The sequence below is a fragment of the Apium graveolens genome, chromosome 10, assembly GCF_009905375.1.
Source record: "Apium graveolens cultivar Ventura chromosome 10, ASM990537v1, whole genome shotgun sequence".
Lineage (NCBI taxonomy): Eukaryota > Viridiplantae > Streptophyta > Magnoliopsida > Apiales > Apiaceae > Apium > Apium graveolens.
In genome coordinates this window covers 223,233,339-223,294,286 of record NC_133656.1, presented here as the reverse complement: position 1 = coordinate 223,294,286, position 60,948 = coordinate 223,233,339, and the positions used below count along the sequence as shown (strand labels likewise).

The 60,948-nt window shown below is 36.0% G+C and overlaps 3 protein-coding genes and 1 long non-coding RNA gene across 5 annotated transcripts in view; 3 read left to right on the top strand and 1 right to left on the bottom strand.

The window, feature by feature from the left end:
• Window positions 1-335: 335 nt before the first annotated feature.
• On the top strand, window positions 336-6,388 carry LOC141689328 (glycosyltransferase-like At2g41451). The gene is made up of 11 exons (XM_074493588.1): window positions 336-858; window positions 1,817-1,966; window positions 2,069-2,121; window positions 2,776-2,884; window positions 2,967-3,101; window positions 3,200-3,244; window positions 3,846-4,033; window positions 4,292-4,433; window positions 4,945-4,991; window positions 5,517-5,604; window positions 5,712-6,388. Exons 1-11 carry the CDS (start codon window positions 529-531, stop codon window positions 5,982-5,984), a joined length of 1,560 nt encoding a protein of 519 aa, XP_074349689.1. The 5' UTR covers window positions 336-528; the 3' UTR covers window positions 5,985-6,388.
• A 1,279-nt stretch (window positions 6,389-7,667) lies between these two features.
• On the top strand, window positions 7,668-8,162 carry LOC141691889 (protein FAR1-RELATED SEQUENCE 5-like). Its single transcript, XM_074496640.1, has one exon. It carries the CDS (start codon window positions 7,668-7,670, stop codon window positions 8,160-8,162), a length of 495 nt encoding a protein of 164 aa, XP_074352741.1.
• A 6,873-nt stretch (window positions 8,163-15,035) lies between these two features.
• On the top strand, window positions 15,036-20,807 carry LOC141692893 (uncharacterized). The gene is made up of 11 exons (XM_074497847.1): window positions 15,036-15,489; window positions 16,313-16,400; window positions 16,843-16,934; window positions 17,034-17,152; window positions 17,834-17,949; window positions 18,057-18,184; window positions 18,261-18,347; window positions 18,612-18,672; window positions 18,763-18,803; window positions 18,888-19,008; window positions 20,479-20,807. The coding sequence occupies exons 1-11, from the start codon at window positions 15,134-15,136 to the stop codon at window positions 20,536-20,538; spliced, it is 1,269 nt and encodes a 422-aa protein (XP_074353948.1). The 5' UTR covers window positions 15,036-15,133; the 3' UTR covers window positions 20,539-20,807.
• A 38,434-nt stretch (window positions 20,808-59,241) lies between these two features.
• The window catches only part of LOC141693493 (uncharacterized), a 3,244-nt gene continuing 1,537 nt past the window's right edge, over window positions 59,242-60,948 (bottom strand). The window contains exons 4-5 of one of the 2 annotated variants that reach the window (XR_012563134.1): window positions 59,564-59,612; window positions 59,242-59,489 (exon numbers count right to left, since the gene is read on the bottom strand). This is a non-coding gene — a long non-coding RNA (uncharacterized LOC141693493). The remainder of the gene's footprint in view (window positions 59,490-59,563; window positions 59,613-60,948) is intronic. The other variant, XR_012563133.1, reaches the window with a different exon arrangement.

Here is a 60,948-nt window from a genome sequence, read left to right as displayed (position 1 = left end):
AATATTCAAAAATTCACCAAATACAATCGTTCTAAAAGTTATCGATTTTACGGATTAATTACTCGATTAATCGTTCCAATATACTGCGCCGATTCGATTTTTTAATCCGTTTAATCACTGTATTTTTTAAAAAATAATATTTTTAATTTAATAATTTTTTTTTTGTAATTTTATTAAATACTCATACTTTTAATTAATACTCCAATTAATCAAATATTTATCAATTATCCGATTAATTACTAAAAATTGTTTTACTGAATAATTTCGATTTCCGTTTTTTAGAATTACGAATACAATAGATAACAACAAAACGAAAAAACAAATGAAAAAGGGGATAGAGACGGCAAATAACAAAAGAGCAACGACAACAACGCTACGTAAACACTTTAGAAACTCCCCTCGGTGCAAACACTTCTTCGGTTTCAACTCCACAAAACACATACATACAAATACAAACGTGCGTTTGTGTTGTGTCTCTGTTGTATTATGTATATGCAGAATAAACACATTTCTTGAAATCACTTAACAATGGCGGGTCTACACTCATCTCTGAGACCCTCCACATCATCAATATTATCACCATCTTCAAAACTCCTTTTACTACTCACTCTTTTACCTCTCACTCTCGCTGCTTTTGCTTTCATTCTTCAATGGCGTGGCGGATTCGATGACCCATCTACCCGTTGGTCTTTATTAGTTGATGATTATAATGATCAACACAAGTTTCCCGGCATGGGTCATTCATTTCCGGCTAAAACCTCGTCTGATTGTGTTGATGTTTTGTCGAAAAAGAACACTCCTTCTTTTCCTTACTTCCGGGGCTGGAAGTTTGATCACGGGTCGGATCTTAATCCCAAGGTCATATTATAATTTCATTTATTTATTTATTTATTTATTTATTTATTATTATGAGATTTATTAGTTTTTTTTTTTTTTTAGTTTTGGCTTCTTGATTTGTTCGTTGGTGTTTCTTGGTTTTATTGTATTCTTAGTTTTGGTTTACATGCATGTGTTTTTGTTGTATGAGTGTATGTATTTGTCTTTATGCATAATTTTGGGCATTTACTAATAATGCAGATCGCTGCAAGTGCAACACTTGCATTGTGTTGAAACTGCACTTGAGTTTTCATACAGTAAACTACATTTTAACAAAATAAAAATTGGTTCAATTTTATGGGATCATAAGCATACCTAGTAGGAGGGTGTAATCGAAGAATTTTCTGAGAATGAACTAGATAGTGATCAAAATATGTTAATTGAATTGTTTTAGGAAAATAGGGGGTAGAAAAAGGAGTATGAATCATAACAAGTGTGGGAATTATAGTCCTTGCAGACAAACATAGACCATGAAAAAAGGGGACCTGTTAATTTTACATCCCACGTTGATGGAAGTGATGGCCTAGTTTAATGAAACCTTATGTAGATTTGAAGTTTTATTAGGTACACTGAATATTGGAATGCTTGGAAAATATTTTATGCATTTGTAAAGCATGTTATTTTATATTGTATATTGTAAATGCAATACAACGGTTGTATAATAAGAAAATATTTGTTCATGTAATACAAGAGAGGCCTTTGTTACATACTGTTTTTTCTTACTATTTTCTTGATTGCGATGGGGCCATACTTGAATTATTTTGGTATATGGTGCTTTAGTGATTGCAATTTTGTATACTGTGTGATACAAGTTTGGTTAGGAACACAAGACAATGTAATCTATCTGAATTTAACTTTATGTTTTCTTCCTTCTACGTTAGCGATTCCCTTTTAAGGTCACAACATAACATTTAGGCATCACCATTTTATCCTATGACAGATATGTATCACTACAAGCACCTCTGCTGGCTTAGAGCAGATAATGCCATGGTTATTTTATCACAAGGTTACTGGAGTCTCTTCCTTTATTCTGTTTGTTGAAGGGAAGGCTGCAACCTCCAACGTATCAAAAGTCTTAGAAAGCATTCCTGTGAGTTTAAACCTTTAGCCTCTATATATTCTTGGCCCTGTCATACCTTGATATTTCATATATTGGCTTACGGAAATCTCTACTTTTTTGTCTTTTCCGCAGGGTGTACAAGTAATCTATAGAACAAAAGAACTGGAGGAGAAACAAGCTAAAAGGTTCCTTCCCTTGACATCCAATTATATGAGTATTGTTCGTCGGTAGTGGTCTGCTAGATTTCTAATTATGACGACCGTCATCAATTTTCATGTTTGTTTATCTTTGTGATGCTGATTATCTTCGTTATATTTGATTTCTTCGTCATTTCTTGACCAGTAAATCTCGTATCCTGACTCAGTGACCCAATACAGAGTCCTCCAAACATGAACACCGTGAAAGATATAATCTTCCAACAAGATAAAATGGCCCTTAACTTATATCTGTGTGTGCTTGTATGTAATTGATTACATTCAGCCGCGTTACTTCTGACTAGTGCTTAATTTTTATCTGTCACTTTGAGCCTGAAAATATATATCAGTCCCTAAAACATTTATTGGACAGGAATGGTAGGCTACTATTTCCATCATAGGGAGACTGATGGCAATTAAAATAGTACTGAAATAACAACCTTTTTAATAACCTTTCACCCTTAGTTTATGATTTTAAGTTCATTTATCCATATAAGTTGGGGTATGTGTGCAAGTTGATGTTCAAAATTTCTTGCAAATGGTGTCGATTCTTTTCTATTTGTTTGAAATGTTGATATTTCTAATAAATGCGTCAAACTTGTTTATAAAATTTTCTAATGTCCAAAAATTGGGGGTTTTGTCTAGCCGAATCTGGAATGAAACTTGGTTGTCAAATTTCTTCTTCAAACCATGCAACTATGAGTTATTTGTCAAGCAATCCCTTAATATGGAAGTGGCTATAGTTCTGGCAAGGGTATGATCAAAACTATAGTCTTTTGTTTTTTTTTTGTAATTATTTGCATAAGCAGTTCTGACTTTGCTAAATATTATTATAGAAAGGTGGTATGGACTGGATCATTCATCTAGACACTGATGAGCTAATACATCCAGCAGGCACTCGTGAGTATTCCGTAAGAGAGCTGTTCTCAAATGTGCCAGAAAACTTTGACATGGTTGTCTTCCCGAATTATGTGAGTGAACCGATACCCTGCTTATAATTGTTTTTTTGTCAGTGCATTTAATTTTTTATTCTAGAATTGATTTTGAATTCATGGTTTGTTTTATTCAGGAGAGCAGTGTGGAGAGAGATGATACAAAGGATCCTTTTAGTGAGGTCAGGATGCATCTTTATATATATCAATAGAAATAGAAAATTGAAGTTGTTGTTAATGAACACACGTATTAAGTTCAACATTAAAAAAAATCTAGCTTTGTTTATGGAATTGCATGATTATGCTCCTAAGTGATCAAGTCTATCAGTTTGGATGATATTTAAAGACAGACCTTATCATAAACATATATTCTTAAGCTCTTCTGTGCCATGTGTAAATATATACCTTCCGCAAACTTTATCACGAAAATCTTTCCTGGTCATTAAATTTGTATAAAAGCTCCTTCTAGTTAAAACATGTCCAAGAGCGACCTATGAGAGATCACTTCTGGTCTAACATATCTACTGACCAATCATAGTAATTTCGGCACCTGCTAAATCTTTAGTAATAGGCCAAAATCAATATATCCTGCCGCAATTATGATCCCCAGATGTAGCTCAGAATAGATTTCTCCTAGCTGGTTTTTAACTAATAGATAACACTTCTCTATGAAGATAATAGAATCATTGTAAAGCTGATGCGAGATCTGAAGTGTTTACCCCTTCCTTTCTGAAAAGTTTTTATATGCATGAAGTTCATGTAATTTATTTATCATATAAATAGGTCTCTATGTTCAAGAAGAACTTTGACCACCTTCCAAAAGAGACGTACTATGGAAATTATAAAGAAGCGACTCGTGGTAATCCAAATTACTTCTTGACATATGGAAATGGAAAAGCAGCTGCTCGTGTAGTAGATAATCTTCGTCCAAATGGTGCACACAGATGGCATAATTACAAGAAACAGCCAAAGTAAGGTTAAACACTTTTAGCAAAAGCAGTGTATTGTATAATTTTCAATCTTATTTTGCTATCACTACAGGATGGTATTTACTATTTTCAGATCTATAGAGTTCACTAGTTCCACTGATAATTCTATTGTTGCTCCAAATAAAGGCTCAATGTCTTACTGCTTCTGCTAGTACCATATAATTTCTGAAGGAACATAAATTTTGTACTTTCTGCTAAGGACGTAGGCATAATCTATACCATCTTGTTTTCAAATTTTAGTGAGATCAAATTAGAAGAGGCTGCTGTTCTGCATTACACATACCCCAAGTTTTCGGATTTAACTTCAAGACGAGATCGTTGTGGTTGCAAGCCAACAAAAGAGGATGTAAAGAGATGCTTCATGTTAGATTTTGACAGATCAGTGAGTTCTATGCTGCTATGCTCTTTTTACATATGATATATACATTTGCATTTCCTTCGAATCATGGATTACATATGATCAAAGACTGAGCTAGGGAGTGGTAGGCGGGCACGGCCGCCACCCCAAACTCGGGAATATATTTAAAAAAAAAAAGATTTAAAAGATTATTATAATATGATAATTTATATTAAAAATTGAAATTTATAAACGTCGCCCCCTAAAAAATAAATAAACTTTTGGTAAAATTAATGATGGTTTAGAAAAGTATGTATATTAATATGATAATCAAACTATATTTAAAGTTTTTTTATGTGAAAATTTATAACCAATAAAAATATGAACACGTTTTTTTTTGCATTTTTGGTGTACAAGGCGTAAAAAAAGTTCTCGCCCCCGCGATCTAACTATCCTAGCTCCGTCCCTGCATATGTTGGCTGGTTACTGGTTGAGCTCTCCCCAGTTTTGTAATCCAGTTCACATGACTCTGTCTGATATAACTATTGTCTTGCAGGCATTCATAATAGCTTCTACAGCAACTGAGGAGGAAATGATTCAATGGTAACAGTCAATTTTGTAAATTAATAGTTTCTCAGACAAGTTGTTTATATGTATCACTATACTAAAAGATAGGAGATCATTTGCAGTCCACTCAATGATGAAAATTGGTTTTGATAAATTACCAATTTACCAAGTCATGAACAGTTTCTGACTCATTTCAAACTGTAAACTGAAAATAAAACAATTGGAGATTTCCTTGAAAATTTCTTTATATTTAAATTGAGTACGTTAAGGAGTTTTTGGAATGAATTTCTGCATCAGTAAAACACTGTTTATGTATATCCAAGGTCTTTTAACAAAGGCAATGGTCCCTAAGGAATCAATTGTTTTTCATTTTAGAATTTTGTTGTGCAAGTAGGTTATTTTGCATATCCACATGCAAAGTGTCTTCTTATTTCTTGATTGTCAATTTATGAGATCATTTGATAAGATATGAAATTTTTTTATTTCTTGATTCTGCCAGTTGTATGTTGATTTTAAGTTTTTCAAAGCTTATATATTAGGCTATCTTTTTACTTGCTTCAGGTACCGAGAACATGTTGTATGGACTGACGAAGCTCTAAAGCAGAAACTCCTAAAAAAGGGGATTTTAACTCGCATATATGCTCCAATGGTGAGTGTCCTATGACAGACATGTCAAGTTTTCCATTTATTTATAGCAATATATACATCTTGTGTGCAACAGCAAATCTGTTTACTTCCTGATTATTTAACTCACAGACCATTATTCAAAGCCTACGAGAATCCGGAACTTTCACTTCTGTAATCGAATCTGCACTAACAAACCTACCAAAAGATAGATTTTTATCATCTATTGAGAACCTTAATACCTCTAGCGCCAGTGAATCAAAGGTATTCTCGTCAAGAAAGATGGGGAAACATACAGAAATTCAAGCAAATGGAAGGAACATCTTGGCGATTTCAGACACTAATTTTGCAGCAATTCCGCCATTATCCCCTCCCAGCATGGATGTTATCCACCTTGATACATAAACGCCTATTATATTTTATGTCACATGCCTGAAACTGCAAACATACTACTGAACATAGTAGATCAAAATGAGTTTTACAATAGTTGACAGAATTTTGAGAATAGGGAGAAGAGAAGATGTGGAGATGGAACAGGTCTGGCTGGCGGTGCCTAGTTTCATACAGACATCCCAAATCATTAACCAAGCGCTGGTTTACATTTTAAGAATTGATCATAGATTTTACTGAGATTAAATTGTAGGGAAGGATGCCAATATCAGATCTCTGATGTTTTTGAGGAGCCTACATGTTGATGAACAATTATGTAGTAGGAAGACCTTTGTTTTTTATAATCAGCATTATATACAACAAATCAGTGAAATCAATTGGATGCATATTGCATGCGTATATGCAATCAGGTTTCTTCACCGAGGCAATGCAAAATCAATCTTTTTATCTTTAACTTCATTTGTTTGCTTTTGGAAGTTTTGCAGCCTTACTAGCAATTTTTGTTTCTATTTTGTATATATTATTACTAATAGTGATTACTGATTTCCTAGATTTATATCGATACCATGTTTTGTTACCATTTCTTTTAAACTTGTGGTACATAATTATATACCCGTTGTTAATTATTAATAAACAAATATTAGCATGTAACAAATTGAGATCAAAATTACAAAATTTCAAGAAAGTAACAGGTTATAAGCATAATTTCCCTAGGGGAACGGTTTGTTGTAGACCGGTTGATAACAAACAATTGTTATAGACCGGTTGATAACAAACACATTCTAAGCCATTGGATGGGGATTGGGTGGCTGGGATTAGGGGTGGACTCCGGAAAATTTCCGCGGTTGGATGGGACGGGCCGCTGAAATTTTCCGCGGTCGGTGGTGTTGCTCCCTTATCCCCCGCAACCCAACACTCTCCCCACCACACAAACCAACAAAAAATCCCCAACAAAATTCTACTTAGAGAGTGATCATTTTAGGCGAATTTTGGGCATTTTGATCAAGAAAATCAAGTAGTTTTGTCAACCAAGGTATATTTCTTATCTTAAATTTTACATTTTCATGGCGGATAAATTATTTGCTCGTATGTTTCGTCATAAACGTCAAAATGAAAAAAGAGGCTATTGATCATAATTTACATCTTGATGAATTAAATACTAGTGAAGAACCTAAAACCCTTGTATATGTTGAAGATGATGATTTTGTAGATAGAAATGAAGAATTTATTAATTTAGATAACGATTTGGTTGATGTTGAAGCTGAAAATGATGAAAATGAGGTTGAAAATGATAGTGATAATGTTGAGGGTGAGGATGAAGATGAAGTTGATAATGAAGAGGATGCAAATTTGTATGAAAATGTTGATGGGGGGAGTTCCATATTTGAATCAAATTTTTCAAAGTGTGGATGAGGCCGGTCATTTTTTTAGGGCTTATGCTTTACGAAATGGATTTGCTATTAAAATTCAAGTTAGCCATCGTAATAAAGACAACGAGATATATGGTCGTTTATATGTTTGTAGGCTTAAGGAAAAAGTGTCGTCGCCGAGAGTAGTCAAAATAAACGGCGTAGAGAGGTTCTTCCTAAAAGGGAGTGCAAGGTGAGGATGTATGTCAATTATCAAAAGAAAAAACGTCATTGGGAGGTAACTAGCCTTGAATTGGTACACAACCACGGTCTTGTTTCCCCTAGTAAGATGAATTTGGTACAACGAGAAAGACATGTCAACACCGCGACCCGTAGTTTGATTAAAACGCTCTATGGTTCGGGGTTTCGTAATTGTCAAGTGATGAATGTGATTGGTAACATTCATGGAGGTAATGACAAAGTTGGTTTCAACGTTCAACATGTTAGGAATGTGTTAAGAGACGAGAGGAAGAAAATGTTTGAGATTAGTGACGCCCAAGCGGGGTTGGACTTGTTGCATAGGTTGAATGAAGAAAGTGGTTCTAAATATTTTATTAGGAATGAAGTCGATGAAGAGAATCGCTTGAGGTGTCTAGTATGGATTGATCCGAGATGTATAATGGCTTACCAAAACTTTGGCGATGTTATGACTTTTGATACCACTTATCGGACAAATAGGTATGCAATGCCATTTGTCCCATTTACCGGAGTCAATCATCATTATCAATCGGTAATTTTCGGGTTTGCATTGATTCGGGATGAACACGCGTCGACTTTTGAGTAAATTCTCCGTACTTGGCTTGAAGGTGTGGGGAATAATCCTCCATTGACTATAATCACGGATCAAGATCAAGCCATGGCAAGCGCTATTGCGGTTGTACTCCCGAATACTACCCATTTATTGCGTTCTTGGCACATTAGTCAAAAATTCCCCGAGAAATTAGCTCATTATTATTCGGCTTTTCCGGAATTCAAGACGGACTTCAACCATTGCATTTATAAATCTCTCACCGAATGTGTTTTTGAGGCTAGATGGGCGTCGTTTGTGGAAAAGTATCACTTGCAAGATCATAAATAGTTAAATGGGTTATATGAGTTGAAGCACAAATGGATTCCTGCATATACTAGAAACAAATTTTCGGCGTTTCAAAATAGTACATCGAGGAGTGAGGGGATGAATTCTTTCTTTGATAAGTATGTGAGTTCGGCAACGGGTTTGAAGGAATTCATTGAAAATGCCCAAAAAGCATTGGCAAGGCAATTCATGAGGGAGAAGGAAGAAGATTATGTCACCATTAATCTAAAACGTCCCATGAAATTGCATACCACATTGGAGTATTATGCTTCTTGTATCTACACTAAGAAAATGTTTAGAAGATTTCAAGATGAATTGGTTGAGTCTTCAAAATACTTTGTTGAAAAAGACCGACGAGCTAGTGAAGAAGGGGAGAGAATGGAGGGATGTTTATACATACTATAGTTGTTATAGACCTGACAAATCGGATAACTGGTTCGGTTTCGGATCGGACCAATTTCGGATCGGTTCCACTTTTGGATTATAGCATAATTGAAGACCAATCGGATTGGATCGGATGTGATTCGGTTCGGGTCTTATTCGGATTAAAAGCGGATGCATTTCGGATAAAACTCGGACAAATTCGGTTCGGATTAAATTCGGTTTGGATATTTTTGGATCATAACTTATTCATTTTTTCAATTTATGAGACTTAAAAAAATATTTTTTATTTAATATAGTAATTTTAATATAATATATTGTACTTTTACAAAATATTATGATTACATAATAATATTATCATAAACATAACATATTTTTAAATAAGAATTTTGCTTATTTCGGATCACATTCGGTTCAGATATTATATGACTTGGTTTTGTTCGGTTCCAATTTATAATCGGATCTAGTATTCGGATCATTTTCGGTTAAATTTTCGGTTCGGGTAATTTTCGGATTGGTTTAATTTGGTTTTCGAATAATTATCGGATTATCTGATTCGGATCTCGGATCAGATCTCGGTTCCATGAATTTCGGTTCGGTTCTTCGGATCCAGACTCATTTTGTCAGTTCTAGTTGTTATAGGCCCATGTCCGAGCCTACGAGAAGAAATGTTTATTTTGTGGCATTCGAGAAAGCAAGCTCTTTGGGAATGTGTACGTGTAGAATGCCTGAACATTCGGGGTTACCTTGTAGACACCTATTGGCGGTCTTCACTAAGAAATGGGTTTTGGAAATTCCCCTGCATTACATAAACCGGAGGTGGACAATGCATGCCAATAGAGTTGATGGTGTGTTGCCTTACAATTTGGATGTTGGACAAAGTCATGAGATGACCTCAACCGATCGATTTAATAGCATGACAATGTTAACCATGAGTTTTTGTCAAAGTAGCATTGCATCCAAGGAACGGTATGATTATGCCGTTGGAGTGATGAATCGAGAAATACTAATTCTCGAAAGAATGAGCGTTGATGGAATTAAATCTTACGAAAGCAATTCGCATGCTCCAAATGCAAGTGCTCATGAAGAACCAGTTCTTGACCCTATTATGTCCCAAACTAAAGGGAGGAAGAAGGACGTTCGTTTCAAACGTCCCATAGAATCGATTGGTAAAAAGGAGAAGCCGCCAAGAAAGTGCACGTATTGTCAAATGGAAGGTCATGATAAAAGAAAGTGTGCTAGTAGACTAGAAGATCTTAAAAATGTTCAAGAATCGCAATATAATTAGTAGTGTAGCATTTGTAACCGAATGTTGTAATCTTTTAATGGATTTGAATTTTTAGTATTTAACATTACTTTCTTTTTTATGTTTTATTGTCATATAATTGCCAATTATTGTCATATAATTGTGTTTTATTGTGATAGGTAACATGAGTAGCGAGTATAGTGGTGACAACAACTCTGATCATAGTTGTGATTCGGTTTCCCACGTTAGCAACACATTCTCGGACTCCCTACCAAGCGACTCATGGTATGAGGATAATGACGAGGAAGATTTGGTCTCACCAACCTTTAGTGAGATGGAAGATGCATGTGCCAAGTTGATGCCCCTTGTGGACAATGACGAGCCGCCCCATGTGGAGGAAGAGGAAACAGACTTGTACCCACCCGATGAGGAGGCTTATAGGGCTAAAAATTGGACCGAGGCATGCAATTGGATGGAGGGTGCTGAACCGTGAAGATTGGTGAAATCTCATCCGGATCCGTACTTCCTTTCGATCTTGAATTTGGGCAACAACACGCCCGATGGAAAATGGAAAAAATCCGGATGAAATGGCGGTAAGTTTGTTAAATGTGATCGGATTGCCGATATTGTAAACTTGAGGCCTCGTGAGGGTTGTAATATGGACCAAATACGCATCGAATATGTGAAGGGTTGGGTTTCACACCTAACGGAAGGGACGAAAAGGGAACGCGGGACATGTTTTGTAAGATTTCGTCTCTACGACGGGTCGAATACAATTCCCGTTACCATTTGGAATGACTCCAACCCTTACCCGTGAAAACTTACGGAAGGGCATATCCGTGAAGGTTGTGTATTTGTTCTCTACCATATTGCATGCTTCGTGGATACTACGCAAGGACTTGCTCAACACCGGTTATCCGGTGGTCTTTCTAATATATTAGGTATTTTTGGTTGGGATCAATAAATTTCGTATAATTCAGTGGATTGTATTGATTGTGTAATTTTCATTCGAACCTATGTATTTTCATTGAATTTGAGCGGCAATTATGTATTTTATATGAATTCAAGTATGAAATTTGAGATTGAAAGTGTATCTATAAATTTGAGATTGAAAATTAAAATTTACAAGTCGAACTATACATTAGAAATTGTTATGCAATGTATTGAAAAGTTTTTTCTAACATTTGGACAAAATGTTGACTTTTGTTGATTTTTTAAGGAATTTTCAATTTAGTTTAAAAATTGAAAAAAAATATTTTTTTTTGAAAATCACCCATTACCATATTTTAAGACTTTTGGGAGTGGTTTGGATTGTTGGAAGTTAGTTTAGGACTAACTTCCAAAAATTAAGAAATTTCAACAGAAACTTTGCATGCATGCTCTGTTTCTGCTATGTTTTTTTGGAAAAAAACCAAAGGGACGGACCGCGGAAATTTTCCGCGGTTGGGCTGAAGAGGGACCGCGAAAAATTTCCGCGGTTGGGCGGGGATTTTTTTTCTACAGACTGTATACAGACAGCCAACCTGCACAAATTCAACAAAATTGCCAACAAAATCCCACACACCTATAATCCTCCAAATTCACCAAAATTGGCAACAAAAATCCCACACACCTATAATCCTCCAAAATCCGACATAATTCACCAAAATAATCCTCCAAAATCCAAAACAATCCAAAATCCACCAAAATAAAATCAAATAAAATCGACAGTATAAAATCAAATGAAATCCAAGTACGTAAACCGACAATATAAAATCAAATGAAATCCAAGTACGTAAACCGACAGTATAAAATCAAATGAAATCCAAGTACGTAATCCGACAGCCTAAAATCAAATAAAATCCACATAAGTACTACGAAGCTTCGTGACATCTCACTGTCCATAACATCCTCGAACCCAACATACGGCCTCCAGACCACCTCATTACCAGCAACACCATCAAACTCACCCTTATAGAACGGTAAGCTATGGTGATGACCTGACATCCTGCGCTTCTTCGAAACCCCGACATGAGTATCACTAGAATAGACCCATCCCTCAGCAACTGGATAATCCTCCTGATCGGGAGATCGTAAAGGCACGCCAATACGAGGAAATCTCTCGTAAGACCAAACCTGTAACACCCAGATACAACAAGCAATGCTCTTGTTGCCCTTCCCTGCAGCAATTTCCAAACCCCGGTATATATGAGCTAACACAGCTGAACCCCAAACATAATAAGGAATCTCCCGCATATTAATCAATGGGTGCATATACCGAACATGAACAAAATATCGGTTGATGTTGGGGAATAGGATACAACCCATAAGGAATAGCAGATACGCCTTAGTATGTACAACCGTGACCCTCATATTGTTCTTCTCAGACTTCTGTGCACCATATCTCTCAAACAACCACCCTAGTTTGATGTTATTCCGATACAAAGCCTCATTCACCTCCTCATCGGTCAAAGGCTCAAATCAGTTATTAGCAAAATACGCAGCCTTTTTCTCTATCACCCCACAAGTCAGTGCATCCCCCTGAACTGGCAACCCTAGAATAAACCCTACATCCTCCAGTGTAACATTATGCGCGTTCGGACCGGGCAACATATTCCCGAAATCACCAAAATTATCCATACCTGAAAATATTGTCAACATAATTCATCAATCACCACAATTAAAACACCACGTACACAATTAAAACAATTACCACATATAATCACCTAAATTAACCCTAATTTCATAAATTATAAATTCTTAATTTATTTTGAATTTAACACTAATTTTACCAATTTCGAAATTAACTAAATTAATTTCGAAATTAACTAAATTAATTCAAAAAAAATTAACTAAACCCTAATTTCACACTATTATTTCATTAAATTCGAAATTAACTAAATTAATTCAAAAAAATTAAACTAAACCATAATTTCACACTATTTTTTCATTAAATTCGAAATTAACTAAAAATTAAAATAAAATTCACTAAACCCTAATTTCACACTATTTTTTCATTAAATTCGAAATTAACTAAATTAATTCAAAAAAAATTCAATTTTACCAAATTATGCAAATTCGATTTTACCAAATTTATAAACTTAATTCACTAATTAAATTGGATTTTAACCACTAATTAAACCACTAATTCGAAATTAATTCTTCATTAAATATATCCTAAAAAATGAATTTAACTAATCAAAATTAATTTTAATTAAGTAAATCCTAAAAAACTAATAATTTTCAATTCCAAATTATGAACCTTAGAATTTCTGAAAAATCAAATTTAATCATACTACACTTCATATATTAATTCATCACAAAGATTCATACATTAATTAACTCTAAAAATTTGAATTACATACACAAAATCATATCTACAACAAGAAAAAAATATAAATTTATATCAATAAAACTGTAAATAACATAAATTGCGAGAAAGAGGAATGATTTTGGCTCCCTGTGTTAGGTTGTGTTAGGTTTTTGGCTGTGCTGCTTCTGCTTCTGCGCAGCTGCTGCTGTGTTTGTTTATATTTGTTTGAGAGAGTCTGTGTTTGCTAGGGATAAGGCAAACAAAAAACACCACCAACCGCTGAAATTTTCCGCGGTTCGTGATTAAGGGTATTTTCGTAATTAACCTGGACCGCTGAAAATTTATGCGGTTCGCCTTTAATCTCAGCCATTCAATCTCCGATCCAACGACTACCAATGTGTTTGTTATATACCGGTCTACAACAAACGTTTGTTGTAGACCGACCCCCTTTTCCCTAAATATGGACAATTCTATATTATCAGATGTAAAATCAGATACCAAATGAAAATTTCAGAGCTGCAACAAGCCAACAAATAAACAGTAACAGAAAAAAGAGAAAATACACTTTAGAATTTAGGGTACATATGGATGCTCATGGAAATGGAAATCGACGATACGAATGAAGGATACGGGAATAGGGGTTAATGTAAAATGGAATGAAAAAGAAATTCAAGGGGTATTATAGGTCTGATTTCACTACCTAAAGGTAATAAGGTTTCGTTCCACACTACGAAATTGCTAATTCACATACTACCACTTAAATTTAAAGTTTTGATTCCTATTAATCAGATACTTTAATCATTAACCAAACAGCCCCCTTAGATGCCCCTCATGTTATTAAAATTGCAAAATTTGATATTTCAACTCAATTTACTTTTTTTCAGGGAATTGCAATTTACTTCTCCATCTTTTACTACTATTTTAAACAAAAATTCAATATTTGATAGGGGTGTTCATCAAACCGCCCGTCTCGCACCGCTCCGTGTGATTTAAATTTTTTGTGGTGCGATTGTGATTTACATTTTTGTCAAATCGTGCGGTGCGGTACAGTTTGCGGTTTGAAACTTTATTTTCCTGGTTCAGACTGCACTACACCGTATATTATTATAATATATATATAAATAATATTATTGTATCTTTATGATAAATAAATATATAATATTATTTTCCCTTTATAATATAAATAAATATATATAATAAACATTTATGTAACAATGTTGCATCTTACTGTATGGTTGAATGTTATCGTTTATTATTTTTTGTCAATAACTAAGATAATTTGAAATTTTATCTGATGTATGCTAAAAAAAGATAGAAATTGTAGTTCATGGTTCAGATTTACTAAATTTGTATTTTAAAATAATATTATCAACTTGGAACTTATTTATTAATTCATTTATTAATGTATTAAAAATTTTAAACCGTCCGTACTAAAATTTATTATTTTCTTAAATAGTTTAAAACACTCAAACGCACTGCATCACACCATATTTTTGAAATATGGTTACGCAATTTAAGATTTACACGATACGATAGCGATTTGAGAATTTGGATAAACCGCACCGGCAATATAATTTACATTTTTGTCCAAGCCGGGTCAGGCGCACGCCGCACGCCGAACACGAGTCATTTGAAAACAGTCTCACTCATTTGACTTTCCTCAGTATTACCAATCTCACTCATTTGACTTCCCCAATTGAATTGGGCGCACCCCTTTCTTCATCACACCAACAAACCCAATTCACAAACCCTAATATCACCATGACAGCTCGAAAAAGAACTCCCTCAATCCCCACCCCTAATCCCGACCAATCCGCCCCTGAAACGACGTCGTCTCCACCCTCATCTTCTCCAATCATTCGCCCTTCAAAACTAACTCAAACACTCTCTGTCTCTCTCATTTTCATCGTCCCTTACTTGTACCTAATATTCTACCATTACAGCGCTAATATCGAGGCGGATCTGAAGCGATCTATTATCATCAATGCGTTACTTAGCTTCGGTGGATTCTTGTTGACAATATGTATGATCCCGGTGGCTTCTCGTTACGTGCTGAGACGTAATATGTTTGGTTATGATATTAATAAGAAAGGCACTCCTCGTGGCTCTGTTAAAGTGTTAGTCCTTTTTCCGACTTTGCGGTTTTCGTGTTTTTACGTTGCGTGTATGTGTTGACTAGATTTTTACTGTTAATGTTGTGTGCTAGTTATGAATATGTGTTTTGTTGATTTGCGTTTTTGTTTTAGGATTTTGGTGAAATGGTCGGGTTTGTGATTTACGTTTTAGTTGCATTTTTACGATTTGGCAGATTTGATCGATTTGTTATGCTGATGGAATGAGGTAGCAATATAAATTTGTGATTTGATTAGAAATTAGAGGAGATAGAGATGGAAGACTGAAAATGTGAAATGACCCAGTGCAAACTATTTGTAATTAAGTTTGTGAAATAAATGAGTAGGAAGTGGGATCGAGTGGCGAGATTGTGCTCTAGTTTTAATATTGTATGAATGGGACTGAGGAACTTATGACATTTAGGAATAACAACTCATAATATGCATATAGAACAAACATCATTCCATTCTCCTGTAATTTTTAATTTTTTCAACTAAATGGAGCATGGGTATTAATTTGTCACTTTTAGTACCTACTAACTACTGATTGATTTTAAAATAAAGAGGCAACCATAAGAGCGTTATAATTGATTTGACATTTTCTAGACTATTACGTAGCACATTTTGTGTATGTGTATAAAGTGTAAACATATTCCTTATAATTTTTTGAGTATCATCTTTTTTCAAGTATATTGTATCTTATTATGTTTTTTTTTATTTCGAATACTAGTTTTCTAAAATTGGAAACTATTAGCTTCTTGGTGGCAAGAATGGAGAGTATTCATACATTTTTTATTTTTTTATATGTATTTTGTATCTATTTTTGCAGGCCCGAGTCTTTGGGGATTGTCGTTGGGATAGTTTTCTTGGTTATCGCTATCTTATTCCAGTACTTTAACTTCACCTCAGATTCAAATGTAAGTATTTCTTGTTTTAGGCTGAATGTTTTTTCATTGTTTCTTATTTTCTCTCTTATATATACATACAAGTGTGCCGCACGAGCCTGTATGTTAATGAATATCAATCTTTATATTTAAGAAATCATTGATAGGTAGATTCATACAAATATTTGATATTTCTAAATGAATTTTGATATGTTGTACATGTCTCGTGCAATTATTTACTATCGAAAATTTTATTCTTAAAAACCCGTCATATAAGTGTCTTTATATATCATTTAATTTTAGATACTATGTAGAATTATATAGTGCAGTTCCTAAGCAGAATAAGAATTTGTGATGATATTTATTAATATTTTATACCAGTTCCTTACATGATGGAATTATCTTCTTTAGAAGAGAAAACCTTTTTTCTTTACGTTTTTGACAGAATCAACTATTTCTTATTTCATTTATGCAGTGGCTAGTTGAATACAATGCAGCTTTAGCATCTATCTGTTTCATGATTTTGCTTGGTTTTGTGGATGATGTCCTTGATATCCCTTGGAGAGTGTAAGTTACCAAGCAATGTTACAGATTTTTTTTTTCTTTTGGAGACGCCAAATTTTTTGGTGTTAGTACTAACCGATAAGGTGCCAACTGATAAGCCAGGAAATTGGTGTTGCCGTCAGTGGCTGCTCTTCCCTTGTTGATGGCCTATGCTGGACATACAACTATTATCATTCCAAAGCCAATTGTTTCATATGTTGGGTTTGAGATCTTAGACCTAGGTAAGTTGCAGTACAATTCTTTTGTGATATACTACAGACAGTTCGGTACATAATGCGTCCGTTTGGGAAATTTTAAAATAAGTAACTTATGACTTAAAATGAACAAGTAACTTATAAGTGATAAGTAGATAAATACTTATAAGTTATATAAGTGTTTGGATAATTTCACTTATAAGTCAGAATTTTTTTTATTTAAATAAATCAAAATATATAATTTTTAAATATAATCATATCATTTCGTGAATTTTAGATTAGATTAACATTTAAAAATATATTTTTTAAAATTAAAGTTAATAAAAACGAAAAAAATCAAAATAAGTTGAGAAAAAGTACGTTGTTACTAACATTCAACTTATCAGCTTATAAGTTGAAAATTTGACTTATAAGTTAGGTACACAAACACTCCTCGATAAGTACTTACGGACTTATAAGTCAATAAGTGACTTATATGCTGCGGCCAAACAGGCCGAATGATTACTAGGACATACTAATCGTGCATTTAAGTTTATATGGGTGAATCAATTAATTTTATGTATATATTTTTTTTCATTGAGTTATATCGTGTTCTCTGAGTTGGTTACTAGTATTGATATTTCCTTGGCAGTGTTTCTAGAATTTTCCTGCTACTTGTTTGCTATTATCGTCTTACCAAATCCGAACTCATCTGTCACTTTTCGACAGGATGGTTTTATAAATTATATATGGGGCTCCTGGCTGTGTTTTGTACAAACTCCATCAATATTCATGCTGGTATAAATGGTCTGGAAGTAGGGCAGACAGTTGTTATTGCATCTGCTGTAAGCATCAATTCTTGTAAGGGTTTTAAAATCCGATTAAAAAGAATTTTTAATCTCACACCACGTGTAGTAGTATTGACTACATATGTATATGCATGAGGCTACAGATTTTGGTGCATAATATCATGCAAATTGGAGCATCCACTGACCCCGAGTATAAACAAGCTCATGCATTTTCCATTTACCTTGTCCAACCATTACTTGCTACTTCTTTGGCGTTGCTTTCTTACAACTGGTAATGATATTGTCTTTCTTATACCAGGTCAGGTACTTCCTCTTTTTGTATTTACATGTTTTTCTTCATCTCTTAGGTATCCTTCTTCAGTTTTTGTCGGTGATACCTACACATACTTTGCTGGAATGACGATGGCTGTGGTTGGAATTTTAGGCCACTATAGGTGTGTTTTATGACTTAGTAATATTTCTATATTTTGAGTATTTGGAATTTGTATCAACAGCAGCTTGTCTTTAAATATATGATCTGGTGTGGTGCAATTTTGTAGAGGAGGAAAGACGTGTTCCTCAGGGATCTTGTCTGTGTGTGTGTTTTTTGTGTGTATTAGAAATGGTAGAAACCTCTTTGCACACAATAATATATATGCATTTTAATCTACTTTTTGATATCAAGTTATCTTGCTAATAACATATATTTTTTGGTACAGTGAAACATTGCTTATATTCTTCCTTCCTCAAGTTATTAATTTCCTCTTGTCCCTTCCTCAGGTTTGTTCTCTTTCTCTTACTCTCTATCACACACACACACAAAAATCTGTTTTAGCTTTCAGATTTATGACTTGCTAAAATTTCTGTCAGCTTGCTGGATATATTCCTTGCCCACGGCATCGGCTACCAAGGTTTTACTTAAGTTTATTACATGCGCCCCTTCCTGGAAAAAAAGAGAGCCACTTTAATTTGTAAATATCTTTCTTGCCTTTCAGATTTGACCCTCAGACAGGACTACTTACTGGAACAAATGACGGAACTCTTGTCAACCTATCCCTAAGACTATTTGGCAGGAGGTCTGAAAAGTCACTTTGCATCCTACTACTAATTCTCCAGGTAACTTAGCACAAGTTATTCTTGGCAGGTGTGATGTGCACACGAACATCCTTTATTGATATAGAGACCAAAATACCCTCAAGGACCACAGAAGTCCCTTATTCCTCCACTTTCTACAATACTAAGAGCAAAACCATTGGTTGTGCTAAAATAGGTGTAGCTATTGTTATATCTTAGCACCTAAAAGTGATATAAATATAACAACTTGTTTCAGATTGAACTTTTTCGACTACCTCCACATTTATATCTAGTTGCCTCCCTTCTTTCAAAAAATATTGTGGCAAATAAAGCACAATGCTATAGTTTGTTTTAAATGTAGCACAAACTATAGCTTTGTGCTATTTTAGCACAATGTTTACCACACCATTGGGATTAACAAATTTTAGTTTTTGTGTCATATTATAGATGCATGTCCAGTGGTGTGCTAAATTGGGTTCTATATCTATATTATAGCACCAAAAACAAAATCCATCAATCCAATGGTATGCTAAACATTGTGCTAATATAGCACAATGCTATAGTTTGTGCTATATATAAAAACAAAATATAGCATCGTGCTATATTTTTCATCTCATCAAAAAGTGAAAAATGAGAGGCAAGTAGATAATGAGGTACTTGAAAGTGTGGGGGTATTTGGAAGTTAGTTAAATTTGAATTCAACAGTGTGAATCACTTGGAAGTTTTTTAAATTTGAAACAAGATTTAGAACAATGCATTGGAGACATGTTTTTAATTTAGCACCGAAAACAATTTTTTGGTGCTAAAATATAGCAATAGTTCCATCTATTATAGCACAACCATTGTCTTTGCTCTAAGAAAAAAGGCAAACACATTGGAAATCATAAAGGAATATGCAGATGGTGTATTATCAATCACTGCTAAACTACATGACACTTTCCATCACCATTAACCATGCCTCTCCTAATACAAGCATACAACCAACACAGACCACATAACATCATGATATCTACATATACTATGTATATAACTCACTGACCCCAGAATGTAAGAAGCTAAACATTTAGCTCATTTAGTTCAAGTAGTTCTTTTTTGTTGTCTTCTGTATGAGCAAGTTGGGTTGCAAATTAAATTTAGAGGTTTAAATATGTTAGCGTGTAAAATCCTCATGGAACACAAAAGATTTGATGTAGAGGTGGAAAATGGGTTTAAGGGTATTTTGGTCACTTAGATATTAACAGGTGTGCCCCTATAAATATAGGGTATACGCATATCACATCCCTTCCAGCTTATACGTGTATATTGTACTTTTAGAGAGTTTAATTCAATTTGGCAAATTGGGTTTGTACATGGATAAATCCCATGTTAACCCGATTCTTGAATAATACACTATCAACTATCAAGTGTGTGTAATGTTTTTGTTATGAAATATACTGTAGGAGGTTTATCACTTGTGAAGTTTTCTTTGGGTGCATAAATTGATGTAACAGGGTTATATAATATTTTACACAGGTTTTAGGCTGCTGCTTCTGCTTCATTTTGAGATGGGTCCTCACTGGTTGGTACAAGTAAGGTTACAGAAGCAATACAATGTAATTTACAGATTTTTGGAGCTTGTCCTGACTCAACATGCAGAATTATGATATCAGATGTGTAATCCATCATCCTTCACTGTTTCAGAGTACTATCACAGAGCATAACATAAACATAAACAGTAATTCTTTCTCATTAGATGGCGTTGATGTATAACTTTTAAGTTCGTCCATCATACTTTAGACTTCAGAGAATTTGGTGTACCAATTGCTAGTTTAGTTTTCATACAAAGTGTTTTTCCCTCTTCATATCAGGCCATCTGATCATCACTGTTTTTTCCTCTTCATATCAGGCCATCTAATCACTCATTCCCATAACTGCTATTAGCCTATTACTACATATTTGAAACATCAGGTTGTTATTTTGTTCCTGTCAGAATCGCCTATCCTTGTTAGTGTAATATCGAGTTCCCCAACATTAAATTTGGAAAAATTGAGGGAATAGAATTATATTAATTCTATAGTAGATTAATAGCATGTAAATTTGAGGAATCTGTTGGTCACAATTTTGTATGCATGTGTATTGGGCTATATAAAAGTGTTAGTTTGTTATCTGCGTCTGTGACTCTGTCCGTGACATAAGATGAACTATATCCCATGAGCTTATTAATTTAAAACTAGTACACAAAAAGCTACTACAACTTCCACACTTACTTGAAAGACCAGTTCTATGGTTGTTGTACCAACTGGAGTAATTAATGTATAATAGTAATAATTAAAGATTAACATTTTTTTTTGTTGTAGTTGATAGTTGGAATTATCCTCCAAGGTGACGGTTAAAATTATTTATATTGGGCATGTTCCGTATGTGTATTTTGAACGGTGTGAAATGAATAGACTGGAATCAAAAGAATACAACGGCGGCTCAGAACCAGAATTCTTGAATATTTGGAAGAAATGCAACCACGTAAATCATTGGTTGTGTATATCTCCTCCAAAAAAGAAAAACTTTGGTCGAGTAGAAAAGAAAGATCATTTCACAGCAGATACCAAAAGAGATGGAGAGAAAAAAGTTGTGGATGGCCAAGAGTCAAACATCATGTTTCAGGTCATGTCTCTCTTGTAGATGATATTCTGAATGACTGTTTAGAATTAGAAACAGTCTGCATAGCACTAAGTAAGGGTATCTATCTAACTACAAACTATTTGGTGAAATGCACGATCAAGTAGAAACAGAACATGCGAGTGTGACCTTAATAATGTGGGACAATTAAGAACCCCCCCAATTACATAAAAATAATTGAGTTTCTTTCTCCTGGCTGCCCACCCACTGCTCACATTAGCTCTGGTAGGTCATCCTAATAATTATAAATCCTACTCGCCGGGAATTTCGCTAACTTAGAAAAAACACCCCATGGTGCCTCTATTATATAAATCGGGTTATTTTTCAAAAATTACCGATATATCATTAATAAATTAATTAAAAAATATGATAAATTTGTTGAAGTACAGATAAATTATTTAATTTATTTAAAAAGCATCCGATAATTATAAATCGGTAAATCAATCTATTATAATGAATGTGGCAAACGTTATAAAAGAAGTAAGACCAGATTGTAGTATAAAACCTTTTTGGTTGGCTGACAGCCTGCCCTTAAAGTGTGGATTATATATATTTTTATTGATGCAAATAACCATAGTTTAGAGATTTATAAATGTTTGTATCTATTATTTAGTCCGGACAAGTAAAAATAAAAAGAAACGAAATGAGTAGAAGTGTAAAATTGTAGTACAATACAAGATTCCCAAAAACCAATAGTTCAAAGTCGCGTTACTTTAATCAGATAACAAACATAAATAACTGACACATCCAAACTGAAGGCATGCTACTTTGATCAAATAATTAAAGCAAGAAGCCAACAGCACATGCGTTGCTTTACGCCGAGTACAAAATCTAGCAGTATTATGCTTCAAAAGCAACTCACGGCTGGCTATCAAAAAGAAATCGTAGCAAGTTACGGACCCTCGTCATTTTACCAGGTTCGCAGACTGGACAGCTGAGTTGAGTACACATGAGTTTTGCCCATTTCATTTATATTTGTTTGGTTTGCATAGTCTATTAGTTAAACTCATAAAAATAGATTATTCAGATTCAGATTTAGATTAATTTATGTATTAATCTATTATTAAGATTTGGACTATAATTTTGATTTAAGTCTAATTTCTTCTCTTATAAATACTTATGCAATTGTTAAATCATAATACAACAAATTGTGAGATATAAATACAAAATTAGTGTGACTTGTGAAGTAAGAATTTCCGAATCACGTAAATCTTTGTCTTGTGTGATTGTCGTTTATTTTCTTATTCTTATTTATTCGCTTTGGGTTTTGCTTTCTTTGTTGTATACTCAACAACCGGTATCAAGAGCCTAGGTTTTCAAGCGAGTGGGACCGATGACAGAAGACGAGAAGGTATAGATCGACAAATTTGATGGTAAAGATTATGGGTTTTGGAAGATGCAAATTGAGGATTATTTGTATCATAAAAAACTACACGAACTGCTGGAAGAGAAGAAACCAACTTCAATGAAGGAGGAAGACTGGAAACTATTGGACAGGCAGGCTCCAGGGGTTGTCTGGTTGATTTTGGCGAAGAACGTTGCTTACAATATCGTCAAGGAAACGAAAACTTATGGTTTGATCAAGGCCTTGTCAAACATGTATGAGAAACCGTCTGCTTCAAATAAGGTGTATTTGATTCGCTTGTTAGTTGCCACAAGATTGAATGAAGGAGATTGTGTTGCTGATCATGTGAACGAATTTAATTCTATCCTAGCAAGATTGGCATCGGTGGATATTAAATTTGATGATGAAGTACAAACCTTGTTGTTGGCATCCTCATTACCAGACAATTGGTCGGGATTTGTCACTGCTATAAGTAATTCATCTGGGAGCGGTAAGATGACTTTTGTTGGAGTTCGAGATTCAATTCTTGGAGAAGATATTCGTACAAGAAACTCAGGAGAATCGTTAGGTTCCTTGTTGAGTGCTGAGAGTAGAGGTAGGAAGTTCGAAAATGGGCAGAATAAGGGGCGTAGCAGATCGAAGTCACAGAAGAGAGGACAATCCAAAGATCGTAAGGATATTGTTTGTTGGAATTTTCCAAAGAAGGGTCACTTAAGGAATCAGTGCACGGCTCCTGCGGCTCCTAAAGGAAAGAGTAAAGAGGATAATTCAGCTAACGTAGTTGAAGAAGTGGTGGATGACGATGCTTTGATTTGTTGTGTTGAATGTTCGGTTGAATCAAGGGTTATGGATTCTGGTGCATCATTCCATGCTACCCATTGCAAGGATTTAATGTTAAATTTCAGAGTTAGAAATTTTGGTAAAGTTCGTCTTGCTGATGATGAGACTTTGGATATTGCGGGCATGGGAGATATTAATCCCATAACCTCTTTGGGAACTAGCTAGACGTTGAAAGATGTAAGGTACATTCCTGGAATGAAGAAGATGTTATATATGGGTCAGTTAGATAAGGAAGGGTATCGAGTTACTTTCGGAGACGGATAGTGGAAGGTTATAAAGGGGAATCTAGTTATTGCTCGTGAAGAGAAAATGGGACGTTATACATTGTTGAACAATCTAGCTTTGAAGCAAATATAGTTGCTGATTAGATTGAGTCTTCAACTTTGTGGCACCAAAGGCTTCGTCATATGAGTGAAAAAATTTATGAAGCTGTTAACTTCGAAGGGGAAGATTACAGAGTTGAAGAATGTGGAAGTTGGATTCTGTGAGCCATGTGTTCTTGGAAAGCAGAATTGTGTTACTTTTGCAAAATCAAGGAGGTCCTCCAAGGATAAGAAGTTAGAGCTAGTTCATACAGATGTATATGGTCCAACAACAGTTGCGTCATTGGGCGAAACTCCCTACTATTTCACTTTCATTAATGATTCTACTAGAAAGGTATGGGTTTACTTTTTGAAGAATAAATCAGATGTATTTTCTACTTTGAAGATGCGGAAGACTGAAGTTGAAAATCACACCGGTTTGAAGGTGAAGAGTTTGATGTCAAATAATGGTGGTGAATACAGTAGTGATGAGTTTAAAAGTTATTGCGCGGAATTTGGGATTATAATGATTAAAAACAATTCCAGAGACACCACATCATAATGGTGTTGCAGTGCGTATGAATAGAATCTTGAATGAGAGGGCCAAGAGTATGAGATTACATGCAGGGTTGCCAAAGATGTTTTGGGCAGATGCATTTAGCACATCAGCGTATCTCATAAATAAAGGATCTTCAAGTCATTTGGGGTTCAAGATTCCTGAAGAAGAGTGGCAGGAAAAAGAGGTAAATCTTTCAAATTTGCGAGTTTTTGGTTTTATTTCTTATATGCGTTTTAAAGATTCCGACAGACACAAGCTTGATCCGAAAGCAAAGAAGTATATCTTCATTGGTTATGGCTAAGATGATATGGGTTACCGTTTCTGGGATGAACTGACTAAGAAGATCGTTAAAAGTGGATATGTTACTTTAAATGAGAATGCAATGTATAATGATAAGCTTGTAATCGATTCTGAGTTTACAAAGGAATAACATGAGAAAGAGGAAGCAGTGCTTGAAGATATTATAGAAACAGATCTTGCAGGAAATAGTGGGAGTTCGGAGAATGTTAATGACAGGGTTCCAGTAACTCCACCGACCGAGGTAAGAAAATCCAGGCGAGGCCACCACAAAGATATTCACCTTCAGCATATTATATGTTATTGACCGAGGACGGGGAGCCTCAGTGTTACTCAGAGGCAGTACAAGTGGATGATTCGGTTCAGTGGAAATCAGCCATGGATGAGGAGATGAGTTTACTTGAGAAGAATGAGACTTGGTTTTTAACAAAGTTACCAGCACGAAAGAAGGCTTTACAAAATAAGTGGGTGTTCAGGATCAAAGAAGAACATGATGGCAGCAAGAGATACAAGACAAGGTTAGTAGTCAAGGATTATCAAAAGAAAAAGGGTATTGACTATATTTTTTCCCGCTGTTAAGAAGACTACAGTTAGAATTGTGCTAAGTATTGTGGCTGCGGAGGAGTTACATCTAGAGTAACTAGATGTTAAGACCTCGTTCTTACATGGTGATCTTGAGAAAGACATCTACATGGTTTAGCCAGAGGGATTTCAGGTAGCTGGGAAAGAAAACCATGTATGCAAGCTTATAAAAAGCTTGTATGGTTTAAAGCAAGCACCGAGATAATGGTACTTGAAGTTTGATAGCTTTATGATGAAGAATGGGTACACGAGGAGTGCTATAAATCATTGTTGTTACTTTAAACAGTTTAATTCATCTTATATCATATTGTTGTTGTATGTTGATAATAAATTGATAGCAGGATCAAACATGAAGGAAATCAATAATTTAAAGAAATAGATGTATGAGGTGTTTGAGATGGAGGATATGGGTGCAGCAAAATAGATACTTGGTATGAGCATTACAAGGGATGGAGCTGAAGGTACTTTAAAATTATCTCAAGAAAAGTATGTTGAGAAATTGTGCAAAAATTCAGTGTCTAGGATGCGAAGACCAGAAGTACACCGTTGGCGAGTCACTTTAATCTCACAAACAAGCAATCACCTAAAATGGATGAAGGAATGAAAGATATGGCTAAAGTTCCTTATGCATATGCTGTTTGCAGTTTAATGTATGTTATGGTGTGTACAAGGCCAGAAATTGCTCATTCAGTGGGAGTTATTAGCAAATTTATGTCTAATCCAGGAAGAGAGCATTGGGAAGCAATCAAGTGGTTGTTACGCTACTTGAAAGGTACATCCAAGGTTGCAGTATGTTTCAGTAAGAAATATGGTATCTGTTGTAAAAGACATGCCTGTACAATAATAAGACTAAGTCAAATTGACAATCCTAAGTAAGTTGTATTATAATCTAAGTTTGCATTTTGTATTGTACTTAAGTCTGTAAAAATGTTCAAGGGCAGACTGGAGTCTTATTCTGTAAACAGTATCAAGCCTAAGAAATATATCTGTAAGAAGATCAAGAAGATCATGCCTCAGAAGAATTATGAAGAAGGTTGGAGTTGAATAAATCCGTTTTGGGAAAAATATTATAAGTCAAGATCTCTACAAGTCACAGATTAAGTGTCATTCGAGAACTCCACTTATCGAGAAGTCAGGAAAGCTACTAGAGAACTCAGAGATATCGACAGGCCAATTTGGAGACATGAAGAATGAAGATATCGACAAGTCATTTCTTTACTAGAGAACTCTAGAGATATCGATAAGTCAAAATATCACTAGAGATCTATGAGATATCGACAAGTCAAAATATCACTAGAGATCTCTGAGATATCGACAAGTCAAAATATCACTAGAGATCTCTGAGATATAGATAAGTCTATTTGCCACTAGAGAACTCAGAGATATCGATAAACCAAAGTGAAGACATGAAGATGAGAGATCTCAACAAGTGAAATTCTCTTATAGAGAACTCAAAGACCTCTACAAGTCAAAACAACTATAGAGTAATGAGAGATCTCGATAAGCCATTATACTTATCGAGATGTCAAGTTCTCTATATATCAAACTGGAGATCTCGAGGTAAAACTCAAAGTACAAAGTGCAGACCAGTTCAATATCCAAGATTATCAATCAACAAATAATCTAATCAGTTGGATTGACAAGTCTACAAAAGCAGCTTGAAGAGTTCAAGATCAAAGGCCAAGATTAACTGGCAAAGTAAAGTCACAGGCGTACAAGATTAGCAAAGATACACTAAGCCAGAATTAGAAAGATTTGATTATCTAAAAATAGGGTTTAGTACATGTTGTTGCATGCTGTGTAATAACCAGTGCTTATGGTTCTATAAAGTAAACACTGGATGCTTTGTTAGCTGTAACAATTTAGATCAGAAAAATCTTGTATTCTCTCAAGGAAGAAGCTAATCTCTTTATCAACAAAGAGCCTATAAATTTTGTAGCAAAACATTCTTAATTTTAATATAAAATTAAGTGAGTCTTGAAAGATTTGTGTTCACTGTTTTATCTGTCTAAATTCAGTACTAACACAATTAACTACAAGATTTTAATTTACTTTGTTCATCACTATAAACACTTCAAGAAAAGCAGAAAAAACACAAAAACACATTCACCCCCCTGTGTGTGATTCATTATCTAACAAGTGATATCGGAGCATAATCTGAAAGTAAACAGATTCAAGATCTTGGAAGAATGAATACACAGAAAATCGGTAGCATCAAAATCCCTACTTTTGATAAGACTAACTACACTCTTTGGAAGAAGAAAATGTTGTTGTTTATCAGGATGGCCAATCCACTATATATTCAAATTCTCAAAAATGAGCCCTTCACTTCTATGGTAAGAGTTGAGGAATCTTCAGATGGAGATATGGTCATCCCAGCTCATTATACTCCTAAAGATCCTTCAGAATACACTGAGCGTGAGAAAGAAAAACTTTCCATAGATAGTGGCTTGTAGTTAGTCTTGATTGCACTTGACAATATAATGTACAATAACATTGTCAACTGTGAAACTGTTATGCAGATCTGGGAGAAGATTGAATTACTCTGTGAAGGAACAGAGGAAGTTAGGTCAAATCAAAGAAGGATACTGATTTCACAGTATGATGGTTTCATGGCTAAGCCAAAGGAAAATATTACTGATGTGTTTGAAAGGTTTAAAAAGCTGATTAATGACTTTTAGCTGCATGATAAATATTATGAAGCTGAAAAATTGAACTTGAAGTTTTTGCTCACACTCCCTAACCATTTGGAACATAAAATTTCAGCAATCAGATAAGGGAGAGACTTAAGTATAATAACTCTAGAAGTTCTATATGAAATCTTAAAACATATGAATTGGAAATGATTCAAAGGAAGTCATTAAGGGCTGGTCAAGGGCATGTTGTAGATGGATCAAGTGCTCTAATTGTCAATGAAAGCCAGACCTTCTAATGATGAGCCAAGATCCCAAACTCCAGTTACCTCAACAAGTGAGCAAAGAAATAATGATTCACAGGAACAAGTCATACTGGAATTCGAAGAATAGGAGTTCTACACCATGGATGAACTTGACGAGCTAGATCAATCAATGGCCTATATGGAAAGAAAGTTCTCTAATATTAGAGTAAAGAAGCCAAGATTCTTCAAGGGTAAAGGACAATCATTCAACAAAGACAGCAGCTGGAAAGGAAAAGGGAAGTACACATCTGATAGAAAAAATGATTACAAAACTGGATCTGTTGACCGATCAAAGATAAGGTGCTATAACTGTGATGAGTTAGGACATTTTGCTACAGAATGCAAGAAACCTGAGAAAGCAAAGAAAGGCAAAGCTTATCTTAAACTGAAAGCAAAGTATGAAGCTCTTCTGAAAAAATAGCAAAGCAAAGCTTATATTGCAGAGGGAAAGAGTTGGAATGATTCTGATAATGATGAAGATGAGAAAGTTAGAAATTATGCACTTATGACCTTGGAGCAAGGAGATACATCCTTATCAAAAATACAGGTACCAACTCTTACCACCACTGATTTAAATGTGAGTCAATATAAGGAAACTGTAGAAAATATGAGCACAGAAATGTTTCACATTCATACAAGTATGGTTGCTGCTAATGAAGAGGCCAACAAACTGACAAAGATAAATGAGAAGCTTGAAAATGAGAAACAAGAAACTGAGTTGTTGCCGGTAGAGCTTAAAACTGTGAAACAAGAAAATGCATATCTGAAGAACAAGCTCGAGTGTGTAAATTAGATTGAAGCAGTGTTAAGGGAGAAGCTAGAAAAAATAAAGTCAAGTTAAAATCTTTCAGGAATGCATCTGAGTTGGTTGGACAATACCATGAGAAGAACAAACCATGTTCTAATATTGCTATTGGTCTTGATTCTGATGCCTTGAACAACAAGAAGAAAGCTGTAGGTGAAAAAGGGAAAGCAAATGAAAATGAAGATGTCTCAGCTATGCTGAAAAAGGTTGGCTCACCTATGTTCAAAGCATGTGAAGTAGATTTCAGTGAAGAAGAGTTGAGCGTAAAGCAAGAAAATGCTGATGAAGATAATGAGAAGAAAAATACAGAAACAACTCAAACTTCAAAAGCTGAAAAGAAGGTCATGGATAACCAAGATTTCAAGACACATGTCAAGGAAACAAATACTGAAGATGCAAGAAAGAAGAAGAAGAATAGAAATGGGAAAATTGGGATAAACAAAAGCAACAATTTTGCTTATATTGCAGATGCTACAAGGAAGAAATATGAACAGTGTGGCTCTGTGAATCACCTAACTCGCCTTTATAAAAAGGTTGTTAGCAAGCCAGTCGAAGGAGTATGCAAGTATATTGAAGCCAAGGCAAATGATCCATATTCATTTTGTGATAAGTTTGACTGCATTCCCTGTAACTTAAAAGTAATGAAAAGTTGCCACAAGCTGAGAATAGATCTCAAAGAAGTCAGTATTGGATATAAAGCTGCAAGGTAAAATGCACAAACATATATGAATGATATTCTTTCTGAGACTTCTAACTCCACTTCTGCTAAATCAGTTAACAAGATGAAAGTACCCAACACTGCTTGGGTTGCTAAACACACTTAAACTAATTATGTGTATGACAAAATGAAGAAGGTCATATGGATCATAGACAGCGGATAGTCCAGACATATGACAGGTGATAAGGCCCTGCTATCACAATTTAAGGAGAAGGCTGGCCCTTTGGTGACCTTTGGAGACAACAACAAAGGATTCATAATGGGATATGGCAAGATTGTCTCTGGAAATGTTGTCATTGATGATGTAGCATTGGTAGCTGGTCTTGAATTAAATCTTCTCAGTGTCAGACAAAGGTTTTAAAGTTCTATTTGACAAAGAAGAATGTGTTTTCATCAGCAAGAAAACCAATGAAGTTGCTCTAAAAGGAGTAAGGAAAGGAACCTTGTTTGCTGTATACCTGGACTCAACAAATGAGGATGGATCTTGTTGCCTCTACACCAAGGAATCCATAGAGCAAAGCAAGTTATGACATAAGAAACTCTCACATCTAAACTATAAGACAATCAACACTCTGGTTAAGAAATAGTTGGTAAGAGACATGCCAAAATTAGTTTTTTACTCAAACTGAAGTCTGTGAAGCCTGTCAGAAAGGAAAAATGAAAAGATTAAGTCACAAGTCAAAAACTGTGAATTCCACAAGTGCACCATTGCAACTTATTCACATGGACTTGTTTGGGCCAGTGAATGTCTTATCAATTTCAAGGAACAAATATGCACTTGTGATGGTGAATGACTACTCAAGATACACATGAGTAGAATTTATGCATTCTAAAGATGTGATTCCACACATCATAATTGAGCACATAAAGAAGATAGAGAAACAGGCTGAAGAGCAAAGTATGTGAAGAGATCGAGAAATGATAATAGAACAGAATTCAGAAATGCAACATTGAGTGAATTTTGCAAAAGCAAAGGCATTATTCAAGAGTTCTCTGCTGCTAGAACACCTCAACAAAATGGGGTTATTGAGAAAAAGAACAGAACATTAGTAGAAGTTGCAAGAACAATGTTGCAAGATGAAAATCTGCCAACTAGTTTTTGGAAAAAAGCTGTAAATACTGCATGATACACTCAAAACAGATATCTCATTAAAAAGTTTCATGGCAAATCACCTTACACAATCATGTCTAAGAGAAAGCCTACTTTAAAGTATCTTCATGTGTTTGGAAGCAAGTATTATATTTTAAAAGACTACTCTAAATATGTGGGAAAATTTGACTCAAAGGTTTTTGAAGCAATTTTTCTGGGATATTCATTGGAGAGAACTGCTTACAAGGTCTATGTAATTGATCAAAAGAAATCATGGAGAGCACATATGTTACTTTTGATGATGACAAGTGTCCAGGCTTGGAATGCCTTGATGAAAATGAAGCTAAAGCCCTTGAATTTGAAAATCTCAACATTAAATGTGATTCAGATGAAGAGGATGAAGGCAATGCACAACAGATGATGAATGAAGAGACTATTGAAAAGGAAAATCATGAAAATAGAAGCTCATCTCATACACCTGAATTTGATAGCACAAACTCAGGGGGAGAAAGAGAAGAATAATTTATCAGTCATACAATTAATGAAGAAAATGATGAAGGCAACAGCCAACAAACTCATACCAGAAAATGGGATAAGAATCACAATTAAAATGCAATAATTGGTGATCATAATGCTTGTGTAAGGACTAGAAGTGCAACTGCTAATGAGTGCCTACATGCATGTTTTCTGTCTCAAGTAGAGCCCAAGAAAATTGAAGAAGCTCTTATGGATCCTGATTGGATATCTATCATGCAAGAAGAGCTTAATTAGTTTAAAAGAAATAAAGTTTGGGAGTTAGTTCCTGCACCTAAGAACAGAAGTGTAATTGGAACAAAATGGGTGTTCATGAACAAGATGGATGACAATGGTATAGTTACCAGAAACAAGGCAAGGTTAGTTGCAATTGACTACTCATAGGAAGAAGGAATTGATTATGCTGAAACTTTTGCTCCAGTTGCAAGACTTGAAGCAATAAGAATTATTCTGGCATTTGTTGCAAATTCAAACTTCAAAGTATATCAAATGGATGTCAAGAGTGCCTTCCTAAATGGTGAGTTAGAAGAATAATTTTATGTGCAACAGCCACCTGGCTTTGAAGATCCAGAATTTCCAGATTTTGTGTACAAGTTACTTAAGGCTCTATATGGACTAAAGCATGAACCTAGAGCTTGGTATGACACACTGCCAGATTTTCTACTTAAACATAGTTTCACTAGAGTAATAATAGACAAGACACTCTTCTACAAACTGCATGGTGGTGATATGATCCTAGTTCAGATATATGTGGATGATGTCATCTTTGGTTCTACTAATGAGAAGCTCTGTCAAAGATTCTCTAAGCTTATGCAGAGTGAATATAAAATGAGTATGATGGGGGAATTAAGTTACTTTCTTGGACTTCAAGTCAGTCAAAGAAGTGAGAGAATCTTCATCAGCCAAACTAAATATGTTAAAGATTTATTGATAAAAGTTTGGCATGGTTGACTGTTCACCAGCATCTACATCTATGTCTACATCAACAAAGTTGGATGAATATAAAAAGGGCAAGAGTGTACATATTTCAAGCTATAGAGGAATAATTGGATCATTGCTTTACTTGACTGCAAGTAGACCATATATCATGTTTGTAACATGTCTGTGTGCAAGATTTCAAGTCAATTCAAAATAATCACATTTGATGGTTGTGAAGAGGATTTTCAGATATTTGAAGGGGATTCCAAACTTGGGATTGTGGTATCCTAAGGGAACTGGTTTTGAAGTTGTTGGATACATGGATGCATATTTTAATGGATGCAGGATTGACAGAAAGAGTACTAGTGGAAGCTGTCAGTTTATTGGACAAAGACTTGTATCCTGGTATAGCAAGAAACAACAATCTGTGTCAACTTTCACCGCTGAGGCTGAATACATAGCTGCGGGAAGTTGTGCTCAAGTGCTTTGGATTTGAAATCAGCTAATGGACTATGGTCTAGTGTTACACAAAATTCCAATTATGTGTGACAATACTAGTGCCATATCTATTATGGCTAATCTAGTTAATCACTCCAGGACAAAACACATTGATGTAATGTACCATTTTATTAGAAAACATGCTGCAAATGCTACCATTGAACTCATTTTTGTTCCAACATAAAAACAATTAGATGATATTTTTACTAAACCTTTGGATGAAGCAACTTTCACTATACTTGTAGGTGAAATTGGAATGCTAAATTCTTCATCCTAAGGCAAGAACTCAACTAATGTGTTGCAGCATATTAATTTCTAGTAAATCAAAATTAATTTGATTTAATTAGAAATTAACTGAAATATGAATCATAAATATTTATGAAAATCTCTGCATATTTATTTTTCAAAATTCAAAATTCAGCTTGGAATTTTTCAAATTCTAAGAAAACTGTCTAACTGTTAATTTACATCCTCAATATATAAAATTACCATAAGGCAGAATCAATGTGATTAAAAGTATTTAGAGAACCGAGTTCTCGATAAGTCTAATTGACTTATTGACAAGTCATTTTAAGACTTCTCGAGTGAGTTATCGATAGGTCAATTTACTGACTTCTCGAGTGACTTCTCGATAAAGCTTTATTATGACTTATTGTTATTCCCAAGGAACTAACAATGAGATTTACAGAAGGGGGGTTGAATGTAAATCTCAAAACTTTTTCAAGTTTTGAGCAGTTTCAAAGGCTAAGTGTTTTGATGAACAATTGTGTGTGAATTGCTTTGAGCAGGTGCAGACAGATATATATTCAAGACACAAATGTAAAGAACACAAAGGCTTCAAAAACTTTTCTGGTGGATTTGTTGTTCCACCAGAGATGTGTATTTCAGAAAATCTGTGATTCAAAGAATTGATCACAGCTGCGTCCTAGTACAAACTAGATGATTTTCTCTCTGGATTTTTCTAAACAGCTCTGGAAAAATTCACTTTCTAATTACTAGCTGCAACTTGGTTTATATATCACCAAGTTTATAAGTGAAGACAAAAGTACAAATATAATTAAAAAGGTTCTTCACATGTTTCTTCTTCATTTCTCTATCTAATGCAATCTAGGATAATCTGTGAATCTTTGAATACTTCCTTGTTTGAACCAGAATGGAAATGCTGCATTTTCTTAATTCATCCAAAAGGCTACCACATTCCAATTATCTCTGTCAACCCATGTGCCTCTGTCAGCTTATGAATTGTCACTGTCAACTGCTATTGAACTGAGCATCTGTTAAAGCTTTCATCCGTTGATGGCTTTATCCGTTGATGCTTTATCAGTTGAAGCTTTATCCATTGATGCATTAGCAATTGAAGCTTTATCCATTGATGCACTCATCCGTTGATGGATGTTATCCGTTGAAGTTTTAGAGACATCCGTTGAAGCTTTGTTTCTCATCCATTGAAGACCTTTAATTTATCAGTTTATACTACTTCATTTATACAAAATTACAAGGCATGAAATATTTACAATTAGCCCTCCTATTTGCATATCCACTAGTAGTCAACATGACTCATAATTTCCCACAACATCTAAGAATTATAACTTAAATACAGAAACTGAAATGTGCTACAGTACTAAACTTATTTCTAAGTAAAGCTACTCCATCAACGGATAGCCAGAATGGTCTTATCCGTTGAGGCTACAAACACTAGATTTCTACTTAAGTATTTTGTTTAACTTATCATCAAACTAATACACATATTCCTAACAATCTCCCCTATTTATGTCTACTAGAATGGTAGGCATAAATTTGGGTTTATCTTGATGATAACAAAACACTTAACAAATATATGAACTGAAATCAAGTAGAAATTCAAAAGTGCTGCAAAAGTGTATATACTGAGATATAATTGAAGAATTACATTGTTTCCAAGGATGCTCCTTTAAGCTGAGCAAATTATTTTCTTTTCCTTTAATCCCTTGTTTTCTTCCCTAGCCTCCTGTCATTTTCCTCTACTTGGAGTTGGAGTTTTCTGTAGAATTCAGCTTCATCTTCTTCACTGATATCCAACTTAGATTGCATGTCCTTGAGAGTTTCATTACTGGAAATTCTAAGCTGGTCTTCAAGTCTGAAAAATCTTCTGACTCCTTTATTGTCTCTAAACTCCATCAACCAATGAGGTGATTTATGAATTGTAATTCCATGCTCAGGTATGAGTAAAGTTCTAGGCAAGGAATTAGACTCCCACCAAGTTTTCCTTATGCTGGAAATCTTGTTGAGAATCTCAGTTTTGGCAGTCCTGGTAAAGCCAGAATCCCTTTTGATAGCTGATTAGACTCTAACCAAGGTAGAATATCCTTCATTCATAATTCTTTGAATAGGCCAAGTCCTTTTCTCACTTCCTTTATACTTGAACACTAGCCTTTCCGGGAGCTGTTTATATGCACTTATTCCCCTTACTTCCTCCAGCTCATCCAGATATAGTTCAATATCTGTAAACTCTTTTATGTCACTAATATGAACATAATCATCCCTTGAGGCTTGTGGCTTAGGCTTAGGTTTATATTTCTGAGTGAATTTACTTGAGGTTGGGTGAGGTGTTGATTTGGATTTTCTTTTCAGTTTCTTTGGTGGTGGAGAGGTATTTAGGAAGGTAGGCAAGTTGATGGTGTCCCAATCAATAGGTTCCTCTTTAGGGATCATTGGTTCACCATGGAAATTTATACTAGGATCAGAAATAAAAGGTTCAGGAATGGAAGGTAGTGGTTTAGATTTTGATTGGGTTTCCACAGTGTCATCTTCACTCTTCCTTTTTGCATTGGCCTTCTTTCTGTTCCCTTTCTGCCATTCCTTTCTTTCCTCCACACTCTCACCAACCACATTCCCCATATCCACATTTCTGCTATCAATCTTGTCTTCTTCACTCTTGTCTTCAATCTTCTTCTTTTTTTCAGTCTGACTTGACTTTAGCTATTTTTCAAGCTTTGCTTGTGCTCTTTTGTCAGCCTACAGCCTTTTTGCTTCTTCCTTTAACCTCATGGTTTCTTCCCTCTTGGCTTTTGAGAATTTGGGATGTCCTTGCATCACACAGATACTCTTTCCCTCTCTATAAATGATAGCCATATTCATTCTTTCCACTACATCATTGGTCTCTTTGTGCTTTATGATGCTACCACCCAAAACTTTGTCTTCATCAGGTTTTGGAAGAGGAAAATCCACTTCTTTTGGTTGACCAAAGTTTAGAGGGTTCTTTGTAGAGTCCCTGTTGAATCTAGTGGATGGCTTGAGTACCATGGGTTTCAAATGCCTGAAAGAAGTGTCTCCAACCTTATTCTTCCTTACTGGCTTGTGCTCCATAATGATTGGCTCAACCTTTGTGCTATGTTTCACAGATAATGATTTTGAAGTTGTAGAGCCAAACACCTGTTGCATCCTTTCATCAATTTTTCTCCTTTGCTCCTTCACCTTCATCTCAACTGCTGCTAGCTGGATTAGATCAATTCCATCAAGCTTTCCTTTGATTTGAAGTGTTGGAGAAGTAGTGATGGTAGGAACTAGCACTTTGGGTATTTGAATGTTTATGGATGGCTCCCCTCCCCCTTCCACTTTATTCTCCCCCTTTTTATTATCATCAAGGAGAGGAGTCAGGCCTTGTGCTTTAGCCAGTTGCATTAGAAGACTTGTTTGAGACTGTTGATTTTGAAGAATGGTGACCACAGAGTTTTTAATAACTTGAACTCTGTCCTCCAATTTGGCCAGCCTCTTTTCAGCATCTGATTCTCTTCTCAGTCTCAATAACAAATCCAGCTTCTCAGAATTGTAGGACTTCAAGTCAGCAATATCCTTCTTTAGTTCATCCACACTCAGATTCTGTCTTAATTGATGTAGCTTCATGAGATGTAGAGAATCTAGGTGGGCTTGAAGAATAGCCTTGGTACCAGCATTGGAGGTGTTTAGAATGGCTTTTTGGATATACATGATTTGTTTGACTAAGGATACATTGAATTGTCCTGGTGTAGACTCCTTTGTCAATGCCTATTCAGGTAAATCTGGAATAGAACTTGGGCCTTCATCTCCCCCTAAGTTCATGCTTCCATCAAATGAAACAGAGTCATCATCATTAGAATTTAATCCAAATTCTTTAGATGGCTCACCAGCTGTAGAAAGGCATCAAGTTGACAACAGCTTTATCCCTTTGTAGAGATTCTGAAGTATGTACTAGATTTAAAGTCTTTTCTGCCTCCTCATTGCCCTGAGTAGCCAACAATTGATAGGCTGATACAGGATGAGTAAAAGTGTCAGCATCCAAGGAAATGTTATCAATTACAGCTTTGTAATGTTGCTAAAATTGTCTTTCCTTTCAGCATCATCCACAATCATTGACTCATTAGCAATGGCTGGATCCACCCTTATACCTTCTGTACCTTCTTTTCTCTCAATTTCTCTCTTTTTTTGCATCAGGGGCTCCCCCTAGCTCACACTCCTCACACCTTCACCTTCATCTACTGGCACTCCTCTCACTTTCTTTTGCCATGCTGGAAGAAATAGCATGCATATTTAGACTCTCAAACTCTCCTTTTGCCTGGGAGCAACCCAGCCTCTCACTCAAATTTTCACTCCCTTCCCTCAATCCTAGAAGTGATTGTACAGTAACCATGTCTTCTACACTTGGAATTGAGTCAGTTGTTTGTGTTGAGACTATGAATGGATAGGGAGTATCCGTTAAAGTAGAAACTGATGGTATCAACGGATAACTGCTGTTAAGCTTATCCGTCGAAGAACAACCACTAGTCAACGGATGAGGAATATCCGTTGAAGAAGGAAAATAAGTAGAAATTGAAAGTGACATAATTGTTTAATCTGTATGGATTGATTTTAATTTAGGTGACACAGATTCTTCAACTAAGTCTGAAAGAATTGGATGATGATCCAACAAATCATCTAAAAGATGATGATCACCAGTATTTGAGTGGGGCTCCTCCCTGAGTTGTAAAGAGGGAGAATCGGGAATTGATGTAAATATCATGTCCACATCCAGAGATGGTGATGGAGAATTTGGTGATTGATGTGTGTCAATTTTGAGAGAATGTGGCTGTGACTCCACATTTGTTGGAGTCACATCAAGCTGAATTTGAGAAGGCATAGATACAGGTGGGTGTATCTGTGCAGTGTGTGCACCCTATGTGGAAACTAAGGTTTTGACCCTCTTTCTTCTTGCAAAGGCTTTTACAGGTGAGTGTGTAGCTTCAATGTCCCTCTTTTTTTTTCTGTATCCCTGGTTGGGGACTATTTTCAATAGCTGCACCCTTTTGGGAGGATGCAACTAGGGATGAGTTTGAATCATTGTCAACCACCACAGTCTTTTGAGAAACCGTGGCTTGGCTAGCTGGGGTATCACTTACCTCTCCTACCTTAGGAGTTTCTTGGGAGTTTCTTGATGTTCACCCCTCCCCTCACCACTCACACCCTGTTCACTCCCCTCAGTATTTATGGTAGTTGTTACAACTGTTGTCTTTTGAGAAACAACAGAGGTGGCTTTCTTTGACTTTGGTTTTAAAACTTTAGGTTTGGTGGCCTTGGTAGGAATCTGTTGGGACAAAGACACAGATTCCATGGCCACACTTGAAGGCAAAGAAATAATGGGGTTGTAAGTAGTAGGAGTTGAAGAAGTATTTACCTCACTTACCTGAGGTGCATTCATTATTGGTAAATATACCAATGGCACCTGATTGTTGAGGTTAGTTCTCAAAAGGTCTGCAAGGACCCTTTTCTCTTGTGCCCAACACTTGAGTTTATTATTCTCATTGGTTATGACCAAACCTTCAGCAACATGGTTAGCTAATAACATAAAGAATCTAGCATAGTAGATGTTATGAGGTCTATTAGCTTTGTTACCTAACCTGGTACCTAATTCTAGCATAACATAGTTGCCAAAATTAAAATACCTATAAGAAACTAGCATATAGAGCATATTAACAAGAGATGAAGTAATTGCATCAAAATTACTAATTTTCCTAGAGAAAACCTTGATAAAGGCATCACCAAGAAAACTCCATTCTTTCCTAAGGCCTTTTCTTCTAATACTCCATAAACTAGCAGAATCAAAAGAATAGCCTATGAAATCTAACATGCTAGATACATCATTATCAATGTGTGGTGTCATGGCATTGTTCTCAGGTAGTTTGAAACAGGACTGTATCTCATCACAGTTAATACAGTAATCTTTACCTTTGAGAGTGAAAGTGATGGTCATATCAGTGGGGTTGAACTCTGCAGTTGTCCAAATCTCCTCAATTACCTCACAGTAAATAGTTGGGGCTTCCATCATTGCATAGCTTAGTATACAATTCCTGATGAAGTCCATCATCTTGTGATAATCTGAGTGGGCTTCATTCTTTTCCACCAAACTACGAAATTATTTTTCTCATAGACAAATCCAGACTGGGACATTATCTTTACTACTGGTGCCATTGTAGTGGGTAGAGGTTGCAGAGAAAAGTTGAGAGTTTTGGGAGAGAAAGAGAGTAAAAGCTTTTGAAAAATTGCAAGAAAGCGTAAAGTAAAAATAAGAATTCAAAGGGCTTTTATACTTTCTCAAATTAAAATATAAGGAGAATGATTAAACAATATTTTTAAGTAAATTACAGCCGTTTGAGAATAAAGAAAACCGTATGAATTCTAAAAACTGCCTTTAATACAAATACATACAACTATGTATATATATATATGTATCAACGGTTAAGTAAAAGAATCAACGGTTGTGACTTACTTAAAACAACTGATGTGACACTTCAACGGATGAGGTAAACAGTTATCCGTTGAAGATTAACACAGTTTTATCCGTTGAAGGATAAAATTACCAGAAATGTATTTGTCTTTCAACGGATAATGAACATCCGTTGATAGAACAATTTTGGCTTTCAACGGATAGGGAATATCCATTGATAGAATAAACTTTACTTAAAGCCAACTTTGTTCTTGCAACAAATTCATTTCAGGCTTCAAAACAAATTATAATAAGGACATGAATTTATGAATAATTAAGCATACCTAGCTCACTTACTAATCTCGTGAATGTTGATTCATCAAGTGGCTTGGTAAATATGTCTGCAATCTGCTTTTCACTTGGAACAAAATGGAGTTCCACTGTACCATTCATCACATGTTCCCTTATGAAGTGGTACTTGATGTCATTGTGCTTGGTTCTTGAGTGCTATACTGGATTGTCAGTAATGGCAATGGCACTTGTGTTGTCACAGAATATTGGAATTTTGTCAATATTTATCCCATAGTCAAATAGTTGATTCCTCATCCACAGTATATGTGCACAACAACTGCCAGCAGCAATGTACTCAGCTTCAGCTGTTGATGGAGAAACATAATTTTGCTTCTTGCTGAAACAGGACACAAGCTTATTTCCTAGAAATTGACAGGTGCCAGTTGTACTTTTCCTGTCTATTTTGCAACCTGCATAATCTGCATCTAAGTAGCCAATTAGATCAAAACCAGACTCTCTAGGGTACCAAATTCCTAGATTTGGAGTCCCTTTGAGATATCTGAAAATTCTTTTAATAGCTACTAAGTGAGATTCTTTAGGGTCAACTTGAAATCTAGCATAGAGACATGTAGAAAACATTATATCAGGTATACTAGCAGTTAAATATAGAAGTGAGCCAACCATGCCTCTATAACTTGTAATGTCCACAGACTTTTCAGCCTTGTTTAATTCAAGCTTGGTGGCAGTGGCCATGGAAGTTTTTGCAGATGAACAATCCATTAAGTCAAATTTCTTTAAAAGATCATAAATGTATTTAGTTTGACTAATGAAAATTCCACCACTAACTTGTTTAACTTGTAAACCAAGAAAATAAGTTAGCTCTTCCATCATGCTCATTTCATATTTACTTTGCATTAACTTAACAAACTTTTTACAAAGTTTATCATCTGTAGAACCAAATATAATATCATCTACATAGATTTGAACAAGTATTGTAGAGCCATTAACATTTCTAAAGAAAATAGTTTTGTCAACAGTACCTCTTGTGAAGTAATTATCTAGAAGAAATTTTGACAAAGTCTCATACCAGGCTCTAGGTGTTTGCTTTAGTCCATAGAGTGCTTTCAACAGATAATACACATAGTCTGGAAAGTTTGGATCTTCAAATCCTGGAGGTTCGCTTACATAAACTTCTTCCTCCAATTCTCCATTCAGAAATGCACTCTTGACATCCATTTGATATATTTTGAAATTGGCATGGGCTGCATAGGCTAGAAAGATTCTGATGGCTTCAAGTCTTGCAACTGGAGCAAATGTCTCATCAAAATCTATTCCCTATTGTTGAGAATATCCTTTGGCAACCAATCTAGCTTTATTCCTTATGACAATGCCATTTTCATCCATCTTGTTTCCGAATACACATTTTGTGTCAACAGAGCTCTTGTTCTTTGGCTTGGGTACCAGCTTCCATACCTTGTTCCTTTCAAATTGGTTTAGCTCCTCTTGCATTACTAAAATCCAATCTGGATCCAATAGAGCTTTCTTCCACTCTCTTAGGTTCCTCCTGTGATAGAAAACTACTGTATAGATATTCATCTTGAGTAGCCCTTCTAGTCTGCACCTTAGATGTTGCATCACCAATGATCAATTCAAAAGGATGATTCTTGGTCCATTTCCTTTGTGGTGGTAGATTAGCTCTAGATGAGGTTGCCTTAGTATTGTCATGATGTGAGATAGAGTGTTGATTGGTTGAAACTCCCCCTGAGTTACTGATCCTTTGAAAGGAACTGGGAGTTCTATCAACTGATGAAGTAAATTGATTATCCGTTGATAGACTATGATCAACGGATGCTTCATTATGTACTTCAACGGATGATGCACTTTGTCTTTCAACGGATGCTGCATTACTTCTATCAACGGATGCTGAATTATGAATTTCAACTGATGCAGCATTTTGTGCATTATTCAAGGGCAGATTTTGAATCTTTTTCGAGGTGCCTTCTCCATCATTCTCATCTTCACTAACATCACAATATATCTCAATGTTGTCAAATTTGAGTCCTTCATGATGTCCTTCATCTATTAGTCCATCAATCTTTTTATCATCAAACACAACATGCACAGATTCCATAACAATGTTGGTTCTTAGATTGTAGACCCTATATGATTTTCCAGCAGAATAACCAACAAATATCCCTTCATCAGCCTTTGCATCAAACTTCCCTTTGTGATCAGGTTGATTCCTTAGAATGTAGCATTTGCAACCAAAGACATGAAGAAAGTTCAAGGTTGGTTTTCTTCTCTTGAACAATTGATAGGGAGTCATGCCTTTTTCCTGATTGATTAGAGAAATATTCTGAGTGTAACATGCACAGTTAACAGCCTCAGCCCAAAAATATGTTGGGAGTTTTGACTCTTCAAGCATTGTTCTTGCAGCTTCAATTAGTGATCTGTTCTTCCTCTCCACCACACCATTCTGTTGTGGAGTCCTTGGAGCTGAGAACTCATGCATGATCCCATTTTCTTCACAGAACAACCTCAAGGTAGAATACCTAAACTCAGTTCCATTGTCACTCCTGATATTCCTTACTTTGAAATCTGGATGATTGTTGACTTGCTTGATGTGATTGATAATGATTTCATTAGCTTCATCCTTTGATCCAAGAAAGTAGGTCCATGAGAACTTTGAGAAATCATCTACAATCACTAGGCAATATCTTTTCCTTGAAATTGACAATACATTGACTGGTCCAAAAAGATCCATGTGTAGCAGTTGTAATGGTTCATCAATTGCTGATTCAAGATTCTTACTGAATGATGCTCTCTTTTGCTTTCCTTTCTGACAAGCATCACACAGTCCATCCCTTGAGAATTCCACTAGAGGCATTCCTCTAACTAAGTCCTTTTTGACTAGATCATTCATTGTCTTGAAATTCCAATGGGATAGCTTCTTGTGCCATAGCCAACTTTCATCTGGACTTGCTTTGCTGAAAAGACAAGTAATTGATTCTGCATCTGTAGAGTTGAAGTCAGCTAAGTACACATTCCCTTTTCTAACTCCAGTTAGAACCACTTTGTTGTCCTTCTTACTTATGACAACACAGGCTTCAGAATTGAAGGAAACAGTATTCCCTCTGTCACATAGTTGACTGATGCTCAATAGATTGTGTTTGAGACCATCAACTAATACAACTTCATCAATGATGACATTTTCTTTTAAAATCAAGCCATATCCCATAGTGAACCCTTTGTTGTCATCTCTAAAGGTTATGCTAGGGCCAGCTCTCTCCTTGAACTCTGTGAGCAGGGTGAAATCTCCTGTCATGTGCCTTGAACAACCACTGTCCAAGTACCATAGATTCCTTCTTTTTCCCTGCACACAACAAAATCAAATCAAGTTGATTTTGGTACCCAAGTTTCCTTGGGTCCAACCTTGTTAGTCTTTTTCCTAGACTTCATACTTCCTGCATCTTTTGACTTAGGTAACTTTGGGTCAACCTTGATCTCAGATGTAGTTGGTTGAAGTGCAGTGTTAGTCACAGAATCATTTAGCATATTTGGTTGAATTTGATAAGGCATAGATTGGACAAACATATTATTCCACATAGGCATGTTGTATGGCATTTGAGGCATACTGAATGTAGCAAAATAAGGATTATTAACATATGGCATGTTTGCAAAATGTGTATGAGGATTTGTTGAGACATAACAGGCATAGCATGCAGAGGTGACATAAACATGTAAGTCATGGAAGGAGTTAAAGGCATGGGAGCATTCTTAACAGACTTGCAGTTAGCAGATAGATGATTAACACTTTTACAATGCACATAACTTTTTCTAGGAGCATACTTATCAGGTGTGTAATTGTTGTGTTTGTTAATCCCTACCTTCCCATTTCTATTAGATTTCCTTTTAGTTTTCTTTTTATCCTCAACCAACTTAAGCCTATTTTTCAACTGATCTAAAGTCATGTGTCCTATATTCACCTTACTGGCATCTTTGGATGTGCTAGCTTCTTCTTTGACAAAGTTCTTGGAAGTTGAACCAAATTTCTTATTGAGATTTTTCAAATTGTTTTTTTTGGAATCACTTGCCTGTTTTAATTGATGAGCCTTCAACGGATGCTCCTTTTCTTCCTTCAACGGATAAGTTTCATCATCTCTTGATTCCACATCCGTTGACAATCCATCAATTAATTCTACTTCCTTTTTGTTTTTCTTCCAGACATTCTCACAGGGTGATTCAATTCCCCGAACCTTGATAATCGGAGCACTAACATCCCTATATGTTTTCCAGGCCTTGATTACATCTTGCTCACGTTCTAATTGTTTAGAAAGAATTTCTACTTTCTTAACAGATTTTTCTAGTTCACTCTCAACAGATAAGCATTTGATTTTAATCTTTTCAAGCTCAATTACATTACCCTCTAACACAACATTCCTATCACTTAAAAACAAATTATTCTCTTTAATTCTTGTGTTTTCTTGAGCTAGTGATTTAAGGAAAACACGCAAATGATATAATTTATTGGACATATCATTTATAGCTTCATTGCATTCAGTTTTAGAAAGCTGAGAGAGGTCAGTAGTAATTACCTGGTTGCTTGATGAACTAGTTTCATTTTCATCAGAATTAGCCATTAGGGTTAGGTTGACATATTCCATATCATCATCTTCATTGGCTCAATCCGCTGCCCAGTCATCCTGAGTCAGAAAAGCTCTTTCCTTTTGTTTGAGCAAATCGAAATATTTCTTTTTGTAATCCACTTGCTCAAATTTCTTCTTCTCAGAAGTTGGCTTTCTGCACTCATTTGCAAAGTGTCCACTTATACCACAGTTATAACATTTGAACTTAGATTTGTCCACCATGTTCTTGTTTGACTTAGTGAATCTAGCATTTTTCTTGAATTTCATCTTTGCAAACCTCCTGGACAGAAAAGCCAGATGTTCATCAACATCATCAGAGTCATCTTGACTGGAACTATCTTCAACCTCAGCTACTTGCTCCTTTCCCTTGCTTGATTCTGATTTGCTTGTGCCAATTTTGAGACTTGGCATTGTCTTTTCTTCATTCCTGACTTCAGTCTTCTCATTGTCAGCTACAAGTGCAACTGATCCAACTTTTCTCTTTCCCTTTTCCAACAGCTCATCTTGCTCCATCTCAAGTTCATAGGTCTTCAAAATTCCATATAATCTTTCAAGTGTGAAGTCCTTATAATCTTGAGAATTCCTTAGTGAAGCAATCGTAGGCTTCCATTCCTTTGGTAGAGACCTCAGAAATTTTAAGTTAGAATCCTTGACTTGATACACTCTGCCATACAGCTTCAATCCATTCAACAGTTTTTGAAATCTATTGAAGGTATCATTCAGTGATTCTCCTTCTTCAAAATGAAAATATTCATACTGTTGAATGAGAAGCTGCATTTTGTTTTCTCTAACTTGTTCAGTACCTTCACAGATAAGTTGCACAGTATCCCAAATTTCCTTAGCAATTTGGCTGTTAATGACATTATCAAACATATCTTGATCTAGGCCATTAAACAGAATGTTCATGGCTTTCTTGTCCTTGTGAACCTCTTCAATATCTTCATCAGTCCATTATGCTTTTGGCTTGGGAATAGACTGTCCAACAGCAACTGTGGCAGTTGCAGCTGTGGCCACCTTGTGAGGGATGTGAGGACCATTTTCAATGCAGTTGAGGTAGCTTTCATCTTGAGAGAGAAGATGTAGATGCATCTTCAGTTTCCAGTGATGATAATTATCTTTTTCCAGGATTGGAATCTTTACACCAATATCCTTCTTACTCATGATGTTAGTAGAATAGATCTTTAAACTCTTTGTAAGTTAAGAGCTTGCTCTGATACCAATTGTTATTCCCAAGGAACTAACAATGAGATTTACAGAATGTGGGTTGAATGTAAATCTCAAAACTTTTTCAAGTTTTGAGCAGTTTTAAAGGCTAAGTGTTTTGATGAACAGTTGTGTGTGAATTGCTTTGAGCAGGTGCAGACAGATATATATTCAAGACACAAATGTAAAGAACACAAAGGCTTCAAAAACTTTTCTGGTGGATTTGTTATTCCACCAGAGATGTGTATTCAGAAAATCCGTGATTCAAAGAATTGATCACAGCTGCGTCCTAGTACAAACTAGATGATTTTCTCTCTAGATTTTTCTAAACAGCTCTGGAAAAATTCACTTTCTAATTACTAGCTGCAACTTGGTTTATATATCACCAAGTTTATAAGTGAAGACAAAAGTACAAATACAATTAAAAAGGTTCTTTACATATTTCTTCTTCATTTCTCTATCCAATGCAATCTAGGATAATCTGTGAATCTTTGAATACTTCCTTGTTTGCACCAGAATGGAAATGCTGCATTTTCTTGATTCCTCCAAGAGGCTACCACATTCCAATTGTCTCTGTCAACCCATGTGCCTCTGTCAGCTTATGAATTGTCACTGTCAACTGCTATTGAACTGAGCATCCGTTGAAGCTTTCATCCGTTGATGGCTTTATCCGTTGATGCTTTATCAGTTGAAGCTTTATCCATTGATGCATTAGCAGTTGAAGCTTTATCCATTGATGCACTCATCCGTTGATGGATGTTATCCGTTGAAGCTTTAGAGACATCCGTTGAAGCTTTGTTTCTCATCCGTTGAAGGCCTTTAATTTATCAGTTGATACTACTTCATTTATACAAAATTACAAGGCATGAAATATTTACAATTAACCCTCCTATTTGCATATCCACTAGTAGTCAACATGACTCATAATTTCCCACAACATCTAAGAATTATAACTTAAATACAGAAACTGAAATGTGCTACAATACTAAACTTATTTCTAAGTAAAGCTACTCCATCAACGGATAGCCAGAATGGTCTTATCCGTTGAGGCTACAAACACTAGATTTCTACTTAAGTGTTTTGTTTAACTTATCATCAAACTAATACACATATTCCTAACACTTATTGACTTATCGATATGCCATTATAAAGCTCTCTATAAGTATTAACTTACAGAGTTCTCTACAAGTATCTTTTAGACTTATAAATAACCCAGAACTGAAATAATTTAATAAATTATTTTGGTAAAATACTTTTGGCAAAATTATTCTGATTTTATTTTGATTTATTCAAATAAAAATTGGAAACAATTCAGTCCATTTTGGACAAACTGAGTATTTATTTGACATCTCGATAAATTAATTTTTAGTTTTCTAAAAGAGTAAATTAAAATGACTTCTCGATATGTAATTCACCTTCAAAATGACTTCTCGATAAGTATACTCCAAACGTTTATTTTTGACTTCTCGATAAGTCATCTGCTTTTACTATAAATACCCAGACATCTCGATACACATATACTTACGCCTTCGAGAACTTTAAGTGACTTGGCCTTTTCAATTCCAAATCGATTTCTCTCTCTTTTCAAATCCCTTCTCACTAATTTTTCTTACCTATTCAATCTTACTTAACAACAATGGCCCTCAACAATGTTAGAGCTGTAATCCCAGAGAAAGGAACCAACTATATTTCTTTCACTGATGCTAACCAAGCCCCTGACAGTTTCAAGGGGTTTGTGAAATTTTTGTCTGAATCCTATCTTGCAGGTGCTTTAACAGTTAACCCAATCCTATACTTGGATGTTTTGCGTGAATTCTGGACAACAACATTGGTGAGAACTGTTATGCTTGACAATTTTGTGTCCTTGGTAGTGACATGCTCAATTGGAGGCCAACAGATAGAGTTCAATGAGCAAGATGTGAATGCAGCTTTGGGTCTTCCAACTGCAAATCTAGTGGAGGTGCCAACCCAGGATGAACTAGCTGAGTTCATGGACTTCATCAACTATGGTGGAAGAATCAACTTGACAAGTTTAAACAGAACAAACCTGAGGAAGGAGTGGTCCTTTGTGTTTGATTCTGTAGTAAGGGACTTCACATACAGGAAGACATGATTTGACAACATCTCAAGTGTGATGCAGAAGTTGGCGTTCTCAATAGCCCATAACAGACACTTGAATGTTGGTCTATTGATCCTAAAAGAACTTGCAACCAGGCTGACCATGCCCCAATCTGCTAGAGGTATGAAAATTTTCTTTCATAGATTTATTATGTCTACTTTAAACCATAAAGTATCAGACATACATTTGTTGAATGGTATAGACAACACTAAAATAGGCAATTATAAGCAAGTGTCCAAAATTATATTTGGTTTACTTACTATAAAAAATAAGGTAAATGTGAGTCTGAAAATCACTCCATTCATGATGAAGAGGTTTAATACTTACCCTTACCTTATGCCTGATATGAGATCAAATGCTCAAACTAGTACAACTATGGTCCCTGAACCTGTAGAAGTTCAAATACGAAAAAACCAACAGGGGCCTTCCCAAGCTGAGACCACTTCTTCAAAACAAATAGCAGCTAGAGAAAGGAGATAACCCTTACTGTAATGAATGAGAGTGGTGAGGAACAAACACCAACTGAGTCACCCTTGGTTAGAGAAACAAAGAAGAATAAGAAAAATGAGTTGACCACTTAAGCCACCTCTGTATCCTCCCAAAAGGATGCAGTTGTACAAATAGGGACAAAACAGATTCTAGAGACATCCTCTCAACTTGATGTTTCTATTGAAAAGAGCATTCTCCCCAATGCATCTTGTAAAGAGTCTGCACAGCCAACACTTGAACAATTCCAAGTGTATGGTAGGAGAAATAATGATGGTACACACATGTAGAGGATATACCTTGAAGCTCCCTCATCCATTCAGGGGGAGCTGCCAACACTCAGTCCCGAGCTTCAAAATCTTATATCTAATATTTCTTCTTCCTATACTGAAATACTTGAATCAAATCCTCAAGTGTTGCCCCTTTCAAGTGACTTGGTTCAAGAAACCTTGCTCACCACCCAGACACAAAGTTCATATGGTGAGAGGCTACTAGCTGGGGTAGACCTTGATGACACAATCACAAACACAGGGGTTTCATCAGTTTTCACTGAAGACCCTGTGACAAACACATATGCACATTCTTGTGCAAATCAGTCTTCACAGAATGTTAGGTTTGAGGGTAGTACTCCTGAGGGGGACCTATCTAAATCATCTCCAATTCAATCTGAGGTTCCTATTCCAGGAACAACTCCCCTCACAACCCTAGCATAAATTGCATTAGAAATTGATGCTATGAGTACAATTTCCAATGATCCTGTCATAGAGGAGGCAAGTATAGCACATTTAAGTGACAGTGTTGTGCAAGACATACAAAGGTTTGAGGATGTTGCAAATGACAGTAGCACAATCAAATCCCCTCCAATTCTAATGGAGGTTCCTACTACAAGTGGAGAACAACATCCGGTCATAAACACGAAGCAATATATGAGTCAAACTGTGACTCATGTCACAGGTGGTTCTGACCCAACATACCAACCCTCAACTTCTCTACCTCAACCATCTCATCTCATCTCCCAATGGCTCCAAGAAACTGAAAATCAACCTTCAACCACTGAAGATCTTGTAGTTTACCAGATTGGAGGCCTTGCACAAATCTCATAACAACTGCTCACATCCAACATGTCAAATCAGGACTACCAAGATATCATGCTCACCTAACAGGAAAATGTTGAAGAAAATCAAGCTAAAATTATTGATGAAGCTGGCCAGGATGCAAACTGTGATGCTTGAATGGATAAGGAATTCTCTATTGAAATGGATGATGTGCTAGCTCAGTTCAGGGAGGAGTATATCACTATTCTGGGAAGCAATTCTAGATCCCTAACTCCTCAGGAAATTTATGATGCCATCTATGATGTATACAAAGCTCAAATAAAGGCCTTCCACAACTATGGAAAGGCACTTCAAACCACATTGAATGGACATCAAGACAAAAAAATGAAGATGGTAAGGGAAAATATGGATCAAATCATCCCTTCTCAGACTGAGATTAAAAACAAATTCTCCAATTTTGCTGATCATATGTATAGGTATGATCTGAGTGGAGTAGAGACAAGTGTCAAAAATCTCAAAACCTCATTTATGGCCCTGAATGCACAAGTTCAACAACATATCCCTAATTCTAATGATACAAGACTGAAGTTGGATCAAATGCACACTAGCGGATACACTCCTTCAGCCTTGCTCATGGATGAAATTATGAAGGCTGTGCAGGACACTTTTGGATTTTCTATATCTACTTCTACGTCTACTGCAGGCTCCTCTACTAAAGATATTCAAGATCTCAAGGCACAAGTTGCTTCTCTAGAGACCTCAAATGTCTCCCTTAATTCCCAAGTTCAAGCTTTGACTTTACTAGTAAAGAGTCAATAATCATATATCAAAACCTTGATGGACTCTCACAAGCATCTCCAAATGCAAAATTCTGTTGCTTTGGGGGCCATCATGGGAAAGCTCAATATACCACTACCTTCACTTCCTAAATAAATAAGGCTAGAATTACCAACTCCCCTACTCATGCCTATCACCAAGACTAAGGGGGGAGATTGAGGCTGGGATTCAACAATCCAGGGATGCTAAATCTAAATCTAAGGAGCCTGTTCAGGTTGCCAAAGCTCTTTACAAACTCAACAAGTCCAAGTTGTAGAAAAAGAAGCACTCATCCAGGTTGTAGAAGGACGAAATCAAGATCAAGAATTCAATAAACTTCTTCTAGTCTTGAGAATGTCTCTTCAAAATAACTTCATCACATACAAAAGAGCATTGGCCAAGACTATCAACTCTATTAGGGCAGTAGTTTTGAATGTTGAGAAATATCTATAGAAGAGAATTTTAGTTAACATGAATGATGGTGGTGTAGATAGATGCCTTCAAGTTTCTCTTTCAAATCTCAGAACTCTAAGGGCATCTGACCTAGATGTTGTGATTGACAAAGTTCATGTTGTCATCACAGAGGACACTCAGCTTCTTCATGAGCTTAAATATGCACAGATAGCAGCCTTCCCTGAAGCCTATCCATATCCAAGTAAGGGGTTTCCTATATCTGCTCACAGACCAAGAAGAACAAAATCATAAATGTTCCCAAGAACTGTGTGAGAGGGAATATGAGACTGATCATGACTCTTCCATCTGATTTAAAATATAAGAAGAACAAGAAAATTAAAGATGAAGAAATGATCAGGATCCTTGAAAGGTATCTTATGAATGCTGACACCATGTTGCCACCCACTCAATTTAATTTAAGGAGTGACAAGGATGATGATGAGCAGAAGCATGATCATTATAAACCATCTGGCTCAAATCCAAGTAAATCATGTTAGTCTCTAAAAACGCGCTAATAATACACGCAAGTATACGAGTTCGCAAGTAGTATAGAATCTTTTCTAGTTCGTTCCCACATAGACTGTATTGGTTAACTAATTAATTCACACACTTAAGCAATAATATATGGTTATTATTCAATGCTAAGACGATAACAAATTAAGGTTATTTATAACTAAGAATTAAACTAATGATTATAACTACGAGAACAAGATTGATTGAATTAATATATATGATAAACATGGGATTCTAACTTTATTAAATACTTCATTCAATAGCCTTATTGTTCTTAACCTTAGCATGCAATGGTGATGACACTAATCAGACAACACAAAACTGATAAACGCCAACTTTCGTTGCACGAGTACCATACTACCAGACATCCACAAAAGAGATAGAAGTTGAATAGACACCAATTATATTGAGACCCTATATGTCTATAGAATTTGATAACATAACGGTTTAAGCACAAGTTATCTATCTTGATTACACAGGGCAAGTAAGATGGTTAAATTTACCTACGAATCATGCATATCAAATACATGAATCTATGCTAGCATGGCAAGTTCTAAATCCTTAATTTCACTTTCACTTCATAAAGAATTAACACACTATCTTATAAGTTCGCGACGCTCATAAGAGGAATACGCGCAACCAACACTAGGATATCATACAATCACCACATACTAAGGCATCAAACAATTTAACTAAAGAAATCCATAAATAAATCTGCTAGAACCCCACGATAACGATTAGCCCATAATCGGACTCATCATCAACGTGGGTTCCGATGAAAGCATGGTATATAAAATATAGTCTTTATAAGGAATAAATAAAACCAAGTACAAAACAAGATTAAGGTTCACAAATAAGAAAACTAGCATCCAAATACAACTTAAAATAAAGGTTCAGAAGTAAAAACAAGATCTTCTTCATCTTCGTTGAATCGTGCTAAAACGGTCTTCTTACGCTCTCCTTGATATGTTTCTGGCTTGATTACTTATTAAAAACGACCTAGAGTTGTTTATATAGCAGCCTCATGCAGTATAGGAGTCTCTCAATTCGAATTAGAATAGGATCAGAATTCTGCATCCCGACACGGCGCGGCCGCGCGCTTGATCAAATACGTTAAAATACTTAACAACTTGAGTACAAAGACATCAATTCAAAGCTTATTAGAGCATTATAAAGTGTCATAAATTCCACTCAACATACCCTCAAACTTGATTCGATGCTCTTCCTCAAGCATAAACAGACTCAAAGAACAAGAAATAAAAATGCATGAATGCAATTAATATGAATGCAACGATGCCCATAGAATAACTAATCCAATCAACAAGCAACACCTCAACAAATGCAATTATTCGCATAAAGATCAACCAAATCTCACAAATCAACCTACAAACTAGAGACTTGTGTGTGTGCAAATGCTTACAGAAGTACTATCGCAACTAGATCGACAATCATGACTCACTACTTATCAAGACAATCACAAGTTTATAAATAAAATAAAAGCTAAACTCAAAATAACTTATAACACTTCAATTCTTATATCAGAGTTTTGTATGGATTCATGCTTTTATTCACAATAAAATAACACAAGTATGCTTATTTGATCATGGAATGAGTGAGGTCCACAAAAGACTTATACAATAGTACCCATGTAGCGAGCGTTAGGTTAGCGAATCCCAGACTATGAAAGCCTTAGGTCACTAGGCACAAAGTCCCCTAAGAACTTAATAACTCGAGTACTAAAGAGCCCACTCGTGATCAATTATACATTACCTTTATTCTTTTCCTTTTTTTTCTATTTTTTTCTATTTTTTTCTATTTTTTTCTATTTTTTTCTTCTTTTTTTCTTTTTTCTCTTCTTTTTTTTCCAACAATTTCTGAAAGAGTGTGTTTCGCTCCATCTCATTCAACCCTAGACTACTCATAAAAATATGAGCCGGCTACTAGCCATTTGACACATAGCCACACAACTAGCAATGAAATCCAATTTTCTCCAATTTTTAAATATCCATGTCTTTTATTACTAAGAGAATATCCTAAATTCTAAATATAAACAAGCGATTAAGCCTCGACAAACAAACAAACCATGACTATGATCTAGCACTCTAGCAACCTATAAGACTGAGTGAAATACAAGTGTCTCTAGCATGCAAATCAATCCAATAAGACTCAACATTACTAAATACGACATCAATATCACAAGTCAATCAGAAAATTATCTAAGGGATCATGTTATAATGCAAATGTATGGAACGACATGAACAAAATATCATAAAACTACCAAAAGTAATAGAATAAAATAAAAAAACTACATGGAAAAATATGTAAACTTTATGAAATTGTAAAATATTCAACTATATAAAATAAAACTATCATGAATATGTAAACTATATGAGACTCGCACAAACTATATTCATTCGACTACTACCCCCAAACTTAAAATATTCACTGTCCTCATTGATGGTAATAATAAGGAATCAGGCATACCTATTGTGAATCAGAATCCTCACCCTCAACGGGTGGAGTGTCAGGTGTGTCTAGAGGTAGATACACGGAATCCTCACCAAAAACCGGCCACTGGATGTTAACACCAGTGGCTCTAAAAGCTGTCCTAAGTGTCTGGGTGAGATCGTGTGCAAACCGACTATGGATGTCATGCATCGCATCCATCCTCATCGCGAGACGCCTATACTGCGTCGAACTCAAACCAGCTCCCATCTCTCCTCCTGCTGCCTTCTGTTGCTGCTGCTGCGACGAACCAGCCTCCTCTCCATACTAAGCTCTCCAAGCTGCTCGGCGGGCATGCTGAGAACCTCCTGCAGTAGCAGTCTCCATAAACATACCACATGGAAGATGATCATATGAATAACCAAGCCCCTTAGGATCGGGCTTCCCTCCATACCACCCCTACAAGCTCTGCAGCATAAAACTATCAATAGGAGCACTGAGAAGCTGCAGCTGCTCATGTGCTGGCCAATGAACACCAACTACCACGCACAACTTCGTCACAACTGACGCATACGGAATAACACCTGTAGTACCTCCCCTCAAGAATCTCAGAATTCCCTGATATATCACCATCCCCAAATCAATGTAATCACCCTGCAGAATCCCCCACAGCAGACAAGCACGCTCCACAGTAATCTCATGCACATGCGAAGCTGGCATGATGTTATCACAAATAAACGAGTTCCAAGCCCGTGCAAATCTGTTCATGCATGACGCATGGAACGTGGAATAATCAGTAGTGCCCCTCTTGAACTTCCAATGAGTCTCAGGCACACAGAGAGTAGAAACGATAAGATCCAAATCAAAGTCCTCCAGAGTCTTATCGTTCCAAGTATCCTGACCCACCTTTCTCGCGGGCTGCCCAATCACCGCCCTGATAGCATCAGCACTGTACTCTATAGTCCTCCCCCTCACCATCGTGAAGTCACTCTTCTTCGCCTTGGTGTTTGCATAGAACTCCCGCACAACACTCACGGGCACAGCAGCGGGCGCCTCCCAAAAAGAAACCCAGCCCATCTCGAGAATCAACCCTAACAGCTTACCATCCTTCCCTGATGGCAGAAAACCTCTCTCCTTAACAATAGGCTTGAGAGAAGCATAGTGTACTCCTCTTTAGCCTCAGGAGTAGAAAACCTGGGCCTCACACCACCTGCAGATGAAAAATCGGTGGTGCTGCTTCCAACTTTTGTTCTTTGTCTCTTGGGTGCCATCGGGATTGAAGAAGAGAGAATAAAAGTTTAATTGTTTAGAGAGAATTTGTGTTTGGGAGTTTGTGAATTGGTGGAGAAATTGTGTGTAAGTGTATGTATTTATAGGTGGAGAGGTGTGAGTTTTATAAGGAATAGAAGTGAGAATTGATTATGGGAATCGTGGGAATAATGGAATTGATTAGGAGAGGGAATTATGGGATGTGGAAGAGTAAAAATCGGGTTGAAATTGATTTTAGAGTAAAAGTCCCGATTTTACCTTATAAACTGCTGAAATTTATTTTTTTATTTTTTTTTCGAACAGGACCCAGCGCGGGCGCGCGCTAGGACAGCGCGGGCGCGCTTGGTTACTGGAAAAACGGCGCGGGCGCGCGCTTGGTCAGCGCGGGCGCGCCCAGCTTCTGTAGTTGGCCCTAAATTTTTTTCTTTTTCTGATTTTTTTATGTTTTTCTCCTTTCTTCTTGTTTTTTCTACCTACTAATATACAACATACTTGGGTTGCCTCCCAAGAAGCGCTTCTTTTATGTCGCTAGCTCGACGTATAATCTCGAGATCAAATGGATAATTAAACAACACTAACCACCTCGCGGTTTGTTGTGTCACCATAGTAATGCTTCAACCTCTGACCATTTACCTTGAATGCTTGGCCCGGATCATTCTAAAAAATTTCCACCGCTCCATGTGGAAACACAGTTTTGACAATAAACGGCCCTGACCATCTTGACTTCAACTTTCCAGGAAAAAGACGGAGACGAGAGTTGAACAAAAGAACTTGTTGCCCCGACACAAATGACTTGAGCACTAAACCCTGATCGTGCCACCTCTTGATTTTCTCCTTATACATTTTTTGTTCTCATAAGCTTGAATTCGAAACTTTTCGAGTTCATTCAATTGAAGTATCATCTTCTTTCCAGCCATATCCAAGTTCAGATTCAACTTCTTCAAATCCCAATATGCCTTATGCTCGAGCTCCACAGGCAAATGACACCCCTTTCCATAGATCAACTGGTACGGCAACATTCCCAATGGAGTCTTATATGTTGTTCTATATGCCCAAACAGCTTCATCAAGCTTCAAAGACCAATATTTCCTTGATGGACACACCACTTTCTCCAAAATACCTTTGATCTCTCTGTTAGATACCTCAGCTTGACCATTCATCTAAGGATGATAAGCCGTGGCAATGCGATGATTCACATTATACCTTTTCATCATAGCAGTGAACTTGTGATTGTAAAAATGCGACCCCTCATCACTGATTATGACTCTTGGAGTTCCAAACCTTGTGAATATCTTCTTGTGAAGAAAATTAAGCACCACTTTTGCATCGTTCGTTGGAAACGCCTTAACTTCAACCCATTTCGACACATAATCAACCACCAACAAGATATACTAATTGTTACACGATGAGACAAATGGCCCCATGAAGTCAATTCCCCAAACATCGAAGACCTCAACCTCGAGAAGCACATTAAGAGGCATCTCATCCCTCTTAGACATATTACCCACATGTTGACATTGATCAAATTTCAAAATGAACTGATAAGCATCTTTAAACAATGTCGTCCAAAAGAAACCTACTTGAAGAACGCGCGCTGCTATCTTTTCTCCACCATAATGTCCTCCTTAAGCCATCGAGTGGCAATCTCGCAAGATCCCCCCCCCCCGTTTTGCTGTAAGGAATACATCTCTCGATGATTTGGTCAGCTCCTTGTCGAAAAAGAAATGGCTCATCCCACATATACCACTTCGCTTCATGTAAAAACTTCTTCCTTTGAGCATAAGATAAGTCGGGAGGCATGATATTACTCACAAGATAGTTCACAATGTTTGCAACCCACGGTTCTTCTTCTTGCACTCCAAACAGCTGCTCGTCGGGAAAAGACTCATTTTATCAATGTCTTATCCAATGAAGTAGCATTAGGATTTTCTAAACGCGAGAGATGATCGGCGACTTGATTCTCAGTTCCTCTTCTGTCTTTGATCTATAGTTCAAATTCTTGGATCAAAAGAACCCATCTAATTAATCTAGGCTTCGAGTCCTTCTTTGAGATGAGATATCGAATTGCAGCGTGATCAGTAAAAACTGTCACCTTAGTCCCAAGTAGATAAGATCGAAATTTCTCTAAATCATAGACAATAGCTAAAAGCTCTTTATCCGTAGTAGTATAATTCAGTTGAGCACCATTTAGGGTCTTACTAGCATAGTAGACCACATGAAATATGTTGTTCTTCCTCTGCCCAAAAACTGCTCCAACTACATAGTCGCTTGCATCGCACATCATCTCAAAAGGCTCATTCCAATCAGGTGCAGTTATGACCGGTGTCGTGAATAAACTCTTCTTCAATGTCTCAAAATCTGCAAGGCACTCGTCATCAAACTTGAAGGGAACATCTTTCTCTAACAGACTGCACAAAGGCTTTGAAATTTTCGAGAAGTCTTTGATGAAACGCCTGGAGAAACCCACATGACCAAGAAAATTGTGAATTCCCTTAACAGTAATAGGTGGAGGAAGATTTTCAATGACCCCCACCTTGGCCTTGTCCACCTCTAGACCTTTACTAGAAACCTTGTTCCCGAGAATAATGCCCTGACGCACCATAAAGTGACATTTCTCCCAACTGAGAACCAGATTGGTCTCAACACACCTTTTGAGAACATGTCCAAGAATTTACAAGCATTCATCAAAAGAATCACCAAAGACAGAGAATTCGTACATGAACACCTCCACATTCTGGCCAATCATGTCAGAAAAGATGGCCATCATACATCTCTGAAATGTGGATGGTGCACTACACAGACCAAAAGAAACTCATCTGAAGGCGAAAGTACCAAATGGACAACTGAAGGTAGTTTTCTCCTGATCTTCTGGAGTGATACAAATCTGATTATAACCCAAATAGCCATCCAGAAGACAATAGTACTCATGACCAGCCAACCTGTCGACCATTTGATTAATGAAGGGCAAAGGGAAGTGATCCTTCCTAGTGGCTTTGTTCAGCTTCCTGTAGTCCATGCAAAATCTCCACCCCGTGACTGTCCTTGTAGGAATAAGCTCATTCTTCTCATTTGCTACCACAGTAATTCCACCTTTCTTTGGCACACATTGAACTGGGCTTACCCATGAACTGTCAGAAATAGGGTAAATGATCCATGCATCTAGCCACTTAAGAATTTTTTTTCTTCACTACTTCCTTCATGATAAGATTAAGTCTTCTTTGCTGCTCGACCGTAGGCTTGCTATCTTCCTCTATCAGAATTTTATGCATGCAATAAGAAGGGCTGATTCCCTTGATATCTGCTATAGTCCATCCAATTTCCAATTTGAACTCTCTCAGAATCCTTAAAAGCTTTTCCTCATCACTACCTGAAAGGTCAGATGCAATAATAACAGACAGAGTAGATGCATCACCTAAAAATGCATACCTCAAATGCCCAGGTAAAGGCTTAAGCTCAAGAGTGGGAGCCTCCTCAATAGAAGGCTTGAGGCGTTTAGGAACCTTGTTCAATTCCTCCATTCCAAGAGATTCAAAAGATATATCAATCTTTCTTTTCCAGGGAGAAGCATTCAAATATTGCAATTGTTCTTCAGCTTCGTCATATTCATTATCTGAATTCCCCAACAAGGCTTTCTCTAAGGCATCAGACCTTAGCAATTGATCAAGTTCCGATGTGATCACCGAATCGACCAACTCCACTTTTAAGCACTCCTCATTACACTACGCCATAGATTGGATTCTGCAACCCCAAGAAACCGTTACTAAAGGCCAAAAAAGCATTTCTAAAAGCCAAAAAAAGCCTATTATGACTCTTTTTCGGGGTTGCAATTTTAGGCGTTGCAATAGAGTTTTTTGCAACCCTGGGGACACCCTATTGCAACCCTTGGTTATCCGTTACAGAAACATGCTATTGCAACACCAATGGGGTTGCAATAGAACTTGAAAAGTGTTACAACAGGTTTTGGGCTATCAGTACAATATTTATGGGCCCCACATATGGGTATTGATGCAACCCTTTTGCAATGTTTTTAAATGTTTTCTGCAACGTTTTTAGTGTTTTTTGCAACATTTTATACTGATTATTAGCAACATTATAAAGACCTATTGCAACGCTTTTACAAAAAAATGCAAGGAACTGTTTGTAAATTGGCATGCCCATAAATAAGACCATAGTCTTAAAACCAACACAATCAACCAATCCACCAACCATAACATCAATTATCACAAATAAACATAATTACCATCACCATACTACCATCCCACATTACATGTTCATCTCATAAATTCCAAATAATATAATACAAACTGAATTTACAAAAATAAATAATGTTGAACTATCAATTCTAGTAGCAGGGTCATGCGCCACATTCAATAGCTTCTTGTGGACAATAACATCTTTTGCTCTCTCAACATTCACGTCTAGCGCATACCTGCAATCAAAATTCTTCACATTCTACTCAATAATATTATAACATAAGTTAATTAAAGAAATGTTAAGTTTATAAAAGATTAAGAAAAAGGTTTTACATAAGGGTCAGTGCTTTGCATAATCTTTCACTATGGAAGATCCACTTGCCTGATGAAAAGAATCAATCACATAAAAAATATAACAAAGAAAACAAATTGCATAACTCAACTATGGAAGAAAAATGTCAGAACAAGAGCAGGTACACACAAGCACGGAAGGATGTACAAAATGGAAAACATTTAGTATTCTTATATTGCCTTAACATAAACTTGCCTAGGACAAGTAACCAAGCGGTGTGTTTTACCGTTAACCATAAGCCAGACTATGCATTTTACCAAGTATAACTGGTACATGTACATAACTGTGCATTTTACTTGGTACATTTTACCAAGTAAGAAGTTAAAATAGCATACAGGATATAAAACATAATAACAAACCTTGAAAATCCTCCAGAACCAACACCAATATTGTGAGCTATAATTCTTGAATCAAACTGGACAACTTTCAGTTTATCTTTAGGTAAAGATATTATCCTTTCAAGAACCAGTCCTCCACCAACATCACATTCTAATGAAAGAGACTCCACCTTTTAAGTTAATTTTATGTCCCTGACTAAACTTCAGTACTTGGAGTTCATGTGAGTGGAGAAGGCATAGAGAGTAAAAGTGGAAATAAGTAGATAATATGTTTTTTTTGTAGATCATGACATAGAAACATCAGCCAAGATGTGTGTGCAAGTGTGTCTCACAATGTTATTAAGTTGTGATTTATAATAACTAGTTATTCAGTAAAAAATGAAAATGTTATTAATTTGTGATTTCTCCACCTCCTTAGGCAAATATTCAGATCATAAATCTATTATATCCAAAATTATAATGTTACACCAATTATTAACCCCCACTGAGATGTTTGATTGACCAAGATGATTCTGCACACGTTTCCTGAAAGATCAAAATCGTAAAACCTATCCCATAGATCAGCTAATAATTACAGAACTTCATCTCAGCAAGAGATATAACAAAGGGAAGGAGGGAATCAACCAGTCACAAAATAGATACTAGTAACAAGTGGAAGACAGAGGAAATATGTACTACTGAAATACCAGTGATAAATGAAGAAGGATGCACCATTAGTATGTTACATATTCAAAAAAAAGAAAGAGAATGCAATTAGTCAAGAATATTTTATCCCATTTAGTTGTAACACGTCATTATCTAGGATTCAAAATAAATATTAAAAAAAATAAACTCTTTTCTTTTTGTGCAGAACGGAAAAAGTGATCTGTGTAATATTTTGGGTTGTAAAGTAACTATGACATTTCAATCTCATGTTGACATAAATATAATGATAGCCTCTTTTTTTTGTTTATATATTCTTACAATGTCATCTAAGGTTCACCAGATACTCAAAGAATTATAATTTGGTCCAACAACATAGCTTACTA

Coding starts and splice junctions, on each gene's coding strand:
- LOC141689328 (XM_074493588.1), top strand. CDS start 529: ATGGCGGGTCTACACTCATCTCTGAGACCCTCCACATCATCAATATTA. Junction 859..1,816: donor GGTCGGATCTTAATCCCAAG/GTCATATTATAA, acceptor ATCCTATGACAG/ATATGTATCACTACAAGCAC. Junction 4,434..4,944: donor TGTTAGATTTTGACAGATCA/GTGAGTTCTATG, acceptor ATTGTCTTGCAG/GCATTCATAATAGCTTCTAC.
- LOC141691889 (XM_074496640.1), top strand. CDS start 7,668: ATGAATTTGGTACAACGAGAAAGACATGTCAACACCGCGACCCGTAGT.
- LOC141692893 (XM_074497847.1), top strand. CDS start 15,134: ATGACAGCTCGAAAAAGAACTCCCTCAATCCCCACCCCTAATCCCGAC. Junction 18,185..18,260: donor GCGTTGCTTTCTTACAACTG/GTAATGATATTG, acceptor TTCATCTCTTAG/GTATCCTTCTTCAGTTTTTG. Junction 18,673..18,762: donor TCCTCTTGTCCCTTCCTCAG/GTTTGTTCTCTT, acceptor AATTTCTGTCAG/CTTGCTGGATATATTCCTTG.